The sequence below is a fragment of the Oncorhynchus keta genome, chromosome 18, assembly GCF_023373465.1.
Source record: "Oncorhynchus keta strain PuntledgeMale-10-30-2019 chromosome 18, Oket_V2, whole genome shotgun sequence".
Lineage (NCBI taxonomy): Eukaryota > Metazoa > Chordata > Actinopteri > Salmoniformes > Salmonidae > Oncorhynchus > Oncorhynchus keta.
Genome location: NC_068438.1, coordinates 44,846,434 through 44,918,306, shown reverse-complemented (window position 1 = coordinate 44,918,306; position 71,873 = coordinate 44,846,434). Strand labels below are relative to the sequence as shown.

General features: G+C 45.2%; 2 protein-coding genes, 1 long non-coding RNA gene and 1 pseudogene across 10 annotated transcripts; 2 read left to right on the top strand and 2 right to left on the bottom strand.

The window, feature by feature from the left end:
* Window positions 1–16,454: 16,454 nt before the first annotated feature.
* LOC118374647 (acetyl-coenzyme A transporter 1) lies at window positions 16,455–25,361 on the bottom strand. Of its 6 annotated transcripts, none has more exons than XM_052468509.1 (10): window positions 24,691–24,819; window positions 24,499–24,526; window positions 22,736–23,178; window positions 22,469–22,628; window positions 22,204–22,399; window positions 21,378–21,580; window positions 20,126–20,310; window positions 19,855–19,972; window positions 19,254–19,469; window positions 16,455–19,120 (listed from the first exon to the last, which is right to left on the bottom strand). In XM_052468509.1, exons 3-10 carry the CDS (start codon window positions 23,134–23,136, stop codon window positions 18,953–18,955), a joined length of 1,647 nt encoding a protein of 548 aa, XP_052324469.1. In that variant the 5' UTR covers window positions 23,137–23,178; window positions 24,499–24,526; window positions 24,691–24,819; the 3' UTR covers window positions 16,455–18,952. The 6 variants fall into 6 exon arrangements, with proteins under 6 accessions (XP_052324469.1, XP_052324470.1, XP_052324472.1 ...); XM_052468510.1 differs by having other exon boundaries at window positions 24,706–24,803; XM_052468512.1 differs by lacking the exons at window positions 24,499–24,526; window positions 24,691–24,819 and adding an exon at window positions 25,248–25,361.
* Window positions 25,362–36,372: 11,011 nt separating this feature from the next.
* gmps (guanine monophosphate synthase) lies at window positions 36,373–64,364 on the top strand. Of its 2 annotated transcripts, none has more exons than XR_004823643.2 (16): window positions 36,373–36,767; window positions 38,357–38,532; window positions 39,209–39,323; window positions 39,512–39,609; window positions 45,126–45,229; window positions 46,397–46,590; window positions 46,894–47,059; window positions 47,505–47,656; window positions 47,977–48,150; window positions 49,912–50,017; window positions 51,852–51,967; window positions 52,148–52,273; window positions 60,765–60,880; window positions 60,975–61,105; window positions 61,995–62,231; window positions 62,383–64,364. XR_004823643.2 is itself a non-coding variant. In XM_035761109.2 (16 exons), exons 1-16 carry the CDS (start codon window positions 36,741–36,743, stop codon window positions 62,482–62,484), a joined length of 2,076 nt encoding a protein of 691 aa, XP_035617002.1. In that variant the 5' UTR covers window positions 36,375–36,740; the 3' UTR covers window positions 62,485–64,364. The 2 variants fall into 2 exon arrangements, 1 of the variants encoding a protein (XP_035617002.1); XM_035761109.2 differs by having other exon boundaries at window positions 36,375–36,767; window positions 62,059–62,231.
* Window positions 59,491–60,869, bottom strand: LOC127908833 (uncharacterized). Of its 2 annotated transcripts, none has more exons than XR_008068614.1 (3): window positions 60,738–60,869; window positions 60,451–60,544; window positions 59,491–60,356 (listed from the first exon to the last, which is right to left on the bottom strand). It is a non-coding gene; the product is annotated as an uncharacterized LOC127908833 (long non-coding RNA). The 2 variants fall into 2 exon arrangements; XR_008068613.1 differs by having other exon boundaries at window positions 60,451–60,638; window positions 60,738–60,861.
* A 6,523-nt stretch (window positions 64,365–70,887) lies between the features above and the next one.
* LOC118374646 (vomeronasal type-2 receptor 1-like) overlaps window positions 70,888–71,873 on the top strand; it is a 1,000-nt pseudogene continuing 14 nt past the window's right edge.

Sequence of the window (71,873 nt, the reverse complement as noted above, 5' to 3'; positions counted from 1 at the left end):
ACTTGCAGGTGCCATGGAGGAAGGGTGGGGTAACATCTCACAGCAAGAACTGGCAAATCTGGTGCAGTCCATGAGGAGGAGATGCACTGCTGTACTTAATGCAGCTGGTGGCCACATCAGAATCTGACTGTTACTTTAAATTTTGACCTTTGTTCAGGGACACATTATTCCATTTCTGTTAGTCACATGTCTGTGGAACTTGTTCAGTTTATGCCTCAGTTGTTCAATCTTGTTATGGTCATACAAATATTTACACATGTTAATTAAGTTTGCTGAAAATAAACGAAGTTGACAGTGAGAGGACGTTTCTTTTTTTGCTGAGTTTAGATGGCCCAGTTCTCAAAAATAGACAAATGATGGTAGAGCTGTATTCTCAGGTGGGCGTCACTTAAAACTTGCTACATTCATAAAAATTACTTTCAAGCCCACTTGAATCAACCAATCAGTCAGTCCTTCAGTCAACCAATCAGTCAGTCAGTCAACCAATCAGTCAGTCAATCAACCAATCAGTCAGTCAGTCAACCAATCAGTCAGTCAATCAACCAATCAGTTAGTCAGTCAGTCAGTCAATCAATCAATCACGTCCACTTGAAGATCCTCCTGGTGAGTCTGACCAGTGAGTTGTCCCTGACGGCCCGTGAAGTCCTTTCCCATAGGTTGTCCTCTTTCCACATGCCCCGCCTCTTCCACTCGGCCTTGACCTCTGCCATGAGCAGCAGTTGGTGGAGCCGCAGGTAGAGACGGAACTGGGAGTGGAGTCCAGAGACTGGGACGGTTCGTGCCAGACCCAACCTTTACACCTCCTCATTCAGACACAGACTCCTCATTGACCCCTGGGGGAGAGAGAACCAAGGGAGACTAAAAACACTTACCTGTAGGTTCCATTGTCTACAACATGCAGTTAATTAATACAGTCATAAAGAGTGCTGAGGACATAAGAGAGTCAGTAACTAACTAATGTTACTCACTGACAGTACACGCAGCCCAATTCTGATATTTTTACCACTAATTGGTATTTTGACCAATCACATCAGATGATCAGAATTGGGCTGTAACTGTAACTGACTCTACAGTAACTGACCCTGCTAATAGACACATACAGTAACTGACCCTGCTAACAGACACATACAGGTACTGACCCTGCTAACAGACACATACAGTAACTGACCCTGCTAACAGACACATACAGTAACTGACCCTGCTAACAGACACATACAGTAACTGACCCTGCTAACAGACACATACAGGTACTGACCCTGCTAACAGACACATACAGTAACTGACCCTGCTAACAGACACATACAGTAACTGACCCTGCTAACAGACACAGACAGTAGCTGACCCTGCTAACAGACACAGACAGTAGCTGACCGTACTAACAGACACAGACAGTAACTGACCCTGCTAACAGACAGACAGTAACTGACCCTGCTAACAGCTAGACAGTAACTGACCCTGCTAACAGACACAGACAGTAACTGACCCTGCTAACAGCCAGACAGTAGCTGACCCTGCTAACAGACAGACAGTAACTGACCCTGCTAACAGACTGACAGTAACTGACCCTGCTAACAGACAGACAGTAACTGACCCTGCTAACAGCCAGACAGTAACTGACCCTGCTAACAGACAGACAGTAACTGACCCTGCTAACAGCCAGATAGTAACTGACCCTGCTAACAGACAGACAGTAACTGACCCTGCTAACAGCCAGACAGTAACTGACCCTGCTAACAGACAGACAGTAACTGACCCTGCTAACAGCCAGATAGTAACTGACCCTGCTAACAGACAGACAGTAACTGACCCTGCTAACAGCCAGACGACAGTAACTGACCCTGCTAACAGACAGACAGTAACTGACCCTGCTAACAGACAGACAGTAACTGACCCTGCTAACAGACAGACAGTAACTGACCGTACTAACACAGACAGTAACTGACCCTGCTAACAGACAGACAGTAACTGACCCTGCTAACAGACAGACAGTAACTGACCCTGCTAACAGACAGACAGTAACTGACCCTGCTAACAGACAGACAGTAACTGACCCTGCTAACAGACAGACAGTAACTGACCGTACTAACACAGACAGTAACTGACCCTGCTAACAGACAGACAGTAACTGACCCTGCTAACAGACAGACAGTAACTGACCCTGCTAACAGCCAGACAGTAACTGACCCTGCTAACAGACAGACAGTAACTGACCCTGCTAACAGCCAGATAGTAACTGACCCTGCTAACAGCCAGATAGTAACTGACCCTGCTAACAGACAGACAGTAACTGACCCTGCTAACAGACAGACAGTAACTGACCGTACTAACAGACAGACAGTAACTGACCCTGCTAACAGACAGACAGTAACTGACCCTGCTAACAGACAGACAGTAACTGACCCTGCTAACAGACAGACAGTAACTGACCCTGCTAACAGCCAGATAGTAACTGACCCTGCTAACAGCCAGATAGTAACTGACCCTGCTAACAGACAGACAGTAACTGACCCTGCTAACAGACAGACAGTAACTGACCCTGCTAACAGACAGACAGTAACTGACCCTGCTAACAGACAGACAGTAACTGACCCTGCTAACAGCCAGATAGTAACTGACCCTGCTAACAGACAGATAGTAACTGACCCTGCTAACAGACAGACAGTAACTGACCGTACTAACAGACAGACAGTAACTGACCCTGCTAACAGACAGACAGTAACTGACCCTGCTAACAGCCAGATAGTAACTGACCCTGCTAACAGACAGACAGTAACTGACCCTGCTAACAGACAGACAGTAACTGACCGTACTAACAGACAGACAGTAACTGACCGTACTAACAGACAGACAGTAACTGACCCTGCTAACAGACAGACAGTAACTGACCTTGCTAACAGCCAGATAGTAACTGACCCTGCTAACAGACAGACAGTAACTGACCCTGCTAACAGACAGACAGTAACTGACCCTGCTAACAGACAGTAACTGACCCTGCTAACAGACAGACAGTAACTGACCGTACTAACAGACAGACAGTAACTGACCCTGCTAACAGACAGACAGTAACTGACCCTGCTAACAGACAGACAGTAACTGACCCTGCTAACAGACAGACAGTAACTGACCCTGCTAACAGACAGACAGTAACTGACCCTGCTAACAGACAGACAGTAACTGACCGTACTAACAGACAGACAGTAACTGACCCTGCTAACAGACAGACAGTAACTGACCCTGCTAACAGCCAGACAGTAACTGACCCTGCTAACAGACAGACAGTAACTGACCGTACTAACAGACAGACAGTAACTGACCCTGCTAACAGACAGACAGTAACTGACCCTGCTAACAGCCAGATAGTAACTGACCCTGCTCACAGACAGACAGTAACTGACCCTGCTAACAGACAGACAGTAACTGACCGTACTAACAGACAGACAGTAACTGACCCTGCTAACAGACAGACAGTAACTGACCCTGCTAACAGCCAGATAGTAACTGACCCTGCAACAGACAGACAGTAACTGACCCTGCTAACAGCCAGATAGTAACTGACCCTGCTAACAGACAGACAGTAACTGACCCTGCTAACAGACAGACAGTAACTGACCCTGCTAACAGACAGACAGTAACTGACCGTACTAACAGACAGACAGTAACTGACCCTGCTAACAGACAGACAGTAACTGACCCTGCTAACAGCCAGATAGTAACTGACCCTGCTAACAGACAGACAGTAACTGACCGTACTAACAGACAGACAGTAACTGACCCTGCTAACAGACAGACAGTAACTGACCCTGCTAACAGCCAGATAGTAACTGACCCTGCTCACAGACAGACAGTAACTGACCCTGCTAACAGACAGACAGTAACTGACCGTACTAACAGACAGACAGTAACTGACCCTGCTAACAGACAGACAGTAACTGACCCTGCTAACAGCCAGATAGTAACTGACCCTGCAACAGACAGACAGTAACTGACCCTGCTAACAGACAGACAGTAACTGTCCGTACTAACAGACAGACAGTAACTGACCCTGCTAACAGCCAGACGACAGTAACTGACCGTACTAACAGACAGACAGTAACTGACCCTGCTAACAGACAGACAGTAACTGACCCTGCTAACAGACAGACAGTAACTGTCCGTACTAACAGACAGATAGTAACTGACCCTGCTAACAGCCAGACGACAGTAACTGACCCTGCTAACAGACAGACAGTAACTGACCCTGCTAACAGACAGACAGTAACTGACCGTACTAACAGACAGACAGTAACTGACCCTGCTAACAGACAGACAGTAACTGACCCTGCTAACAGACAGACAGTAACTGTCCGTACTAACAGACAGACAGTAACTGACCGTAATAACAGACAGACAGTAACTGACCCTGCTAACAGCCAGGGGGAAACACACCACCACCACCTGAAGAGAGAAGACCTGCCCAGGTGAGAAACAAATACACTACACCTGACCTCTTGACCCCTGTATAGTGGGCCTGGATCCTTAACTATTGCTGTGGACCATTGCATAAACCTGAAGATGTGGCACAGTCAAGATCCTGACAAACTGAAAGAACAAACAGAAAGACAGACTGTTGAACGATATAGTAGCAGACATGCACTATGCAAAGCTGTACAACGACAGCAGTCTAGATACTGTATTATCTAAAGCACAGACAAGGAAATACATGCAAAAAAAATAAACTGTGGCCAGAGGCCAAGCCTGTGTTGTAAGACAACAGGAGGTCAAAGAGACAACATACACAAAATAGTCCAAATTGGTTAAGTGAAATGAATCAAATAACTTGATTAAAAAATTAAAAATAAATGGAAAAGTGGTGCGTACATATGTATTCACCCCCTTTGCTATGAAGCACCTAAATAAGATCTGGTGCAACCAAATACCTTCAGAAGTCACATAATTAGTTAAATAAAGTTCACCGGTGTGCAATCTAAGTGTCACATGATCTGTCACATGATCTCAGTATACATACACCTGTTCTGAAAGGCCCCAGAGTCTGCAACACTACTAAGCAAGGGGCACCACCAAGCAAGCGGCACTATGAAGACCAAGGAGCTGTCCAAACAGGTCGTGGATAAGTACAGATCAGGTTTGGGTTATAAAAAAATATCTGAAACTTTGACCATCCCACGGAGCACCATTAAATCCATTATAAAATTTTTTAAAGAATATGGCACCACAACAAACCGGGCAAGGAGGGCATTGATCAGAGAGGCAACAAAGAAACCAAAGATAACCCTGAAGGAGCTGCAAAGCTCCACAGCGGAGATTGGAGCATCTGTCCATAGGACCACTTTAAGCCGTACACTCCGCAGAGCTGGGCTTTACAGAAGAGTGGCCAGACAAAAGCCATTGCTGTCACGCCTTGGTCATTGTATTTTGTGTTTTCGTTATATACTTGGTCAGGCCAGGGTGTGACATGGGTTTATGTTATTGTATTTTCGTATTGGGGTTTGTAGTATTTGGGATCGCGGCTGATTAGGGGTGTTGTTAGGCTTGGCTGCCTGAGGCGGTTCTCAATCAGAGTCAGGTGATTCTCGTTGTCTCTGATTGGGAACCGTATTTAGGTAGCCTGGTTTCGCTTTGTATTTCGTGGGTGATTGTTCCTGTCTCTGTGTAGTTTCACCAGATAGGCTGTAATTAGATTTCACGTTCTGTTTGTTGTTTTTGTATTTGTATAGTTATTTCATGTATCGCTTTCTTCATTAAAGACATGAGTAACCACTACGCTGCATTTCGGTCCGACTCTCTTTTGACAAACGAAGAACGCCGTTACAATTGCTTAAAGAAATAAATAAGCAGACACATTTCGTGTTCGCCAAAAGGCACATGGGAGACTCCCCAAACATATGGAAGGAGGTACTCTGGTCAGATAAGACTAAAATTTAGCTTTTTGGCCATCAAGGAAAATGCTGTGTCTAGCGCAAACCCAACACCTCTCATCGCCCCGAGAACAACATCCCCACAGTGAAGCATGGTGGTGGCAGCATCATGCTGTGGGGATGTTTTTCTATCTGCAGGGAAACTGGTCCGAATTGAAGGAATGGTGGGTGGAGCTAAATACAGGGACATTTTTGAGGGAAACCTGTTTCAGTCTTTCAGAGATTTGAGACTGGGACGGATGTTCACCTTCCAGCAGGACAATGACCCTAAGGATACTGCTAAAGCAACACTCGAGTGGTTTAAGGGGAAACATTTTAATGTCTTGGAATGGCCTTGTCAAAGCCCAGATCTCAATCCAATTGAGAAGCTGTGGTATGATTGCTGTACACCATCGGAACCCATCCAACTTGAAGGAGCGGGAGCAGTTTTGCCTTGAAGAATGTGCAAATATCCCAGTGGCTAGATGTGGCACGCTTATAGAGACATACCCCAAGAGACATGCAGCTGTAATTGCTGCAAAAGGTGGCTCTACAAGTATTGACTTTGGGGGTGTTAGTTATGCACGTTCAAGTTTTGTTTTTGTGTCTTGTTTAATAAAAATTTAAAATACATATTGCATCTTCAAAATGCAATAAATCAAATGATACAAAAATCAATTTTAATTCCAGGTTGTCAGGAAACAAAATAGGAAAAATGCCACAGGGGGGTGAATACTTTCGCAAACCACTGTAGCTGAAAGAGCAGTATCTAATACCGTCAGTTTGACTGCAGGGCAGAACCATAACTTAATACTGCAGCTAGCCTCTTCTCTAACAGGGTTACTATGCTCACTCAGTCCGATGAAGGGAGCTAAACTAAATATTGTGGGCAGAAGGCATGAAGCTCACTCACTCTTTAGAAAAATGTTTGTCTTAATTAGATAAAGATGAAAAAGATGGTCGCGCTTTATCAGACAACAAGCCATGATCCAATACCTATCAAATTAAATTAATTGGATTAAAGTAGTGTGTACTTTGGTTTTAGGATATATAAAACCTGTCTCTACAGGAGAGACCAACCATTAGGTTGACTACAATACTTCAGCAAACATCAAAGCCAGATTCCCTTCCACTCAAGCAAACAGCATAGTTAAAGAGAGCAGCAGACGGTCTATGGCTGACAGTCATGATAAAGAGTGCAGCAGATGGTCTATGGCTGACAGTCATGTTAAAGAGAGCAGCAGACGGTCTATGGCTGACACAGTCATGTTAAAGAGAGCAGCAGACGGTCTATGGCTGACACAGTTATGTTAAAGAGAGCAGCAGACGGTCTATGGCTGACACAGTCATGTTAAAGAGAGCAGCAGATGGTCTATGGCTGACAGTCATGCTAGAAAGAGCAGCAGACGGTCTATGGCTGACAGTCATGTTAAAGAGAGCAGCAGATGGTCTATGGCTGACAGTCATGTTAAAGAGAGCAGCAGACGGTCTATGGCTGACAGTCATGTTAAAGAGAGCAGCAGACGGTCTATGGCTGACAGTCATGTTAAAGAGAGCAGCAGACGGTCTATGGCTGACAGTCATGTTAAAGAGAGCAGCAGACGGTCTATGGCTGACAGTCATGTTAAAGAGAGCAGCAGATGGTCTATGGCTGACAGTCATGTTAAAGAGAGCAGCAGACGGTCTATGACTGACAGTTATGTTAAAGAGAGCAGCAGACGGTCTATGGCTGACACAGTTATGTTAAAGAGAGCAGCAGACGGTCTATGGCTGACACAGTCATGTTAAAGAGAGCAGCAGATGGTCTATGGCTGACAGTCATGCTAGAAAGAGCAGCAGACGGTCTATGGCTGACAGTCATGTTAAAGAGAGCAGCAGACGGTCTATGGCTGACAGTCATGTTAAAGAGAGCAGCAGACGGTCTATGGCTGACAGTCATGTTAAAGAGAGCAGCAGACGGTCTATGGCTGACAGTCATGTTAAAGAGAGCAGCAGACGGTCTATGGCTGACAGTCATGTTAAAGAGAGCAGCAGACGGTCTATGGCTGACAGTCATGTTAAAGAGAGCAGCAGACGGTCTATGACTGACAGTTATGTTAAAGAGAGCAGCAGACGGTCTATGGCTGACACAGTTATGTTAAAGAGAGCAGCAGACGGTCTATGGCTGACACAGTCATGTTAAAGAGAGCAGCAGATGGTCTATGGCTGACAGTCAAATCAAATCAAATCAAATCAAATTTATTTATATAGCCCTTCGTACATCAGCTGATATCTCAAAGTGCTGTACAGAAACCCAGCCTAAAACCCCAAACAGCAAACAATGCAGGTGTAAAAGCACAGTGGCTAGGAAAAACTCCCTAGAAAGGCCAAAACCTAGGAAGAAACCTAGAGAGGAACCGGGCTATGTGGGGTGGCCAGTCTTCTGGCTGTAAAGAGATTATAACAGAACATGACCAAGATGTTCAAATGTTCATAAATGACCAGCATGGTCGAATAAAATAAGGCAGAACAGTTGAAACTGAGCAGCAGCACAGTCAGGTGGACTGGGGACAGCAAAGCCTTCATGTCAGGTAGTCCTGGGGCACGGTCCTAGGGCTCAGGTCTGTTGAAACTGGAGCAGGAGCATGGCCAGGTGGACTGGGGACAGCAAGGAGTCCTCATGTCAGGTAGTCCTGGGACATGGTCCTAGGGCTCAGGTCCTCCGAGAGAGAGAAAGAGAGAAGGAGAGAATTGACCACACTTAGATTCACCAGGACACCGAATAGACAGGAGAAGTACTCCAGATATAACAAACTGACCCTAGCCCCCGACACATAAACTACTGCAGCATAAATACTGGAGGCTGAGACAGGAGGGGTCAGGAGACACTGTGGCCCCATCCGAGGACACCCCGGACAGGGCCAAACAGGAAGGATATAACCCACCCACTTTGCCAAGCACATCCCCCACACCACTAGAGGGATATCTTCAACCACCAACTTACCATCCTGAGACAAGGCAGTATAGCCCACAAAGATCTCCGCCACGGTACAACCAAGGGGGGGCAACCCAGACAGGCCACCACAACAGTGAATCAACCCAACAGGTGACGTCTTCCATACCTTTAGGGCCAGAGAGCCCCAGCAAGCCAGTGACTCAGCCCCGTAACAGGGTTAGAGGCAGAGAATCCCAGTGGAAAGAGGGGAACCGGCCAGGCAGAGACAGCAAGGGCGGTTCGTTGCTCCAGAGCCTTTCAGTTCACCTTCCCACTCCTGGGCCAGACTACACTCAATCATATGACCCACTGAAGAGATGAGTCTTCAGTAAAGACTTAAAGGTTGAGACCAGTTTGCGTCTCTGACATGGGTAGGCAGACCGTTCCATAAAAATGGAGCTCTATAGGAGAAAGCCCTGCCTCAGCTGTTTGCTTAGAAATTCTAGGGACAATTAGGAGGCCTCGTCTTGTGACCAGCGTACGTGTAGGTATGTACGGCAGGACCAAATCAGAGAGGTAGGTAGGAGCAAGCCCATTTAGCACAGTCATGCTAAATAGAGCAGCAGACGGTCTATGGCTGACAGTCATGTTAAATAGAGCAGCAGACGGTCTATGGCTGACAGTCATGTTAAAGAGAGCAGCAGATGGTCTATGGCTGACAGTCATGTTAAAGAGAGCAGCAGACGGTCTATGGCTGACACAGTCACTCTATGAAGCTCTAATAGCCACAAACTAATAGATCTGTTTTGATGTGTCCACGGTTTGGGATTAGTAAATACATGAATGTCTAATTGGGGACAGCTGTGTGAATGACCACAAGAGATTTACCAACAGCTGGGAGGTGAATCCTAATCTTCGTTATCACAGCGCAATTTACCGTTAACCTGTGGGCTTTGTGTGTCTGTGTGTGTTGGGAAAGTTGAAGGGGATATGAACCCATCCATTCTTCCATACCTTCAGCAAGCAGGGGATCTTCCATACATTTAGCCAGCAGGGTGTCTTCCATACCGTTAGCCAGTAGGGGGTCTTCCATACCGTTTGCCAACAGGGTGTCTTCCATACCTTTAGCCAGTAGGGGGTCTTCCATACCTTTAGCCAGCAGGGTTTCTTCCATACCGTTTGCCAACAGGAGGTCTTCCATACCGTTAGCCAGTAGGGGGTCTTCCATACCGTTTGCCAACAGGGTGTCTTCCATACCTTTAGCCAGTAGGGGGTCTTCCATACCTTTAGCCAGCAGGGTTTCTTCCATACCGTTTGCCAACAGGATGTCTTCCATACATTTAGCCAGCAGGGTTTCTTCCATACCGTTAGCCAGTAGGGGTTCTTCCATACCGTTAGCCAGTAGGGTTTCTTCCATACCGTTAGCCAACAGGGGATCTTCCATACCGTTTGCCAACAGGGTGTCTTCCATACCGTTAGCCAGTAGGGGGTCTTCCATACCGTTTGCCAACAGGGTGTCTTCCATACCGTTAGCCAGTAGGGCGTCTTCCATACATTTAGCCAGCAGGGTTTCTTCCATACCGTTAGCCAGTAGGGGGTCTTCCATACATTTAGCCAGCAGGGTTTCCTCCATACCGTTAGCCAGTAGGGGTCTTCCATACCGTTTGCCAACAGGGGGTCTTCCATACCGTTAGCCAGTAGGGGGTCTTCCATACCGTTTGCCAACAGGGGGTCTTCCATACATTTAGCCAGCAGGGTTTCCTCCATACCGTTAGCCAGTAGGGCGTCTTCCATACCGTTTGCCAACAGGGGGTCTTCCATACCGTTAGCCAGTAGGGGGTCTTCCATACCGTTTGCCAACAGGGTGTCTTCCATGCCTTTATCCAACAGGGGCGTCTTCCATACCTTTAGCCAACAGGGCGTCTTCCATACCTTTAGCCAACAGGGTGTCTTCCATACCGTTTGCCAACAGGGGTCTTCCATACATTTAGCCAGCAGGGTTTCCTCCATACCGTTAGCCAGTAGGGCGTCTTCCATACCGTTTGCCAACAGGGGGTCTTCCATACCGTTAGCCAGTAGGGGGTCTTCCATACCGTTTGCCAACAGGGTGTCTTCCATACCTTTAGCCAACAGGGTGTCTTCCATACCTTTAGCCAGCAGGGTTTCTTCCATACCGTTAGCCAGTAGGGGGTCTTCCATACATTTAGCCAGCAGGGTTTCTTCCATACCGTTAGCCAGTAGGGGGTCTTCCGTACATTTAGCCAGCAGGGTTTCTTCCATACCGTTAGCCAGTAGGGGGTCTTCCATACCGTTTGCCAACAGGGGGTCTTCCATACCGTTAGCCAGTAGGGGGTCTTCCATACCTTTAGCCAACAGGGTGTCTTCCATACCTTTAGCCAACAGGGGGTCTTCCATACCTTTATCCAACAGGGGGTCTTCCATACCTTTATCCTTCCATACCGTTAGACAACAGGGTGTCTTCCATACCTTTAGCCAGTAGGGGTCTTCCACACCTTTAGCCAGTAGGGGGTCTTCCATACCTTTAGCCAGTCTTCCATACCGTTAGCCAGTAGGGGTCTTCCATACCGTTTGCCAACAGGGGGTCTTCCATACCTTAAGCCAACAGGGTGTCTTCCATAACCTTTAGCTAACAGGGGGTCTTCCATACCTTTAGCCAACAGGGTGTCTTCCATACCTTTAGCCAGTAGGGGGTCTTCCATACCTTTAGCCAACAGGGGTCTTCCATACCTTTAGCCAGTAGGGGTCTTCCATACCTTTAGCCAGTAGGGGGTCTTCCATACCTTTAGCCAGTAGGGGGTCTTCCATACCGTTTGCCAACAGGGGGTCTTCCATTCCTTTAGCCAGTAGGGGGTCTTCCATACCGTTTGCCAACAGGGGTTCTTCCATACCTTTAGCCAGTAGGGGGTCTTCCATACCTTTATCCAACAGGGTGTCTTCCATACCTTTATCCAACAGGGTGTCTTCCATACCTTTAGCCAACAGGGGGTCTTCCATACCTTTAGCCAACAGGGTGTCTTCCATACCTTTATCCAACAGGGCGTCTTCCATACATTTATCCAACAGGGCGTCTTCCATACCTTTATCCAACAGGGGATCTTCCATACCTTTAGCCAACAGGGGGTCTTCCATACCGTTTGCCAACAGGGTGTCTTCCATACCTTTATCCAATAGGGGGTCTTCCATACCGTTTGCCAACAGGGGGTCTTCCATACCTTTAGCCAACAGGGTGTCTTCCATAACCTTTAGCTAACAGGGGGTCTTCCATACCTTTATCCAACAGGGTGTCTTCCATACCTTTATCCAACAGGGGCGTCTTCCATACCTTTAGCCAACAGGGTGTCTTCCATACCTTTATCCAACAGGGTGTCTTCCATACCTTTATCCAACAGGGGCGTCTTCCATACATTTATCCAACAGGGTGTCTTCCATACATTTATCCAACAGGGTGTCTTCCATACCTTTAGCCAACAGGGTGTCTTCCATACCTTTATCCAACAGGGGGTCTTCCATACCTTTATCCAATAGGGGGTCTTCCATACCGTTTGCCAACAGGGGGTCTTCCATACCTTTAGCCAACAGGGTGTCTTCCATACCTTTAGCCAACAGGGGGTCTTCCATACCGTTTGCCAACAGGGGGTCTTCCATACCTTTAGCCAACAGGGTGTCTTCCATAACCTTTAGCTAACAGGGGGTCTTCCATACCTTTATCCAACAGGGTGTCTTCCATACCTTTATCCAACAGGGGTCTTCCATACCGTTAGCCAACAGGGTGTCTTCTGTACCGTTAGCCAACAGGGTGTCTTCCATACCTTTAGCCAGTAGGGGGTCTTCCATACCTTTAGCCAGTAGGGGTCTTCCATACCTTTAGCTAGTAGGGGTCTTCCATACCGTTTGCCAACAGGGGTCTTCCATACCTTTAGCCAGTAGGGGTCTTCCATACCGTTTGCCAACAGGGTTCTTCCATATATTTAGCCAGTAGGGGTCTTCCATACTGTTTGCCAACAGGGGATCTTCCATACCTTTAGCCAACAGGGTGTCTTCCATACCTTTATCCAACAGGGGCGTCTTCCATACCTTTATCCAACAGGGGGTCTTCCATACCTTTATCCAACAGGGTGTCTTCCATACCTTTATCCAACAGGGTGTCTTCCATACCTTTATCCAACAGGGGGTCTTCCATACCTTTATCCAACAGGGTGTCTTCCATACCTTTATCCAACAGGGTGTCTTCCATACCTTTATCCAACAGGGCGTCTTCCATACCTTTATCCAACAGGGTGTCTTCCATACCTTTAGCCAACAGGGTGTCTTCCATACCTTTATCCAACAGGGGGTCTTCCATACCTTTATCCAACAGGGTGTCTTCCATACCTTTAGCCAACAGGGTGTCTTCCATACCTTTATCCAACAGGGTGTCTTCCATACCTTTATCCAACAGGGTGTCTTCCATACCTTTATCCAACAGGGTGTCTTCCATACCGTTTGCCAACAGGGGATCTTCCATACCGTTGGCCAACAGGGTGTCTTCCATACCTTTATCCAACAGGGGGTCTTCCATACCTTTAGCCAACAGGGTGTCTTCCATACCTTTATCCAACAGGGTGTCTTCCATACCTTTAGCCAGTAGGGGGTCTTCCATACCGTTTGCCAACAGGGGATCTTCCATACCGTTAGCCAACAGGGTGTCTTCCATACCTTTATCCAACAGGGTGTCTTCCATACCTTTATCCAACAGGGGTCTTCCATACATTTAGCCAACAGGGGATCTTCCATACCTTTATCCAACAGGGGGTCTTCCATACCGTTAGCCAACAGGGGTCTTCCATACCTTTAGCCAACAGGGGTCTTCCATACCTTTAGCCAACAGGGGGTCTTCCATACCTTTAGCCAACAGGGGTCTTCCATACCTTTAGCCAACAGGGGTCTTCCATACCTTTAGCCAACAGGGGGTCTTCCATACCTTTAGCCAACAGGGGGTCTTCCATACCTTTAGCCAACAGGGGGTCGTACTGCCATATTTTCTAAATGACATTGGAGGCAGCTTATGGTAGAGAAATTAAAATTAAATTCTCTGGCAAAAGCTCTGGTAGACATTCCCGCAGTCAGCATGTGAATTGCACACTTCATCAAAACTTGAGACATCTGTGGTATTGTGTTGTGTGACAAAACTGCATATTTTAGAGTGGCCTTTTGTTGTCCTCAGCACAAGGTGCACCTGTGTAATGATCATGCCGTTTAATCAGCTTCTTGATATGCCACACCTGTCAGGTGGATGGATTATCTTGGCAGAAGTGAAATGTTTGCTAACAGGGATGAAAACAAATTTGTGCACAAAATTAGAGAAATAAGCTTTTTGTGTATATGGAACATTTCTGGGATCTTTTATTTCAGTTCATAAAACATGGGGCCAACACTTTACATGTTGCGTTTATATTTTTGTTCAGTCTATTAGCTAAACAAAAACGACAGATCATTCTATTAGCTAAACAAAAACGACAGATCATTCTATTAGCTAAACAAAAACGACAGATCATTCTATTAGCTAAACAAAACGACAGATCATTCTATTAGCTAAACAAAAACGACAGATCATTCTATTAGCTAAACAAAAACGACAGATCAGGACCTTTCTAAAACCAAGGGATGGAGATTGATAATCTGTTTAAGAAGAAAAGGCTGTTAGGCTGACTAACTAAACAACACATTAGGCAAACAGCTCTTCAACTACCATCCTAAATTGATCCTGACCTTATAACCTACGCAGAGCTGGCATTTCATTGAAGAGGGAAGGACTCATCTCATCTAGTTAAAACACCACAACCTGTCGATGTCGTTATGAGTATTCCCTTGACATCGGCTAGAGACAGAATGCCCGCCTTCCTTCACCCAGGGTTTGCGTGGAACCTGACTCGCTACCGCCTCCTGGTGGAACATGCTTGCCCCACACTTGGCTTTTTATGCATAACCTAAACGATTTACCAATTTAATACTCCTTGATATTACTATTACCCCGGCAATTGCTAGTCCAGTACTGATGTTCTAGAAGAGAAAACAGACATGTTACCCAAAGGTGTCGGAACGTGTTAGCTACACCTTTAGTCAATTTTAATAACAGCTGATCTCCTGTCTCATTTGAACGAACCTTCTACTCCTTCCCCTTCAATGCTTGAATGTGCAGTGTGTATCCCAGACAGTTCTTGACCGGACAATGGTTAGATTATCGTCAGCGACCTGAAAAGCTACATAACTTGTTTTTAGGAGTATGTTCTCCTATCTTGTCTGTCCCAGCCTCACTCCTGGACACCGGCATGTTGTTCAAATGTCTGAAAGACAACAAAAGGCCGTCTGCCCACCAACTCACCAGGTAATGTCTGAAAGACAACAAAAGGCCGTCTGCCCACCAGCTCACCAGGTAATGTCTGAAAGACAACAAAAGGCTGTCTGCCCACCAGCTCACCAGGTAATGTATGGAAGACAACAAAAGGCTGTCTGCCCACCAGCTCACCAGGTAATGTCTGAAAGACAACAAAAGGCTGTCTGCCCACCAGGTAATGTATGGAAGACAACAAAAGGCTGTCTGCCCACCAGCTCACCAGGTAATGTCTGAAAGACAACAAAAGGCTGTCTGCCCACCAGCTCACCAGGTAATGTCTGAAAGACAACAAAAGGCTGTCTGCCCACCAGCTCACCAGGTAATGTATGGAAGACAACAAAAGGCTGTCTGCCCACCAGCTCACCAGGTAATGTCTGAAAGACAACAAAAGGCTGTCTGCCCACCAGCTCACCAGGTAATGTATGGAAGACAACAAAAGGCTGTCTGCCCACCAGCTCACCAGGTAATGTCTGAAAGACAACAAAAGGCTGTCTGCCCACCAGCTCACCAGGTAATGTCTGAAAGACAACAAAAGGCTGTCTGCCCACCAGCTCACCAGGTAATGTCTGAAAGACAACAAAAGGCCGTCTGCCCACCAGGTAATGTCTGAAAGACAACAAAAGGCTGTCTGCCCACCAGCTCACCAGGTAATGTATGAAAGACAACAAAAGGCTGTCTGCCCACTAGCTCACCAGGTAATGTCTGAAAGACAACAAAAGGCTGTCTGCCCACCAGCTCACCAGGTAATGTATGAAAGACAACAAAAGGCCGTCTGCCCACCAGCTCACCAGGTAATGTCTGAAAGACAACAAAAGGCCGTCTGCCCACCAGGTAATGTCTGAAAGACAACAAAAGGCTGTCTGCCCACCAGCTCACCAGGTAATGTATGGAAGACAACAAAAGGCTGTCTGCCCACCAGCTCACCAGGTAATGTATGGAAGACAACAAAAGGCTGTCTGCCAACCAGGTAATGTATGGAAGACAAAGGCCGTCTGCCCACCAGCTCACCAGGTAATGTATGGAAGATCTGGTGTGGCGTTTTCAGAAATGCTTCATTATCTAATCCTACTGCTAAATTTAAAGTTATATCACGTATAGAAAATGTTATACATTGCATAAATTAGGTGTGAGATATGTAGAGAAATATTCTTATGACTTCACACACCCACAAAGGATTAATTAACGTTTTAACAATGTAAAGTACAGTATTTTATGAGTAATCAGATAAAACCATTTGAAACCAGAGTGCATATTCATTGTATTACATAAGATATTTATTACTGTAAATATTTTCAATTTTACATCTTGGGAATGTTGGTACAAAAGTTACTCAGAACATCTTACAGCATAGCGGACAAATCTCACAGGGTACAGCGCAGAGTTCGGGTCAATCACATCGAAATTCTAGTCAATAATTATAGATTTTTTTCTCTAAAATGTTTCTAATTGAAAAGCATTGAATTGGAATTGTAGTGTACTTCCCGAACTGACTGGAAATTAAATGGAATTGATCCCAACCCGGGTAGTCACTCTCGGTAGAGCACGGCACATGCAATACCAGGGTTGTGGGTTCAATTCCCACAGAGTTGTTCCCACTAGGGACAACTCCAATACCAAGCAGGTCTTTAACTTCAGCTTTTAGAAATGTGAGTTGGGAATCAAAGATTGGTTTGCAACAGCCCATCACAAATCATTTGTATTCTATGGGAAATTGAGTAGTTGAACGTTCTTTAAAAACACATTTAGTAAAATAACTAGAGTGGAGTTTTTTTTATTTAAAAGAATGTATAACTGAAAATGAAGACAAAACCAACATGAAAAAAAGTGCTAAAAAAACTAAAACAAATAACATTCATTTAAATATTTGGTAAATCAAAACAAGTCAAACATACAAACATATCCATATGTAAATGAATGGCTGGTAGAGTTTAGGCAATATTTTAAATTGTTAAAAGTACTGACACAGACATAAAAGGCGATGTACATACAGCAGCATCACAAGATGTAAAATAAAGAGAAAGTTAAAAAATTAAATATTTAAGGCTAACAAGCGTCTCAGTTACAGTATGAAGGCTTTGCATTGGTGTGGCAACTCAACGTGCTCTTTGTCCCCCCACACACACAAAAGGAGAACAACCTGATCTAGGATCATCTCATTATACCCCAACCCTGACTTTCACCTTTAGGAGCTGAGCCCCATCTGAATGTGGACAGGTGGTTAGGGGCAGACATTAAAGGAGAAACACAGAATCTGATTTATCAGTGTCCCACACATGAATCAATGCAAATTATTTTGTTCAGCCTGATGTAGAATAGAGCAGAGAGCCCCAAAATAAATAAAAATAACTCTTGAGAATTAACAAACAGAAAAACATGACCATTTTCTATGACATAAACCAAACAGAACCGATACAGGTGATCCCCAGATCCAGACATGACTGTTTACTCCCTTCTCCCTTTCACACAACCTCTGACCTGTCATTGCTGTTATAGAGAAAACACTGTTGTATTCAAAAAGTTAGAGACATACGCTGAGTATACAAAACATTAAGACAGACGGACCGGGTGAAGGCTTTAGATCCCTTATTGATGTCACCTGTTAAATCCTCTTCAATCAGTGTAGATGGAGGCAAGGAGACGGGTTAAAGAAGGATTTAAGCCGGGAGACAATTGAGACATGAATTGTGTTTGTGCCATTCAGAGGGTGAATTGTCAAGAAAAAAAAGATTGAAGTGCCTTTGAACAGGGTATGGTAGTAGGTGTCAGGCACACCAGTTTGTGTAAAGAACTGCAACGCTGCTGAGTTTCACGCTCAACAGTTTCCCATCAAGAATGGTCCAACACCCAAAGGACATCCAGCCAACTGTGGGAAGCATTGGAGTCAACATGGCAAAAGGACTCAACATTAGGGACGTTTAACATAGTAACTCAATAGGAAGGTGTTCCTAACGTTTTGTACACTCAGTGTATATTAAAACAGTAGTTATAATTTAGGCATTTCTTTCAAAGGGACAATAGATTAACATCAAGAATAGAAATGTGATTTCTGACTCCCATGTTCCACACAGAAACGTGATCTATTTATCAACTAGGTCTTGTCTGTACATCTCAAAGTTCATATTTAACCATCCATATATGTGTGGTTTGCTTTTTATGACCGTTCGTTGATGAATGCCTTTTTTAAAATATCTGACCAACTTTAAAATCGGAGTCTTTGAAGAACAGAGCAAGGCACAAATAAACAGTGAGAAAGTGAAATAGTTTAAGTAGCGGACAATGTGGATTGAGAAGGAGCAGCTATGTCTACTGTAAATATTCCTATCAAGAAGAATAGTTCCTTCTTTTGTTTCCAATGGGACATAGTTGAAGCGGCACCCACAGAAGCCATGGTGAGGATGTGACGTTGCAAGGAGAAATATAACTCTTGACTCTCCAAGTGAGTATGTGGTTATTGACCGTTATGGTCCATAGTCTTGTGGTGGCCGGACCACAATTACAGTTAACGCAGAGACAGACTGCTGAAGGATAATATATACACTGAGCAAAGGGAGGGAAAACAGAGGGACACTGAGAAGAGTCATCAGAGAAGGAGAGAAATAAAGAGAGTCGGAGGAAGACAGAAAAACAGAAATGAGAGACAGGAAGCGATGTTCAGGCCAGGGTCAAAGGCTGAGCAGACAGAAGCTTTTATATCAGACTGTAGCTGTCTGGCGATTGGCCTTGCTGGGGTCAGGAGCTGGGTGAACGTTGTCATTGACCAATCCTGCACCTCCACGCTGCAGGGCTCTGGTCCTGTAGCCTTCTCATCCTGTTCCCTAGCCACGCCCACCACATTAGTCCTATCAACGCACACACCACCGACTCCACATAGTAACCATCCAACGACGTCACACACACACCGCCCTCCTTAACACACAGCTGTAGGAGGGGAGAGAGAGAAAAAGACAGAGATACGGTTAAGAGGAGTGTTTCCACAGAATTCACATAATAGCTATTTAATGTACTACGACAGTACAATGGGAATACTGTCAGGTAATTCTCTCCCACTTACCCCAGTCTCCTCTGGGGAGCCACATTTCTGCCCAGCAGCTCCCTGGCACTCCTTTGAGGTGAGTGGGTCGACCATCCACAATGCCAGGGTGGAGGGCCAGTTTCCCCCCAGGTTGGTGACAGTGTTCAGCAGGGTCATGTAAGTCCCACCAATCACTGGGTCACTCACTTTAGCATGGAAAGCCATACAGGCCACATACATGCTGTACAGCGCCACCTGTGGGTAAAGGAGGGGAAAGGCAGGAGTTTGAGAAAGTGTATGTGTATAGTGTCCCAAGCTGGATCAAGTGGATGTATACTGCAGAATGTCACACAGACAGACAAAGAGCTTTGACTACATATAGACTCAGTGAGCATAACCTTGCTATTGAGAAAGGCTTTCTGAAAGCAGAGCTGGCTCTCAAGAGAAGACCGGTTTCATCGCACACTGTCCACAAAATGAGATGGAAACAGTCTAACCTCCTGCCAAACAAATAAATAAAATGATATATATATAAAAATAAAAGATAGAGAAAGAGGAGAGAGAGAGTGTGTGTAGCTGAACAGGACTATAGTGTGGTTGAGAGACAACAGAGATGGAAAGATAGTGTGAACAGTGTTACCTGATGCAGTGCGTAGCTGAACAGGACTATAGTGTAGTAGTAGAGAGGGAATCCCCCTTCCTGCTTTAAACTGGGAGTCCACCACACCAACACAGCATACCCCAGACCTATCAACAACCTACACAGGAAAACACAAATGTACAGGAAGTGTGTGTGTGTGTGTGTGTGTGTGTGTGTGTGTGTGTGTGTGTGTGTGTGTGTGTGTGTGTGTGTGTGTGTGTGTGTGTGTGTGTGTGTGTGTGTGTGTGTGTGTGTGAGAGATTGTGTATACCTGAAGGGAAAGGCCTTGTAGAAAACGTCTAGTGGGCGTGGTCCCGCGGTGTATTTACTGATGATGAGAGGTAGTAGTACCTGCAGTGGAACCATGGGGACTGCCAGTAATGCCAGCTGCTCTTTAGGAACACCTGCCTCAACCAGCTTCAGACCGGTCACTGCATCTGCTGCAGAGAAACCCATCTGGAGACAGACAGAGACAGACTGCTGAGTCCCACAGGTACCTTTACAGTGACTGGGTTAGATACTGCAGGTCAATTAGGCTTGTTGTCCAGGCAGGTTGTTTACACTGTAGGCACCTCAGAAATAAGAGACAGGCTAAACAGGGTGACCACATTCTGGCCTGCTTAACCTGACTTATAGACATGTCAGGTAAGGTGCAGGTGCAGTAAGTTGTACTGGGTGATAAGTATAGATAAGCTGTACTGGGTGATAAGTATAGATAAGTTGTACTGGGTGACATGTCAGGTAAGGTACAGTAAGCTGTACTGGGTGATAAGTATAGATAAGCTGTACTGGGTGATAAGTATAGATAAATTGTACTGGGTGACATGTCAGGTAAGGTACAGTAAGCTGTACTGGGTGATAAGTATAGATAAGCTGTACTGGGTGATAAGTATAGATAAGCTGTACTGGGTGACATGTCAGGTAAGGTGCAGTAAGCTGTACTGGGTGATAAGTATAGATAAGCTGTACTGGGTGACATGTCAGGTAAGGTGCAGTAAGTTGTACTGGGTGATAAGTATAGATAAGCTGTACTGGGTGATAAGTATAGATAAGCTGTACTGGGTGACATGTCAGGTAAGGTGCAGTAAGCTGTACTGGGTGATAAGTATAGATAAGCTGTACTGGGTGACATGTCAGGTAAGGTGCAGTAAGTTGTACTGGGTGATAAGTATAGATAAGCTGTACTGGGTGATAAGTATAGATAAGCTGTACTGGGTGACATGTCAGGTAAGGTGCAGTAAGCTGTACTGGGTGATAAGTATAGATAAGCTGTACTGGGTGATAAGTATAGATAAGCTGTACTGGGTGACATGTCAGGTAAGGTGCAGTAAGTTGTACTGGGTGATAAGTATAGATAAGCTGTACTGGGTGATAAATATAGATAAGCTGTACTGGGTGATAAGTATAGATAAGCTGTACTGGGTGACATGTCAGGTAAGGTGCAGTAAATTGTACTGGGTGATAAGTATAGATAAGCTGTACTGGGTGACATGTCAGGTAAGGTGCAGCTGTATCGTAGATACCTTAGCAGTGAGCAGCAGGCTACAGAAGGTGAACACGGCAGGCATCTTTATGATGGAGAGCAGCAGTTTGTATGTTTCCATGACGCTCTGAGTCTCCTCCCGGACCTTCTTCCTCCCGTGCTGTCCCCTGGCGTTCTCCTTCTTCATAATGGCCACCAGCGTGGTCGACACCAGGAACACCACGCCCCAGAAAAACAGGAAGTCTGCGCCAAGGGAGCCAATCAGAGACAACGACAATGTTACAGAATGGTTACAACAGCAAAGCAATGCAGTGATGGCCAAGATGTATACACCCATCTTCTATAGCATGTTACTGTCTGTTGACTGGCAAAACCATATGGAAAATCATCAGCCAAAAGTTCACTCCAAAACCAGAGTTTATTTTCTCTCACTTCAGCTCAAAAATCACCAATATCTGTGCATTGATCAAATATCCCCAGATAATAAAAAGTTGCTTGGCCTCAAAATTGCCAGTGTATCGATGTTCTAAAATGCATGGAAATGCACATGCCTTGTACACGTTATTCACAACTATGCTTATCAAGAGATTACAAGGAAACAAAAAATGTCCTACAATTCTGATACCATCGTCTTCAGCAACTATTGTTTACTCAGGGCAAGATGATCGAATGCAAAACCTGGCCAACGGACATTCCCTCTTCAGCAAGGAGGGTTCATCAAGCTCTGCATGTCTGTAATTGTATTTAATACCAGTCGACCGTAGCAAGATTAAACTAAATATCTGGATTAACGTTCTTCCTCCTGCTTCACAGATGACATTGATCTCAGCCTTCTCATCTTTGTCTCCCCCTCCCTCATTCTGTACCTGACAGTGTCACGATGCCAGTCTCTTTAGGCTCTGCTCTCAGGTATTTGTTGCAGAAGTCAGCTGACTCCAGAGCCAGGAAGAGCACGTTGCCTAGGAAGTAGCCAGCAGTCTGTCCCACAGAGTTACAGGTGGAGGCGTAGCCCACGTTCTCCCTAGACAGCATGGTCAGAGCCCAGCCATCCACTGCTATGTCCTGGGATCAGGGAGTATAACAGAGTTATGTATCACAATAACTTGGAGTGTGTGAGTGTGTGTGAGTTACCTGGGTGGCTGCCAGAAAGGCCAGCATGAAGAACACCGCCGTCAGGGTTATCACATCAGGACCCTGCCCCTCATCACTTTTCAGCAGCGTATCCACGGTAACCGACAGGTACAGCATGAAGAGACCCAGCAGGTACTGGGTGGGCACCAGCCACGACTTCCTGAGAAGGAGAGATGAGGCTTTGACACATTTGATTGCAGCAGTCAACCCATCAGACACAATATAAAACATTAGTAAACATATCAGTCTTATAAATCAGTGTCTTACCGGCGTCCAAACCAGGTCAGGTAGAGCGCGTCAACCAGCGGGGCCCACAGCAGCTTGAGACTGAAGGGCCAGAAGACAAAGCTGAAGAAGGCCTGGTCCTTGTAGCTGACATTCTTACTCTGCAGGATGAGAGGGATGCTCCCGGCCAGGCCCAGAGGGATACCCTGGAGGACATAAAGGAAGAGTAGCAGAGATACATTCCCCAGCTCCCCTCTGATCCCAGGCTGCACACTGGGTTGTCCGTTGTTCTCCGTGTCGGATCCTCGAAGCAACGCTTCCCCCTCCTCCTCCAGGTCAGGGGTGGTGTTGCGAACCCTATTCCCGTCACTCATGTCCCTCTGGGGGACAGCAGGCTTCCTCTGCCGCCCGTTCTTATGTGTGACTGAGTCAGATAGCTCCATTGTGGAGCCGCGGGCATCAAACCAGCTGTGCCCTCTGGAAACCTGGAGAGGAAGGATGCAGGCAGGGGTTAGTCATTTTCTATTAGGAAAAATATCTGCTTTGTTCTATCCCTCAGTTTGTGTTTTTAGTTGGGTTACGTCTTGGCCAAGGGTACTCAACTCTTACTCTATGAGGTCAGGAACCTGCTGGTTCTGCTCAACCTGATAATGAATTGCTCACATTTGGTGTCCCACGTCTAAATCAGTCCCTGATTAGAGGGGAACCTGGTGTCCCAGGTCTAAATAAGTCCCTGATTAGAGGGAAACCTGGTGTCCCAGGTCTAAATAAGTCCCTGATTAGAGGGAAACCTGGTGTCCCGGGTCTAAATCAGTCCCTGATTAGAGGGAAACCTGGTGTCCCAGGTCTAAATCAGTCCCTGATTAGAGGGGAACAATTCAAATGCAGTGGCACTGGCTTTAAGGTCCAGAGTTGAGTTTGAGGGCTCTAGGTCTCAATATTTATTGCCAACACTTGTCTGAGGTTGGTTTCCTTTGTAAAAGCAATGTACAACTACAAACAAGTGAATTCCTTGTCTGGATGAGACCCTAATTAGCATCTCCAGCTAATACAGCAATGCCCAGCTTCTGCATAAACAAGGTTGCAAGCTAGAAGTCTTAATCCAGACCAATTGGAGAGAGAAGGTGGCTAGCTAGACATCTTAATCCAGACCAATTGGAGAGAGATGGTGGCTAGCTAGACATCTTAATCCAGACCAATTGGAGAGAGATGGTGGCTAGCTAGACATCTTAATCCAGACCAATTGGAGAGAGATGGTGGCTAGCTAGACATCTTAATCCAGACCAATTGGAGAGAGAAGGTTGCTAGCTAGACATCTTAATCCAGACCAATTGGAGAGAGAAGGTTGCTCGTTAGAAGTCTTAATCCAGACCAATTGGAGAGAGAAGGTGGCTAGCTAGAAGTCTTAATCCAGACCAATTGGAGAGCGAGAAGGTTGCTCGTTAGAAGTCTTAATCCAGACCAATTGGAGAGAGAAGGTTGCTAGCTAGAAGTCTTAATCCATGGGAGAGAGAAGGCATACAGGTTGAATAATCATCGTTCTCCCGCTGACGAAGCCCAAGCAGGCTCATGATGTGGGTGGGAACCAAAACAACGTAGCGCTATGACACATTGAAAATATTTCCTGGAGTTTCTATTATAGCTAATACACACAACAAAAAGGCCACGTGAATTCAATAAATATTGGTTAAAATGGTAATTGAAGATCAAACATTAGACAATGAATGAGAGATAACAAGATAGTACAAGATAGTTAGCAAGCTAAGCATGTTATCATGACGTTGTAAAAAAATCTTTGACGTTACCTTGTGTTGTCATGCGACCTTGTGTTGACTGTTGTCATGCGACACCACATGCCAAACCATACAATGAATGATTAATGAATGAATGTGTCGACTATCGTTCAAAACATGGATTGTAGTTGATTCGACTGCGAACGTTGCCTTCAACTATGTATGAATTGCATTTAATACGGTCAAAAACACAGACATAGCTACCTATTTGGCCTTCACCTGGTTACATCGGTAGATCGTTTTTTCAGAGGGTGAGGAAGTGTAGCTACGTGTGTAACGTCGACATGTGTCCGTGTGCTTCAGCTGACGTGTCAAAATGATGTTAATAAAAGTTCCGCTTAGAACTGCGTACACATTCTTATGCCTTTCGTGTGGTTCAGTATTCCCTTTTGTCGCTCAGCTCAATAATGAGCCAAACGCTGTTAGGGGAATAACATATGTGTAAATGTAATAATCTGCTACTGTATATTTTTGTTTTATCTGTGATCGTTTGTATTGTGTAGTCTCTTAATCATTGTACCTAAACTGTATGTGTAAACATGTATACGCAGGGCCCCGCTGTAAAAGAGACATTGGTCCCAGTCTGTTCCTTGTTGAAATAAAGGTAGAATAACGTTTAAAGGCGAATTGACTATGGAAGCCAGAACAGCCAAATACTCCCATCTAAACATTCTCATTTTGTGTTATGGTTCAGGAAACATATATCCCTGTACTTTCATATCACATCAAAATCATTTCACAAATGCAAAATACACACTTACTGTGCACTGTTTTAACCGGTTTTAGTGAAAAGAGTTTGTGGCGTCTGACTTCCGTTTACACACAAGTGTTATGAGACGCGGGTCGTCCCCAAAAATGCTCCCCAAAAATGCTAAACTCCCGTTGTTGTAATGATGACAGGTTAGCATGTCTTGGTGATATGATATTGGTTCATCTGTAACTTTCTCACTCATCATTATTCACAATTAATTCATAATCATGGTAGCTGTGTTTAGAAACATATTATATTCCTCTTTTTTTTAAAAAGTCACTACAAAATTACACAATACATTATTTACCATTAATTTATTTTGGGCACAAAATAATCTAAAACAAAACCCCCCAAAAACACAGAAAATGTGTCCAAAGAATGTGTAGTCACAAGCTTGATGTAGGCTACAAAAAGTGCTGTAATTTCTAAATGGTTCACCCGATGTGGATGAATATACCCTCAAATTAAAGCTGACAGTCTGCACTTTAACCTCATATATTTGGAGATTAGCGCTAAAAGAAGAAAAAATGCTTCACTGTCCCAATAATTAAGGAGGGCACTTGTATATATTGAATCTAATAGCTAATCTCTTTTAACTTTTGTGTTACATATTATATCTAAGAGTTATAGATTATAGTTGTAGATTGTGACTAATAATTATAGGGCCATGTATTTAAGTAAAATAACAGAAAAATTAAACAAATAAAAAAGTGATCACACTCTGGATCCTATGTTTATGCCTATTACTTAATGTAATCCAATCAAATGTTATTTGTCACATGCACCGAATACAACAGGTGTAGTAGACCTAACCATGAAATGATGAATACAACAGGTGTAGTAGACCTAACCATGAAATGATGAATACAACAGGTGTAGTAGACCTAACCATGAAATGATGAATACAACAGGTGTAGTAGACCTAACCATGAAATGATGAATACAACAGGTGTAGTAGACCTAACCATGAAATGATGAATACAACAGGTGTAGTAGACCTAACCATGAAATGATGAATACAACAGGTGTAGTAGACCTAACCATGAAATGATGAATACAACAGGTGTAGTAGACCTAACCATGAAATGATGAATACAACAGGTGTAGTAGACCTAACCATGAAATGATGAATACAACAGGTGTAGTAGACCTAACCATGAAATGATGAATACAACAGGTGTAGTAGACCTAACCATGAAATGATGAATACAACAGGTGTAGTAGACCTAACCATGAAATGATGAATACAACAGGTGTAGTAGACCTAACCATGAAATGATGAATACAACAGGTGTAGTAGACCTAACCATGAAATGATGAATACAACAGGTGTAGTAGACCTAACCATGAAATGATGACAGGAGGGGTCTCCTGACCCCTCCTGTCTCAGCCTCCAGTATTTATGCTGCAGTAGTTTATGTGTCGGGGGGCTAGGGTCAGTTTGTTATATCTGGAGTACTTCTCCTGTCCTATTCGGTGTCCTGTGTGAATCTAAGTGTGCGTTCTCTAATTCTCTCCTTCTCTCTTTCTTTCTCTCTCTCGGAGGACCTGAGCCCTAGGACCATGCCCCAGGACTACCTGACATGATGACTGCTTGCTGTCCCCAGTCCACCTGGCCATGCTGCTGCTCCAGTTTCAACTGGCCTGGGCCCTAGGACCATGTCCCAGGACTACCTGACATGAGGACTCCTTGCTGTCCCCAGTCCACCTGGCCATGCTCCTGCTCCAGTTTCAACTGTTCTGCCTTACTATTATTCAACCATGCTGGTCATTTATGAACATTTGAACATCTTGGCCACGTTCTGTTATAATCTCCACCCGGCACAGCCAGAAGAGGACTGGCCACCCCACATATGCTCTCTCTAATTCTCTCTTTCTTTCTCTCTCTCGGAGGACCTGAGCCCTAGGACCGTGCCCCAGGACTACCTGACATGATGGCTCCTTGCTGTCCCCAGTCCACCTGACTGTGCTGCTGCTCCAGTTTCAACTGTTCTGCCTTATTATTATTCGACCATGCTGGTCATTTATGAACATTTGAACATCTTGGTCATGTTCTGTTATAATCTCTACCCGGCACAGCCAGAAGAGGACTGGCCACCCCACATAGCCCGGTTCCTCTCTAGGTTTCTTCCTAGGTTTTGGCCTTTCTAGGGAGTTTTTCCTAGCCACCGTGCTTTTACACCTGCATTGTTTGCTGTTTGGGGTTTTAGGCTGGGTTTCTGTACAGCACTTTGAGATATCAGCTGATGTACGAAGGGCTATATAAATAAATTTGATTTGATTTGATTTGATTTACAACAGGTGTAGTAGACCTAACCATGAAATGATGAATACAACAGGTGTAGTAGACCTAACCATGAAATGATGAATACAACAGGTGTAGTAGACCTAACCATGAAATGCTTACTTACAAGCCCTTAACCAACAATGCAGTTAAAATAACAATAATGTGGGTACCAGTGCCGAGTCAATGTGCGGAGGTACAGGTTAGGTGAGGTCATTTGTACATGTAGGTAGGGGTAAATTGACTATGCATAGATAATAAACAGGGGGGGGTCAATGCAAATAATCCGGGTGGCCATTTGATTAATTGTTCAGCAGTCTTATGGCTTGGGGGTAGAAGCTGTTAAGGAGCCTTTTGGACCTAGACTTGGTGCTCCGGTACCGGTTGCCGTGCGGTAGCAGAGAGAACAGTCTATGACTTGGGTGACAATGTTTCGGGACTTCCTCTGACACTGCCTATCATATAAGTCCTGGATGGCAGGAAGCTTGGCCCCAGTGACGTACGTACTAGGCCGTTCGCACTACCCTCTGTAGCACCTTACGGTCAGATGCCGGGTAGTTACCATACCAGGCGGTGATGCAACCGGTCAGGATGTTCTCGATGGTGCAGCTGTAGACATTTTTGAGGATCTGGGGACCCATGTCAAATATTTTCAGTCTCTAATAAACCTGCCATTATTTTTTGAGCCCATGTCCTGTGAGACACGTGGTAATATCTCACCAAGGATTTCATCACATCTCCATGTTCCATTGATCTCACATTATGTTACTAGTAGGCACACTGATCATTTGAAAGGATAAAATGATGTACTTCCACACACAATAATGTACAGTAGTAGATTATTATTTAAAAAATACATTGGAAAATGTACTTACTTGTTTACTCAGCTGGTTTGCGGTAATAGTCATTGGCCTACTGCTTGACATTTCCACTAAAATTAATATTGACACTGTGTTCCCCAATTTTCTTATAAATGTTACATTTAAGGTAAGTCTTGTTTTTCTAAGGGGGAACAGCACTTTTCAAAATTGACTGACGTTCATCCTCTAGTGGTCATTTGGTACAAATACAGTTTCAAGAGAAACCTGACCTCCATTGACACTGGGATCATTTAACCCCCAGATAGGTTTTCTCCCTGTCTCTCTCATACGGTGATAATTAACCAAGTAAAATATTATCCACAGCAGTATTTTTGGCCCGTTTACCATTGTACATTTATGCATCACTTTCTCATAGAGAGGGAAGGATTGGGGGACAGGGCAGTGTCGGTAAAGGAATAGAATGAGAGATTGTGTAAGGCTGCTGAAGAGCTTTTCCTTTATCCCGGTGCTGATTTCTCTCACAGTATGGAGCCTATATCCTATGGTACATTAATAGCTGATTCCTCAGAACAAACCTCTGCCCTCCACTGATTGTTTGAAAACAGTTTTATTTCATACAGGCTGCAGTTTAATTAATGCAGGACATTTTCTAAATCTGATATCATTTGTCAGTTCGTGAATGGATCCGTTTCTTGTATTTTCATGCTAAGAGTGAGTGTCAAGGTAAGGTGTTCAGATGGGAGGCACACTATGTTTTCTTAAACAGACCTTTGAGGGGTAACTGTTAATCCTGTGGCCCATATCACTCTGCTCCTACCAACTCACCCAACCTAAAACAAGAGCTATGTTGTGAGGGGCCCCTCTTCATAGTAATATAAGTAAATGGCACGTAAAGCATCCATCGTGTCAACCAGGGTGAGTCTCCATTCGGTGTCGAAGATAATGAAGGACCACACGCTCCTATACGCCACAGCTATGAGAACCATGTGAAACTGCTTAATGTCATGTGACCAGACCAGGCAGACAGGCAAACTAGGATAAAGCATGTGACACTGCGTTAGCTAACCCCATACACAAGAAGTCACTGTTTCAGATAGAAAGGGGGATGAGGGTTTGGGGTGGATTGCTAGGCCTCAAACTTGAATTGACAGTCCACTATATCAAATCAAATCAAAGTTTATTTGTCACATGTGCCGAATACAACAGCCGAATAAGTGAAATGCTTACTTACAGGCCCTAACCAACAGTGCAATCTTTAAGTAAAACATAGGTATTAGGTGAGCAATAGATAAGTAATGAAATAAAACAACAGTAAAAAGACAGTGAATAATAACAGTAGTGAGGCTATATACAGGAGTGAGGCTATATACAGTAGAGAGGCTATATACAGTAGAGAGGCTATATACAGTAGCGAGGCTATATACAGTAGAGAGGCTATATACAGTAGAGAGGCTATATACAGTAGTGAGGCTATATAAAGTAGAGGCTATATAAAGTAGAGGCTATATACAGTAGAGAGGCTATATACAGTAGAGGCTATATACAGTAGAGAGGCTATATACAGTAGAGGTTATATACAGTAGAGAGGCTATATACAGTAGAGGTTATATACAGTAGAGAGGCTATATACAGTAGAGGCTATATACAGTAGAGGCTATATACAGTAGAGGTTATATACAGTAGAGAGGCTATATACAGTAGAGGCTATATACAGTAGAGGCTATTTGATCTATTTGATATAAGCATTTGATTCGATTTGGCACGAAGGGCTATTCTACAAAATTCTCCAAAGTGGGCTTGGTGGTAAGGTGGTGTTTATTAATGTAGGTGGTCTTGGTGGTAAGGTATATGACTTAATAAAATGTATGTACACAGAAAACAAGTGTGCAATAAAAATCAAAAACCAAAGAACAGAATTTTTTCCACAATGTTGAGGTGTGAGAAAAGGCTGCAATTTGAGTCCAAATCTTTTCAACATTTATATCAATGAATTAGCAGACATGTTGGACCAATCTCCAGCCCCAGGACTCACACTATTTGACACAGATGTGAAATACCTGCTATATGCTGATGACATGGTACTTCTATCACCAACCAAAGAAGGTCTTCAACAAAACATTAATATTCTGGAGCAATATTGCCATAATTGGGCCCTGGCAGTAAATTTCCAAAAAACTAAAATCATTATTTTCCAAAAAAAAACGAGATGTCAGAAACACAAATGTAAATTCACCCTGAACAACACCTTAATTGAACACACAAAAAATGACACCTACCTTGGTCTGACCATATCTGCATCGGGAAACTTTAATATGGCAGTGAATGCACTCAAAGAAAAAGCCCGCAGAGCAATGTATGCAATAAAAATGAAATTATTCAAAATCAACATCCCAATTAAAAAATTTGGACTAAAATATTTGACAGTGTTATTCTACCAATAGCACTTTATGGAAGTGAGGTTTGGGGGCCACTCAATAAACTGGATTTTAAAATGTGGGACAAACATCCAATTGAAGCCCTACATGCAGAATTCTGTCGGAAAATCCTACAAGTCCAGAGAAATACATTTACATTTACATTTAAGTCATTTAGCAGACGCTCTTATCCAGAGCGACTTAAAAATACACCAACTAATGCATGTAGGGCAGAATTGGGCCGTTTTCCAGTAATAATGAAGATACAGAAAAGATCATAAAAATTTTGGCTACATCTATATTCAAGTCCAAATTCGAGTCTGCAATTTAAAGCACTTCAAGCCCAAGAGCTGAGCCCAGAAACAAGCCCTCTCAGTCAGCTGGTGTTGGACCTCACCAACCAAGCTGACACCAGCACTGCTTCAAAAGAAAGAATTCCAATAAGCAAAATCATGAACCAATCAAAGGAATCATATTTACAATACTGGAAAAACGAAACAAAATCCCAAAGCCGACTAAATTGCTATCTGACCCTAAACAGAGAATATGAATTGGCTGATTATCTCTACTCTGTCAGAGATACGAAGCAGAGACAGATCCTTACTAAGTACAGGCTGAGTGACCACCGATTGGCAATAGAAACCGGCAGACATAAAAAGACATGGCTACCCAAAGAGGAGCGTGTATGTGGTCACTGCATGACAGGGGAGGTAGAGACAGAGATGCACTTTCTCCTTTACTGTGATAAATATTCCTCACAAAGAGATTCATTATTCACAGAAATGACTTCATATATATTCCACATTTTTACAAATTGAACCCAGAGGAAAAACTAAGAATACTCATGGGCGAAGGAGCAATGGCTCCTCTTGCAGCCAAATATATATTTTCCTGCCATAGCCTGAGGGACACTGAATAATAACATCTGCATAGTAAACAGTAAGGTACTTATTATTACTATTATTGTTATGACTATAATTATTAATGTTTATCATTCCAAATATGGGTGGTAATGGTAGTGATAACAGTTTAGTGATGGTAGTAGTAGTCGTAGTAATGATGATTGTAGTTGTAGTACTGATATAAAGAAGAAGATGACAGTTATTTAGTAATAAGTTAGTTATAGTTTCATTTTCCATAATTTGATTTTATATTTATTACATTTCTACTATTGACTGTTACCATTTTATTGTTATTATTTTTGTATTTCATTTTGTATTACTATTTACTACCATTTTATATTATTATTTGCTATCATTTATAATTTTGTTACAATGTATATTGTATACATTGTTGCTTTGGCAATATCGACACAATGTTTTTCATGCCAATAAAGCAGCTTGAATTTGAATATATACAGTAGAGAGGCTATATACAGTAGAGGATATATACAGTAGAGAGGCTATATACAGTCGAGGCTATATACAGTAGAGGCTATATACAGTAGTGAGGCTATATACAGTAGAGGCTATATACTGTAGAGACTATATACAGTAGAGGCTATATACAGTAGAGAGGCTATATACAGTAGAGAGGCAATATACAGTAGAGGCTATATACAGTAGAGAGGCTATATACAGTAGAGGCTATATACAGTAGAGAGGCTATATACAGTAGAGGCTATATACAGTAGTGAGGCTATATACAGTAGAGGCTATATACAGTAGAGAGGCTATATACAGTAGAGGCTATATACAGTAGTGAGGCTATATACAGTAGTGGGGCTATATACAGTAGAGAGGCTATATACAGTAGTGAGGCTTTATACAGTAGTGAGGCTTTATACAGTAGAGGCTATATACAGTAGTGAGGCTATATACAGTAGAGAGACTATATACAGTAGTGGGGCTATATACAGTAGAGAGGCTATATACAGTAGTGGGGCTATATACAGTAGAGAGGCTATATACAGTAGTGAGGCTTTATACAGTAGTGAGGCTATATACAGTAGTGAGGCTATATACAGTAGAGAGTCTATATACAGTAGTGAGGCTATATAAAGTAGTGAGGTTATATACAGTAGAGAGGCTATATACAGTAGAGAGTCTATATACAGTAGTGAGGCTATATAAAGTAGTGGGGCTTTATACAGTAGTGAGGCTTTATACAGTAGAGAGGCTATATACAGTAGAGAGGCTATATACAGTAGTGAGGCTTTATACAGTAGTGAGGCTATATACAGTAGAGATGCTATATACAGTAGAGATGCTATATACAGTAGAGAGGCTATATACAGTAGTGAGGCTTTATACAGTAGTGAGGCTATATACAGTAGAGATGCTATATACAGTAGAGAGGCTATATACAGTAGTGAGGCTATATACAGTAGTGAGGCTATATACAGTAGAGCGGCTATATACAGTAGAGAGTCTATATACAGTAGTGAGGCTATATACAGTAGTGAGGCTATATACAGTAGAGAGGCTATATACAGTAGAGAGGTTGTATACAGTAGAGAGGCTTTATACAGTAGAGAGGTTGTATACAGTAGAGGGGCTATATACAGTAGTGAGGTTATATACAGTAGAGAGGTTATATACAGTAGAGAGTCTATATACAGTAGTGAGGCTATATACAGTAGAGAGGTTATATACAGTAGTGAGGTTATATACAGTAGAGAGGCTATATACAGTAGAGAGGCTATATACAGTAGTGAGGCTATATACAGTAGAGCGGCTATATACAGTAGTGAGGCTATATACAGTAGTGAGGCTACATACAGTAGTGAGGCTATATACAGTAGTGAGGCTACATACAGTAGTGAGGCTATATACAGTAGAGATACTATATACAGTAGTGAGGCTCTATATAGTAGAGATACTATATACAGTAGTGAGGCTATATACAGTAGTGAGGTTATATACAGTAGAGAGGTTATATACAGTAGTGAGGCTCTATACAGTAGAGAGGTTATATAAAGTAGTGAGGCTATATACAGTAGTGAGGTTATATACAGTAGAGAGGTTATATACAGTAGTGAGGCTACATACAGTAGAGAGGTTATATACAGTAGTGAGGCTATATACAGTAGAGAGGCTATATACAGTAGAGAGGTTATATACAGTAGTGAGGCTATATATGGGTATTATTTGACATTACATTATTACTACATAATAATAACCATTTTATTTATCTTATAATTTCCCCCGTCTTGGCCTGATGTAGTGGTACTCATTTCTACAGTATTTTTCTGACAATTTGCCATTTAGAAGGGATCATTTCTCCCCTCATTTCACTCTCTCAGCATTTGATACATGGGAGAGATGCTGTTAGAGAAACCTCCATGATAACTGCAACCATCCAACCACGAGTCAAATGATATATCCAGCGGCTTTCTTTATTATTTTACAAATTTGATTCATCATTAAAATAATGATAATAATCCCACATGAACAAACCAGCATGTTCCGTACGAAACTGAAAGGGTGAAACAGGACCCTGCAGCACAACAGTTGAATCTTTTTGTTCCAGTAGTGGCACTCTGTCTCGTTGCTGTGAGATTCCTCTCCTCTGCCCTCCTCAGGTGTAACTTAACTTTTGTTCCAGTAGTGGCACTCTGTCTCGTTGCTGTGAGATTCCTCTCCTCTGCCCTCCTCAGGTGTAACTTAACTTTTGTTCCAGTAGTGGCACTCTCTCTCGTTGCTGTGAGATTCCTCTCCTCTGCCCTCCTCAGGTGTAACTTAACTTTTGTTCCAGTAGTGGCACTCTGTCTCGTTGCTGTGAGATTCCTCTCCTCTGCCCTCCTCAGGTGTAACTTAACTTTTGTTCCAGTAGTGGCACTCTGTCTCGTTGCTGTGAGATTCCTCTCCTCTGCCCTCCTCAGGTGTAACTCAACTTTTGTTCCAGTAGTGGCACTCTGTCTCGTTGCTGTGAGATTCCTCTCCTCTGCCCTCCTCAGGTGTAACTTAACTTTTGTTCCAGTAGTGGCACTCTGTCTCGTTGCTGTGAGATTCCTCTCCTCTGCCCTCCTCAGGTGTAACTTAACTTTTGTTCCAGTAGTGGCACTCTGTCTCGTTGCTGTGAGATTCCTCTCCTCTGCCCTCCTCAGGTGTAACTCAACTTTTGTTCCAGTAGTGGCACTCTGTCTCGTTGCTGTGAGATTCCTCTCCTCTGCCCTCCTCAGGTGTAACTTAACTTTTGTTCCAGTAGTGGCACTCTGTCTCGTTGCTGTGAGATTCCTCTCCTCTGCCCTCCTCAGGTGTAACTTAACTTTTGTTCCAGTAGTGGCACTCTGTCTCGTTGCTGTGAGATTCCTCTCTTCTGCCCTCCTCGGGTGTAACTTAACTGAGCGTACACAACACAGAGCTTGAACAAAGGTTCAGGGTTTTGTCAATGTCAGGGTTTTGTTTGTTGACGTTTTCTTCTCCTTCAACACACTCCAGCCTTACATTCTGGCACAGAGACTCATTCGGGACTTCTTAGATGGAGGGCTGGTTTTGTGACTGTTGGACTTCCTGAGCCAGCGGTCACAGCTCTCCTCTGGGATGTGTTTTAGTCCCCACTCCTGCACACTAATAGTTGTACTAGTTCCCATCCTGACAAACACCTTAACTTTGCAGAAGACACTGCCCTCATCAGGCTGTTGCATGATGATGAGGAACATCATGGCCCGGTCCTAGATGACTCTGTAGAGTGGTGTGATGAATCACACTCGGTCCTCAATACCAACAAGACCAAAGAGATGTGCATTGACTTCAGGAAGTGTACAACACCTACCTCTGCAACATCTATCAGAGGTCAGAATAAAGAGACTGTAGAGGAATACAAATACCTGGGTGTCCTCTTGGACAATAAGCTTCAGTAGAGTAAATGTACAGACCTGATCTACTAAAAGAGTCAACAGAGACTGTACTTTCTCAACAAGCTGGGATCTTTTAATGTAGACTGTACTATACTGACTCTGTTTTACAAATCTCCATTAAGAGTATTTAAACTTGTTGTATTGTTTGTTGGTTTGGCAATGTGCTGAGAGGGATTATCACCACAGCAAACAAGCTACTTGTAGTCAAACAGACAGGCCTGGATGAGATCTTTAAGGTCACAAGGCTCACAAAGTAATTTTAGACCAAGCCCCCCAGAAAAACACAACTAGACAAACACTTGTGCCAGGTGTGATATCCCTCCTAAATAGCTCTGGCTGATGTTCCTATCGACCCAGTAAGGCCAGCAGGCTAGTCTCTTTTTATTGGTATGTAACCATTATGAAAGTTGTATTGTCAGGTTTGTTTTGTATTTAAACACCACTTTGAACGTATACACGACACTGCAACAAAATGTCCCCGTGGGGACAATAAAGTCAGTAAAGTTCACACGTCCATTTTCCATCTACCCCAACAGCAGAGAACTTAACAGTCCCTTTCAGAACGTCAGAAGACTCCTCTTCATATGTGTCTATTACATGCAGTGTACCATGTTACCACACAGTGAATGTACAAACACTCAGTTCCTCTAGTCGAAGCTGAACCCATGATCCAGACATACCGTTGTCTGGATTTCCCCTCATAGCTCCTGTTACACTTCACCCACAGATGGATCCAAAATGATCCCCAGATACGTCTTTCCCCATGGAACGGTGTCCGCTAGCAATGACATACTATTTACATTATTCACGTGATATAGATAATTAGACATAGGGCGAATTATTCCCCTTGTAAACTGCAGCAGCTTTTCCATAATACAACTTTTCCAGTGAATTATCCAGGAGTAACTCCTCCCTAGAAGCCCTTATTCCCACGCAGACAGTCACTAGTACTCCCTACTCTTCAAGAGGGGAGGGGACAGTCTTTGAGCGAAGTGGTCGGACAGCGCACGGTCATAGAAAGCCATCCAGCCAGTGACTATTGTAGCTACGGAAGCGCTAGTTAGCACACATTTTCGTCAGCGGTCGGCGCAACAACTCAGCGAGCAACCACTAGTCTCTCTCTCTCTCTGTTGCGTGCTATCTGGAAGACCGAGGAGGACAGTTCATTCTGCTACACTCATCCATGGCTCTGTGCAACGGAGATACCAAGGTCAGTCCAACAACGGCCTATGTGCCGCGAAGGAAGCAACATATCCCGTTTCTCGTTCAATGTGTATCGGCTGTCTGTCGGTGGTTGTCGGCTGCGGGACATGGGCGCTGGGAGTCCCCGGTTAGCTACGGCCTATGTCGTGTTTTCAGCAAACTTGCGGCGTGCGCGCACCCCCGTCGGAGATGCATGTCTTCATGCCTGTTGCCTCGTCTTTTAAATGTATGTTTTTGAGGGTTTTTATAAAGCTCCGGCAGATAGTGAATTTAACTTTTATGCCACTATTGCATCTTTCATGGTGTAGACATTGCTAGCAGAAGCCGCGTGTAAATGTAGCTTAGCTAGCTGCAGCCGCACAGCTGGATATCGACTACTGTAGTTAGCCAACTAACGTTAGCAATAGCACGATATTGTTAGCTCACTAGCATAATAGCTCGCAGTGTAGTTACAGATGATCGTGGACTTGATATATTTCAACTTCGTAGCAACAGTGCGAGATTGTGTTACGAGCATGCATATTGTTTTTTGGTTATTTAACAGAAACAATCGGGTTGGTGGCTAGCCTAACTATGACTAGCCAGCTAGCGCCCGGTCTCCAGTCTGTCCATCCACCACACAGTTGTGCCAGCTGCAGCATAGGCCAACCATCGTATTGGGTTTTTTGATGTCCATAAGTACTCCATTTTACTTTTCTCCAGGAAAGCAGGCCCAGTATAACAACTCCACATCCAATATCGACGCGGTTTTATATGCAATGTGTGGTTCGCAGTTTTAGGGCTTTAATGGTGTCACTTGCAGTACTTGGTACACGAGCGAATGCCTGTTGTTTTTCATTGACGGAAGTGCGGAGTGTCAGAAACCACGTGGGGACACGCTACTCAACTTAACAATTTACTACTAGAGCAGTGCATTTGATTCCCCCCATATCTAATGCCCCAATGTATTGAATGAGAAATTTAGTTTTGATAGGAATATTAAGCTTGTAACCATAGTGACGGTCTTAAAATCACTATCTCTTGATAACACTTGACTGCCATATCAATTAATCAATGGCTGTCTCCATAAGTCATGCATAAGGGGCTGGCGTATAGATTAAACTGCAAAACAACTTATGATATCTATCCTAGAGTAACGTCCACTGGCCTGTGAATCATGGCTTGAAGCATCTATCTGGTCACTAGAAATCTCAAAAGGCAGGTTAAAGCCCCTACTTGACTGAACAGTTTACTAAAGCTGGTCCCAACTGGACCATGCTCAGGCCCCTAGCTTCTGTGTGACTCGTGATTCTGCGTGTCCTCTTCTCAGTACTCAAATTGTGTTCTGGCCTTAATGAATCCCGTTCCTCACAGTGAGGTTAGCGAAGTGGGGCCATTCACCATCGCAAATGGGTTTTGTCTGTCTCTGAATTAATTTAATGTTTTGTAATGCTTTTTGAACACCCGTTGGTTCAACCATTGTGTTTGGAATATAGACTTTTGTATCTTCATTAAAAACAACATGGTTGAAGGCTATTCCACACGTAGGCCTATGTGGTTATCCTGATTGAGTGTTTGTACGTGGTCAGGACAGTATGTGTGTTCTTTCTCCCCCAGCTGGACATCAGCAGCATTGAGCCTCAGAATGGTTCATGTGAGGGGGCAGTGGTCATCCTGGACGCTGGGGCTCAGTACGGAAAGGTGATTGACAGGCGGGTCAGAGAGCTGTTTGTCCGCTCAGAGATCCTCCCACTAGAGACGCCAGCCTTCGCCATCAGAGAACAAGGCTTCAGGTGAGACTGACTGACATCACACTTGCACCTGGGTGGCATTTACAAGTCATGAACCTGGATCAAACATTTTGAAATAAACAAGAACGTGCATATCTACAGTAGGTATGAGACAGAGAACCTGTCAGAACAATGACACTGATAATTCCCAAGATCTCCTCTCTATCTGTCCATCGTCTGTGGAGGAACACATTTGTCAGGACAGCCTGTGAGCGAGCCTGGAGCCCTATACAAAAGGAACACAAACCAGTGTCTAGACTAAGCAGGTCTTTGTAAATATATGAAATGTTACTGACCTTGGAGAGAGTGTGTATGTTTAAACTGCATTCTACTGCTTAGGAGAGGTCCCCATCTCTGCAGGGAGGGCTTTTTTAGGGGACACTATTTTTCCATTACAGTTTGCGAAATTGTCTCTCCACCCCTACAGAATAGATGCACACACACACCTTTTTGGAATGCTTCAGTATGAACAGACAATAGAACATGTCTAAACTATGGGCACACTAGAGAGCGGTGGGGTTTTCAAACAGCTGTATACTCTGTCCATGTCTATGCTATTAGTATGAAATGACTACTCTGTTGTTGTGTATGATGACATTGATTGTTTTGTCTTTTGCCTTTGAATATATATCTTCCTTCCACCTTTTTTAATTTTCCTCCCCCTTTTCTCTGTCTCCAGGGCGATCATCATTTCTGGTGGGCCTAATTCTGTGTATGCTGAGGATGCCCCCTGGTTTGACCCTGCCATATTCACCATTGGAAAGCCTGTCCTGGGTATCTGCTATGGAATGCAGGTAGGAGGGCCCTGAGAAATACACACGCAAGAAACCTCCCCCAGAAAACCTTCGCATAAGACAGATCAATTGGATAAAACCCACTAAGAATCACGTTCTTATGTACACATCACATACAAATGAAAGGAGGTCTTTCAATCAGTACAAAATGCAGATATGAGGCTAATGATCAATTGTCCTCTCCACAGATGATGAATAAGGTTTTTGGAGGAACTGTACACAGGAAGAGTGTGAGAGAGGATGGGGTGTTCAACATCGGACTGGACAACACCTGTTCTCTCTTCAGGTGGGTTGGAAGAACTAAAGATTCTTCAGTGTAGGCAGATGGAAAGAGTGGTTTCACCGTAACCACTCTGAGTAAATAGGTTAATGGTTAGAGGAGCAAAAGCAGGTGTTTTTGATTGGTTTGTTCCAGAGCCATGTGTTTGATGTGAACTGGATCAAAATTCCAACCGTCACATACTTCAGTTCTCTTTCAAGTATTCGTTTCGGTATTTCACTTACGAGATACGCCCACAGTGTATTAGTCAAAAACCTTTATTACACTACGCCAGCCGTGATAGGCTGGATGTCGAGACTTGTGCCTCGGGGAGGGGCATCCCTCCTACCCTATAGAAAGGTCTGACGCAGCGTCTCCGAGTCATTCAAAAAATAAGCAACGCCTCTTCGTTGCTCGTGCAAAGGTTGGTGGTCTGGTGAAATACCTCACTCATACTATCAGAGAACCGGGGTTACGGTCGTAACCTAAAGTTCTCTTTCGAGTATCAGTTTCGGTATTTCCCTTATGGGATAATCTGACTCCCGTATTGCCAGACAAGCTTATCCTGACGACCGACTGCCCTGTGCAATACACCACACAATGAGCTCTGCCCCTGCAGAAGATCCTACACGTTAAACCGTATGCGCCAGGGTCGGTGCAGTGACATCAAGCCTATAAAACTTTGCAAATGTACGCGGCAAAGCCCAACTCGCTGATAAAAAAAATATCTTGGATAGATATGCCCTTCAATAGAGCCCGGGATGTAGCCATTTCTCTAGTGAAATGAGCCATAGGCCAGCAGGAGACCCTTACTTGTGTAGGTCAAAGCAATGCCCCCCACTATCCTGTGCTGTTTTGTGAGCGCTTCACCGTTGTAAGGTTTCATCCAGGAAATGAATATCTAATGACATTTTCTAAACCCCTTAGTCCTGTCCATGTATATATGTAGAGTGCTGGGCACAACATATGCACCCGGAGAGGAAAATGGTCAAGGGTAAGACGCATCAAAGTTGGGTTAATAATCTTAGGGATAAAGGCAAGGGGTTAGGCCACAATGATACTATCGTTACTAGGTGCCAGCTGCACATGACGAATGCACTGAGAGTGCGTGAATGTCACTTACACGCTTAGCAGAGGGACAGTGCTAGTAATAGAGCTGTCTTTAATTAAAAGCATCTTCAGATCCACATGATCCAGCGGCTCAAAATGCTGTTGTCATAGAGCATCCAAAACAACTGTCCCACGAAGAGGCAAGCTGTTTGGACACTGGACACAAACGACATGCACCCTTCGTAAAAGTGTCGTGCTCCCAAAACCCACATGACAAGCCAAAATATCTGCCTGATACTTTAATAGTAGAAAAAGCCTTTTTGTCTAATAATAATTCCTGTAGAAATGACATGATTATAGAGACAAAGCACTGGAATGACACTGTCTGTGACTTGTTGCACCGTTCCTCAAACACGTGCCGTTTACAATCATAAAGGGAGCTGGTGGATAAGGCTCCAGCACTCTGAATAGTCTAAATGACATTTTGGGGGAAGCCTGGCGGTGTTGAAGTTGAGCTGTTCACGGGCCCAGAGGGCGAACCGTTCTGGGTGAGGATGGAACATCTCCCCTCGTGCCTGGCACAGTAGGTCCCGACACAGAGGGAGGGGTAGCGGTTGACCGCATAGTAGTTGACTGATCTCTGCTAGCCAGTGTTTCTCTGGCCAATGCAGCGCTATTAGTATGAGAGACCTACCCTGGCTAGGGTGAGTGAAATCGGGTCCAGTTGGGGAATTCATACAGGAGGATGTGTGGCCACTCGTGCGCTAATGCGTCCAATCCTATCGGTGCGTCTCGATCCCTCAGGAACAGTGTTTATTCTCCATCGATGCATAAAGCTCCACTGCTGGGGTGCCATAGTGCATCCAAACCTGATTGGCTACCTCTGGGTGGAGCTTCCACTCCTCATATGGAGAGTAAATCTGCCCCCAGATTCACTACTCCCGGTACATGAGTAGGTCTCAGATTCACTACTCCCGGTACATGAGTAGGTCTCAGATTCACTACTCCCGGTACATGAGTAGGTCTCAGATTCACTACTCCCGGTACATGAGTAGGTCTCAGATTCACTACTCCCGGTACATGAGTAGGTCTCAGATTCACTACTCCCGGTACATGAGTAGGTCTCAGATTCACTACTCCCGGTACATGAGTAGGTCTCAGATTCACTACTCCCGGTACATGAGTAGGTCTCAGATTCACTACTCCCGGTACATGAGTAGGTCTCAGATTCACTACTCCCGGTACATGAGTAGGTCTCAGATTCACTACTCCCGGTACATGAGTAGGTCTCAGATTCACTACTCCCGGTACATGAGTAGGTCTCAGTGACTGGAGATGCAAACTGCTCCACATATTCAGTCAGTGTATCAGTGTGTGTAAGTGAAGTGATCGCAGTCCCCCTTGTCTGTCTATGTAAGCCACAACGGTGGTATTGTCTGTTATGACTAGGAACATGACGACCCTCTAGAAATGGGAGAGAAGACTTTAATGCCAGGGACACCCCAAGGAGTTCCAGGCTGTTTATGTGTATAAGATGGAGATTTAAAAAAAAAAAAAAAAAAAAAATATTTCACCTTTATTTAACCAGGTAGGCAAGTTGAGAACAAGTTCTCATTTACAATTGCGACCTGGCCAAGATAAAGCAAAGCAGTTCGACAGATACAACGACACAGAGTTACACATGGAGTAAAACAAACATACAGTCAATAATACAGTATACACAAGTCTATATACAGGCAAAAAAGGCCATGGTGGCAAAGTAAATACAATATAGCAAGTAAAACACTGGAATGGTAGTTTTGCAATGGAAGAATGTGCAAAGTAGAAATAAAAATAATGGGGTGCAAAGGAGCAAAATAAATAAATAAATTAAATACAGTTGGGAAAGAGGTAGTTGTTTGGGCTAAATTATAGGTGGGCTATGTACAGGTGCAGTAATCTGTAAGATGCTCTGACAGTTGGTGCTTAAAGCTAGTGAGGGAGATAAGTGTTTCCAGTTTCAGAGATTTTTGTAGTTCGTTCCAGTCTTTGGCAGCAGAGAACTGGAAGGAGAGGCGACCAAAGAAAGAATTGGTTTTGGGGGTGACGAGAGATATACCTGCTGGAGCGTGTGCTACAGGTGGGAGATGCTATGGTGACCAGCGAGCTGAGATAAGGGGGGACTTTACCTAGCAGGGTCTTGTAGATGACATGAAGCCAGTGGGTTTGGCGACGAGTATGAAGCGAGGGCCAGCCAACGAGAGCGTACAGGTCGCAATGGTGGGTAGTATATGGGGCTTTGGTGACAAAACGGATTGCACTGTGATAGACTGCATCCAATTTGTTGAGTAGGGTATTGGAGGCTATTTTGTAAATGACATTGTCAAAGTCGAGGATTGGTAGGATGGTCAGTTTTACAAGGGTATGTTTGGCAGCATGAGTGAAGGATGCTTTGTTGCGAAATAGGAAGCCAATTCTAGATTTAACTTTGGATTGGAGATGTTTGATATGGGTCTGGAAGGAGAGTTTACTCATCACTCATCACTAAGCTAAGGACACTGGGACTAAACACCTCCCTCTGCAACTGGATCCTGGACTTCCTGATGGGACGCCCCCAGGTGGTGAGGGTAGGCAACAACACATCTGCCATGTTGATCATCAACACTGGGGCCCCTCAGGTGTGAATGCTTAGTCCCCTCCTGCACTCCCTGTTCACCCACGACTGTGTGGCCAAGCACAAATCCAACACCATCATTACGTTTGCTGACGACACAACAGTGGTAGGTCTAAGGAGCTGATCGTGGCCTATAGGAAAAGACGGGCCGACCAGGCCCCCATTAACATCGGCGAGGCTGTAGTCGAGCGGGTTCCGACACTCCAAGTTTAGGTCCAAGGGTTTCTGTATCATCTCGACGGCCTTTAGGGTCTACTGGAGCATCCAGGATCTTCAGCATTTAGCTGTCAGACACTGTGGATAGATTGAGCCATCGCACCCTCTCCTGGGATGTCATGAGCCCCATCACTCTTCCTGACACCTGGATGGCGGCTTTAAGCAAACCCAGGTTGAGGTCTGTGGCAATGCAGATCTCGTCCCACAGACCCGGCACTTTCTAATCCTGTAGCTCAGCTTGGTATGCCGCGAGCATGGAGGCGGTGCTGAGAGCCTTCACTGCTGTGGCGACCGACCTGTAGACCTTCTCTGTTACGGAGGACGTACATGGTAAGGTGGGGCCAGTCGAAGTCATGGAGGACTTCTGGTTGGGGTGTAGATGGGAAGCATGTGGGCAAGCCCAATCCCTTGCATGTCAGCACAGTCCAACACCGAACCCACATTGGACAGGGTTCTTGGAGAAGAAAGGTGTACTGTAGGTACGGGTAACCTCCAGGCATTCTGGGAAGACTGGTAGTAATTGCCTTGCTGCCCGTTTGGCTTTAGGTAGTCTCTTACGGTGGTCTCTGCTACTGCATTGGGAATCACCAGTTTGTCTACAGCGCGCTTGCACACATCATGCAGGTCCACACCGGGAGCTGGTAGGGATCCCCCCGTCCTGCGTCTCCAGTTTCGGATTCCCTGGCAGGAGGCTTGGTGGCCTGGCCGGATGGGATGAAGGAGTCTTCGTCTCCATCCAACGATTTCAAAGGAGAACCTCATGGAGTAGTTTTCACCTCCAATCAGGAAGCCTGGCAAGGAAGCCGTGAGGGCGTTGCTGGAGTCCTCCAACAGCGGGGCAATGGCGTGGAGCTGGTCGCCCCAGCTTGCGCTAGCCGCCGCTCCAGGATTCCCAGTGGGGATATCCATCGCCCTGATGAGCCATTGTGGACACAAGCACCCATGTTAGGGTCCTGTTGGAGGACCCAGCTTGCAATGGAGACTTTTCACAGTGAAGTGGACAAAAGCTGGGGGAGGCTAACGCTTCCCTGGCATGTTGCAACCCAAGGCAAGTGGAGCAGAACAAGTGGTTGTCCTTGGCCGATATCGTGTTTCCACAGGAGCAGATTTGTGTCGGCATCTTCCCCTCATTTGGAGTGGGAGATGGTTTTGTCGCCATGGCTGGAATGCTATGTTTTTAGCAGTCAGAAAAAACTAGCGTAGTAGGCTAGTCAGATAGCTCGTGATTAGTGGGTTATCTCGACGGTGGCACTCGGTGTGATGGCCGGTTACCATTTCCGAAAAAACATTAAGAAAAGAGAGCTAGCATGGTGGCTAGCTTGCTAACGATTAGTCGCTGTTTGGATATAGCTGAACGGGTACAGCCGTGTCACAGCTGTACCCGTTCCTCCCTCAAAGAATTTCCCTCTTACTATGGTGAAGAAAAAGGACAGTCCAGAGAATAGCGGCCGGCGAGCGAGTCGTTATTCAGACACACACAGTTAGACACGAGCACAATGTGGCTGCTGCTTTGTTCCCTCTGGTTCCAGATATGGGTGGAGTTATTTTAGGTTTCATTATGCCTGTGTGTGTGAATGTACTTCCTGTCTGACCTTTGACCCTGTGTGTGACTTGATGTTGTCAGGGGCCTTAAGAAGGAGGAGCTGGTGCTGTTGACTCATGGGGACAGTGTGGACAAGGTGGCCGACGACTTCAAGGTGGTGGCCCAGTCAGGGAGCATCATTGCGGGTAAGCATTCTGGGAAAGGGTCCTGGGCCTGGAAGAAATTATATTTTAGACTAATTTAGTCTACTGCCATACTTCCCTACGTTCAGTCAATTGCACAATATGATCATGAAGATCGTTGGCATTCCATCCTCTTCTTCCCTCCCCATCCTCTTCTTCCCTCCCCATCCTCTTCTTCCCTCCCCATCCTCTTCTTCCCTCCCCATCCTCTTCTTCCCTCCCCATCCTCTTCTTCCCTCCCCATCCCTTCTTCCCTCCCCATCCTCTTCTTCCCTCCCCATCCTCTTCTTCCCTCCCCATCCTCTTCTTCCCTCCCCATCCTCTTCTTCCCTCCCCATCCTCTTCTTCCCTCCACATCCCCTTCTTCCCTCCACATCCCCTTCTTCCCTCCCCATCCTCTTCTTCCCTCCCCATCCTCTTCTTCCCTCCCCATCCTCTTCTTCCCTCCCCATCCTCTTCTTCCCTCCCCATCCCCTTCTTCCCTCCCCATCCCCTTCTTCCCTCCCCATCCTCTTCTTCCCTCCCCATCCCCTTCTTCCCTCCCCATCCCCTTCTTCCCTCCCCATCCTCTTCTTCCCTCCCCATCCCCTTCTTCCCTCCCCATCCCCTTCTTCCCTCCCCATCCTCTTCTTCCCTCCCCATCCTCTTCTTCCCTCCCCATCCTCTTCTTCCCTCCCCATCCTCTTCTTCCCTCCACATCCCCTTCTTCCCTCCCCATCCCCTTCTTCCCTCCCCATCCTCTTCTTCCCTCCCCATCCTCTTCTTCCCTCCCCATCCTCTTCTTCCCTCCCCATCCTCTTCTTCCCTCCCCATCCCCTTCTTCCCTCCCCATCCCCTTCTTCCCTCCCCATCCTCTTCTTCCCTCCCCATCCCCTTCTTCCCTCCCCATCCCCTTCTTCCCTCCCCATCCCCTTCTTCCCTCCCCATCCCTTCTTCCCATCCCCTTCTTCCCTCCCCATCCTCTTCTTCCCTCCCCATCCCTTCTTCCCTCCCCATCCTCTTCTTCCCTCCACATCCCCTTCTTCCCTCCCCATCCCCTTCTTCCCTCCCCATCCCCTTCTTCCCTCCCCATCCCCTTCCTCCCTTCCCATCCTCTTCTTCCATCCCTTCATTCGCCTCGTCTTTGATCACCCACATCTCACCACTGCCTCCCCTGTTGTTCTCTGACAGGTATTGCCAACGAGCAGAAGAAGCTGTATGGGACCCAGTTTCACCCGGAAGTGGACCTGACGGAGCGGGGAACAGAGATATTACGTAACTTCCTGTTTGAGATCGCCGGCTGCACATCCAACTTCACTGTCCAGAACCGCCAGCAGTCCTGCATCACAGAGATTCAGGAGAAAGTTGGAAAGTCCAAAGTACTGGTGAGGAATCTATAGTATGGTCAGATGCAGTATGTGGGTGTACAACATGGGCCCCATAGTATAGAACATAGAGACATTGGGAGGGCATAGTAAGTTAATCTGAGCTATTAAACACTCAATTAGACAGTGAAATTACACTGTTTTCTCTGCTGAAACAATGTGATCGACTTCCTCTGCTCCCAGAAAGTAGGTTGTCCCTCTAGAGAGAGAGAAAAAAAGGGAGGGGGGTGGAGATGAAAGAATGTTTTTTTTCTAGTCCTGGCATTGTGTTGATTGGCATGTCTGGTCCAATGTTGTTCCCAGGTTCTGCTGAGTGGTGGGGTGGACTCCACGGTGTGTACGGCACTGCTCAACAAAGCTCTGAACCAGGAGCAGGTCATCGCGGTGCACATCGACAATGGCTTTATGAGGAAGAGGGAGAGCCAGAGCGTTGAGGAGGCCCTCACCAAACTGGGCATCAACCTCAAAGGTGAGAGGTCAAGCCAAACTGGGCATCATCCTCAAAAGGTGAGAGGTCAAGCCAAGCTGGGGGGGTCATCCTCAAAAGGTGAGAGGCCAAGCTGGGGGGGGTCATCCTCAAAAGGTGAGAGGCCAAGCTGGGGGGTCATCCTCAAAAGGTGAGGCCAAGCTGGGGGGTCATCCTCAAAAGGTGAGGCCAAGCTGGGGGGTCATCCTCAAAAGGTGAGAGGTCAGGCCAAGCTGGGGGTCATCCTCAAAAGGTGAGAGGTCAGGCCAAGCTGGGGGTCATCCTCAAAAGGTGAGAGGCCAAGCTGGGGGGGTCAACCTTAAAAGTGATAGGTAAAGCTATGCTGGTGTGCTACACCTGTCCAGAATGGACTCAAATGTAGCATACATGTGCCCGGCTGTGTATATAAATATATCACTAACTAAACTATAATTCTCTCTCTTTCCAGTGGTGAACGCAGCACACACCTTCTATAATGGCACAACGACCCTGCCCATATCCGACGAGGACCGGACGCCACGGAAACGCATCAGCAAGACCCTCAACATGACGACCAACCCTGAGGAGAAGAGGAAGATCATCGGAGACACCTTCGTCAAGGTACTGTCTATGAGTGTGTCATGCCTGTTTGTCATCTAGGTTAAAGATGACAAGGGTTAAGACGAGAGAATTCTAATATCCTATAACTCTTTTGAACAATGGACCAGCTATGCTAGTTAGCAACGGAGCTGGTCCCATCAATCTGTTTATTTTCTAAAAGTTTCCACATGGAATCATAACCTGTCCTGAACTTTATCTCAGTCCTCGTCTGTTGGTCTGTTGTCTTTCTGAGAGTCTGTCTGCGAGTCTTTTTCTGTCTGTCCGTCTAAAAAAAAAAGAGTATTGAATTGACTTCCTGTGTGTGTGATTGGTGTCTGTAGGTGGCCAATGAGGTGATAGGGGAGATGAACCTGAAGCCGGAGGAGGTGTTCCTAGCCCAGGGCACCCTGAGGCCAGACCTCATAGAGAGTGCTTCTCACCTCGCCAGCGGCAAGGCAGAGGTCATCAAAACACACCACAACGACACAGAACTCATCCGCAAGCTCAGAGACGAGGTACACGCACACTGAAACAAACTTCAAACACAACCTTGAAAGCATGTATCAGAGCTGTCTGAGCCAGAGGTGGTACCAAATCACTATTATTCCAAGTCTTAAGACGAGTCCCAAGTTGAACAGGTCAAGTCATGTAAAACAAATCTATACAGGGAAGGACTTGTTCAACGAAAAAAATCTACTTATTTATTGAGGTTAACAGACAGGCCTTTTTCATTGTTTTGTCTACAACACATTTTGATCATGTAATAATTCATGAATGACAATATAGACGGGTGGGTGTTTCACCAGGAACTAATGGACTACATGTGGGGTGTGTGGGGACTGCATTGAGTGTGACACCAGATGTATCATGTATTAAATGCAGAGGGTCTAGTAAACATTGGACATCGACAGTAACGTTGTCAGATTCCCTTATTCACCCACACGTTACAGACAACAAATTCCAAATGCAAGCATCATAAGCCAATTTCAAGCAATTTTGACATAGAAAAATACCAGTAGACCTATGCTAGTAATTGTTGCTTGATACCCCATTGCTGGTGAACTTGCAAAGTAAACGGTTCATATTCTTATCACCAAACAATATTTACGTCAATCCTCTCTCTCTCTCTGCAATGTAACGTTTGCACTGCACCTGATCCGATAACAAATCAGCCATCTGTTCTGAAGATAAGTGGTTTTGACCCACGACCCACAAAAAGGAGTGGTTCAAAGCTTGTGACCCCCCCCACACACAGAGTGGTGATGCATTTTCAAAACCGCAAGATACAGAAATAGTGTGTTTTCCACCTGCAGTTTGAGCTGAAAGGAATTTGTTAGCAGTCAATTTCAAATATCATAATTGATTCACTTAAAAAAATATCTATATATTATTATTTTTTACATCTTCATAAGAAATAAAGGTGGTGCAACGTCACAGCTCTCTTCAGACAGTACCACCACTGAGGTATAGAAATTATGACCCATGCAAACTAGGCCCATCTTGAAATAGGAAAATGACAATCACCAGCTAGCCTATTGTTGTGGAAAAGATGTGTTCGTAGCAGATTGCTGAATTGTACTGTAATGAAACAGGCAGGGAGCAGGTCTCGAACCCTCGACCTTCTAGCCTGAAGTCCAGCGCGCTATCGACTGTGCCGCAAAAGCATGCTCGGGCGGCAGAGTCGATATCCGCGCTTATAAACCCAGGGTCTTTACAGTACTTTATGGGGAATATTAGCATAGGTAGGCTACTCTTTGCGCACCAATGCTAATGACTGGTAAACAGTCAAGATGCACTACTTTTTGGTTCTGAAGCAAAAATTGGATCATTTTGAAACAAGAATTTGGTGTAATGCCGTAGGCCTGTGTTAGTGACCAGATCGAATATGCCAAGGTATAAATGCAAATGTAGCCTATTAAAATACAATTCCCCCAAAAACTCACTATGCTAACTCCCCCGACCTGTGTTGATTGACAGTTTGCTGGTCCAATCAGAGGGAAGAGTGCGTTTCATTAGGCAATCTTTTTTGTTTATTTTTTAAGTCCGATACAGTCTCTGGCTGCGTGGAGAGTTATTCACTTTGATTCTGCCACAAATTGAATGACAAAACATTACAAATATTGGCCAGATAATTTCAAGTCATCAGTCTCAAGTCCGAGTCAATTCTGAAGTTATTTTATTTTCTGTCAAATCATGAAATTTGTGACTTGGGTCAAAGTAATGCGACTTGAGTCCACCACTGTGGTCTGAGCTGGCTCCTCTCTCACTCCCTCCAGGGAAAAGTCATTGAGCCGCTGAAGGACTTCCATAAGGATGAGGTTCGGGCACTGGGCAGAGAACTGGGACTGCCAGAGGACATCGTCTGTCGACACCCTTTCCCTGGTCAGTACCCCACCGTACACACAGGACAGAACATTATATATATGGTCATGGAACATTTAGAACCAACACACAATAGAATGTTCTATATATAGTCATGGAACATTTAGAACCAACACACAATAGAATGTTCTATATGTAGTCATGGAACATTTAGAACCAACACACAATAGAATGTTACATACAGTTGAAGTCAAGTTTACATACAATTAGGTTGGAGTCATTAAAGTTTTTTTCAACCACTCCACAATGTTCTGGTCAACAAACTATAGTTTTGGCAAGTCTGTTAGGACATCTACTTTACATGTCATTTTTCCAACAATTGTTTACAGACAGATTATTTCACTTATAATTCACTGCATCACAATTCCAGTTGGTCAGAAGTTTACATACACTTAGTTGACTGTGCCTTTAAACAGCTTGGAAAATTCCAGAAAATTATGTTATAGCTTTAGGAGCTTCTGATAGGCTAATGACATAATGTGAGTCAATTGGAGGTGTACCTGTGGATGTATTTCAAGGCCTACCTTCAAACTCAGTGCCTCTTTGCTTGACATCATGGAAAAATCAGAAGAAATCGGCCCCCCAAAAATTGTAGACCTCCACAAGTCTGGTTCATCCTTGGGAGCAATTTACAAAAGCCTGAAGGCACCACGTTCATCTGTACAAACAATAGTATGCAAGTATAAACACCATGGGACCACGCAGCCGTCATACCGCTCAGGAAGGAGACACATTCTGTCTCCTAGAGATGAACGCAAATCAATCCCAGAACAGCAGCGAAGGACCTTGTGAAGATGTTGGAGGAAACGGGTACAAAGGTATCTATATCCACAGTAAAATAAGTCCTTATATCATCATAACCTGAAAGGCCACTCAGCAAGGCAGAAGCCGCTGCTCCAGAACCGCCATAAAAAAGCCAGACTACGGTTTGCAACTGCACATGGAGACCAAGACTTTTTGGACAAATGTCCTCTGCTCTGATGAAACAAAAATAGAAATGTTTGGCAATAATGACCATTGTTATGTTTGGAGGAAAAGGGCTTGCAAGCCGAGGAACACCATCCCAACCGTGAAGCACGGGGGTGGCAGCGTCATGTTGTGTGGGTGCTTTGCTGCAGGAGGGACTGGTGCACTTCAAGATAGATAGCATCATGAGGTAGGAAAATTATGGATATATTGAAGCAACATCTCAAGACATCAGTCAGGAAGTTAAAGCTTGGTCGCAAATGGGTCTTCCAAATGGACAATGACCCCAAGCATACTTGCAAAATGGCTTAAGGACAACAAAGTCAAGGTATTGGAGTGGCCATTACAAAGCCCTGACCTCAATCCTATAGAAAATGTGTGGGTAGAACTGAACAAGCGTGTGCGCGCAAAGAGGCCTACAAACCTGACTCCGTTACTCTGTCAGGAGGAATGGGCCAAAATTCCCCCAACTTATTGTGGGAAGCTTGTGGAAGGCTACCCAAAACCTTTGACCCAAGTTAAACAATTAAAGGGCAATGCTACCAAATACTAATTGAGTGTACGTAAAGTTCTGACCAACTGGGAATGTGATGAAAGAAATAAAAGCTGAAATAAATCATTCTCTACTATTCTTCTGACATTTTGCATTCTTAAAATAAAGTGGCAACCCTAGCTGACCTAAGACAGGGAATTTTTACTCTGATTAAATGTCAGGAATTGTGAAAAACTGAGTTTAAATGTATTTGGCTAAGGTGTATGTAAACTTCCCACTTCAACTGTATATAGTCATGGAACATTTAGAACGAACATGGCAGAATGTTTTGCAGAATGTCTATGGCTTAAATGTTAACCCCATCTTATCCTGTAGGTCCTGGACTGGCCATCAGAGTGATCTGTGCAGACGAGCCCTACATCTGTAAGGACTTTGCTGAGACCAACAACATCCTCAAGATCATCACAGACTTCTCTGCCATGGTCAAAAAGGTCAGAGCAGAGCGCCACTAGTCTATGACAGGAACACGGTGCTAATATAAGAGTTTTGGACATGGAGCTCTGTAATGGATCCCAACTGTCCTCCTTTATGCACCAACATGCTGATAACTTACTCTAGTATGTCAGACTAGCTAATAATAATAATAATAATAACTTACTCTGCCCCTCCAGCCCCACACGTTGCTGCAGAGAGTGAAGTCGTGTATATCAGACGAGGAGGAGGAGAAACTCCTGCAGATCACCAGTCTACATTCACTCAATGCCTTCCTGCTGCCAATCAAGACTGTGGGAGTCCAGGTAACGCTTCTTACAGTATATTCACTCTAGGCACTGCTTGACATGAGGTGTCTGTCATCCATACATATAGTAACAGTCAGTTTTGGACACACCTGCTCATTCAAGGGTTTTTCTTTATTTGTACTATTTTCTACATTGTAGAATAATAGTGAAGACATCAAAACTATGAAATAACACAGATGGAATCATGTAGTAACCAAGAAAGTGTTGAACAAATCAAAATATATTTTATATTCATCAAAGTAGCCACCGTTTCCCTTGATGACAGCTTTGCACACTCTGGCATTCTCTCAACCAGCTTCATGAGGTTGTCACCTGGAATGCTTTTCAATTAACAGGTGTGCCTTGCTAAAAGTTAAGTTGTGGAATTTCCTTCCTTAATGCGTTTTAGCCAATCAGTTGTGTTGTGACAAGGTAGGGGTGATATACAGAAGGTAGCCCTATTTGGTAAAACACCAAGTCCATATTATGACAAGAACAGCTCAAATAAGCAAAGAGAAACGACAGTCCATCATTACTTTAAGACATGAACGTCAGTCAATGCAGAAAATTTCAAGAACTTTGAAAGTTTCTTCAAGGGCCGTCACAAAAACCATCAAGCGCTATGATGAAACTGGCTCTCATGAGGACCAACACTGGAAAGGAAGACCCAGAGTTACCTCTGCGGCAGAGGAGAAGTTCATTAATTCCACACACCCAACTAGAGAACATTACCAACCCCTACGCTTTGTATGTTCCTCTGGCTGCCCCACCACCACAGAAAGCACTGAGCTTGGCTGAAACACCTGTTTTATATGCAAGCTTTAATAACTCTATGATTATTATTTTATTTCATTTTGCTAAACAGGTGGGACTCTGAATGACGGGTCGCCACTGCATATAGCTCGTTAGTCGTTAGCTCGTGGGGTGCACCGATTGGTATCACCTCGTTAGTCAGTATGTGTTACACCTTTGCTGGCTTGTCCATCTCGTTAGTGGGAAGGTGTTTCACCAGTCCTGGCCCAGGTGATATTTTAATTGTGGCTGGCCCAGTGCTGCAGTTGTCTTGATAGATGTGGAGGGTCAACACCTTTTGTTGTTGCTCCTTATTTGATTTCTAAACAAACAATCTTCCCTGTTTTTGTTTTTGCTCAACCTTTTGGTTTGCTTCCTGTCTTTAAGTTTGGTGTGGGTTTTTCTTGTGTTTACTTCTTCTTGGGTAAATTTAGTGTGTCTTGTGGTGGGTGTCTTTTAGGTCTCAGTTGTTGTGGCTATGCAACTTTCAGTGGATGCCAACCATGAGTGTCTTTCAGAACCCATCCTAAAACTCCACCTGTTTAGATGTGGTTGTTGTTAGTGTTTAGATGTGGTTAGTGTTTAGATGTGGTTGTTGTTAGTGTTTAGATGTGGTTGTTGTTAGTGTTTAGATGTGGTGGTGGTGGTTGTTGTTAGTGTTTAGATGTGGTGGTGGTGGTTGTTGTTAGTGTTTAGATGTGGTGGTGGTGGTTGTTGTCAGTGTTTAGATGTGGTGGTTGTTGTCAGTGTTTAGATGTGGTGGTTGTTGTCAGTGTTTAGATGTGGTGGTTGTTGTCAGTGTTTAGATGTGGTGGTTGTTGTCAGTGTTTAGATGTGGTGGTTGTTGTCAGTGTTTAGATGTGGTGGTTGTTGTCAGTGTTTAGATGTGGTGGTTGTTGTCAGTGTTTAGATGTGGTGGTTGTTGTCAGTGTTTAGATGTGGTGGTTGTTGTCAGTGTTTTAGATGTGGTGGTTGTTGTCAGTGTTTTAGATGTGGTGGTTGTTGTCAGTGTTTTAGATGTGGTGGTTGTTGTCAGTGTTTTAGATGTGGTGGTTGTTGTCAGTGTTTTAGATGTGGTGGTTGTTGTCAGTGTTTTAGATGTGGTGGTTGTTGTCAGTGTTTTAGATGTGGTGGTTGTTGTCAGTGTTTTAGATGTGGTGGTTGTTGTCAGTGTTTTAGATGTGGTGGTTGTGGTTGTTGTCAGTGTTTTAGATGTGGTGGTTGTTGTCAGTGTTTTAGATGTGGTGGTTGTTGTCAGTGTTTTAGATGTGGTGGTTGTTGTCAGTGTTTTAGATGTGGTGGTTGTTGTCAGTGTTTTAGATGTGGTGGTTGTTGTCAGTGTTTTAGATGTGGTGGTTGTTGTCAGTGTTTAGATGTGGTGGTGGTGGTTGTCAGTGTTTAGATGTGGTGGCTGTCAGTTTGTTTCCCCTTCTGTTTGAGCGACCATTATTTGGTTCTCTTGCTGGGGAACGTAACAGGTCACCTGACTGAGGCCTCTTGTCATGTCTGGCTGCTCCTCTATAGTCGAGCATGGATAGATGGGTTTATCTGATTCTTGGTGCTGAGCGACATGTCTGTTCTGTTTAAAAAATAAAATAAGATGGTTTTTATTTTTTTCAAAAGGCTAAATGCATTGTGGGTGGAATGCTGGAAAAAACACCTAAAACAATCGATGGTAGTTACTGCCCATTACAACCAGTTATGAGACAAACCATTTATTTACTTTAATAAAATATTTTGGTTCTGTATATTACGTATTTGTTTTTATGTTATTTAAAAACAAAAACATTTTACAATGATGGTGGACTAGTGACTGCCCAATGACGGTGGACTAGTGACTGCCCAATGACGGTGGACTAGTGACTGCCCAATGACGGTGGACTGGTGACTGCCCAATGACGGTGGACTGGTGACTGCCCAATGACGGTGGACTGGTGACTGCCCAATGATGGTGGACTGGTGACTGCCCAATGATGGTGGACTGGTGACTGCCCAATGATGGTGGACTGGTGACTGCCCAATGATGGTGGACTGGCGACTGCCCAATGATGGTGGACTGGCGACTGCCCAATGATGGTGGACTGGCGACTGCCCAATGATGGTGGACTGGCGACTGCCCACTGATGGTGGACTGGCGACTGCCCACTGATGGTGGACTGGCGACTGCCCACTGATGGTGGACTGGCGACTGCCCAATGATGGTGGACTGGCGACTGCCCAATGATGGTGGACTGGCGACTGCCCAATGATGGTGGACTGGCGACTGCCCAATGATGGTGGACTGGCGACTGCCCAATGACGGTGGACTGGCGACTGCCCAATGACGGTGGACTGGCGACTGCCCAATGACGGTGGACTGGCGACTGCCCATGACGGTGGACTGGCGACTGCCCAATGACGGTGGACTGGCGACTGCCCAATGACGGTGGACTGGCGACTGCCCATGACGGTGGACTGGCGACTGCCCAATGACGGTGGACTGGCGACTGCCCAATGACGGTGGACTGGCGACTGCCCACTGACGGTGGACTGGCGACTGCCCACTGACGGTGGACTGGCGACTGCCCACTGACGGTGGACTGGCGACTGCCCACTGACGGTGGACTGGCGACTGCCCACTGACGGTGGACTGGTGACTGCCCACTGACGGTGGACTGGCGACTGCCCACTGACGGTGGACTGGCGACTGCCCACTGACGGTGGACTGGCGACTGCCCACTGACGGTGGACTGGCGACTGCCCACTGACGGTGGACTGGCGACTGCCCACTGACGGTGGACTGGCGACTGCCCACTGACGGTGGACTGGCGACTGCCCACTGACGGTGGACTGGCGACTGCCCACTGACGGTGGACTGGCGACTGCCCACTGACGGTGGACTGGCGACTGCCCACTGACGGTGGACTGGCGACTGCCCACTGACGGTGGACTGGCGACTGCCCACTGACGGTGGACTGGCGACTGCCCAGTGACGGTGGACTGGTGACTGCCCAGTGACGGTGGACTGGTGACTGCCCAGTGACGGTGGACTGGTGACTGCCCAGTGACGGTGGACTGGTGACTGCCCAGTGACGGTGGACTGGTGACTGCCCAGTGACGGTGGACTGGTGACTGCCCAGTGACGGTGGACTGGTGACTGCCCAGTGACGGTGGACTGGTGACTGCCCAGTGACGGTGGACTGGTGACTGCCCAGTGACGGTGGACTGGTGACTGCCCACTACGGCTTCTCCCAATAAACCATCCTTTATTTACATTGATTTAATTTTGTGTGTGTGTGTGTGTGTGTGTACTGTAAGTGTTGCTTCTGACCCTCTTCCCCAACCTGGGCTCTAACCAGGGACCCGCTGAACACAACGGTCTCCCATGAAACGCCGTTACCTGTCGCTCCCACAGAGCAAGGGAACCAACTACTTCAAGGTCTCTGAGCGGGTGACGTCACCGATTTGAAATGCTACTAGTGTGCCCCGCTAACTAGCTAGCCATTTCATACCAGTTACGTGTAGACTTATTTTTTTATTTTTATATTTAAAAACCTAAACTAATCTGAAATTTCAGCTCATCGCTCAGCACCTCTGATGCTGGAGTCTGTTTAGTCATATCTCCCCTTTTCTGAGAGCATCTCCCTGACCATCCCTCTGTTTCTCTCAGAGTATGAGTCAGGGCACTAGCTGACCAAAATGCTCCCTCTGGTACTGCTGAAGTAGGCCTCTTCTCACACACACACACACCTCGCTCCCCCAATAAACTGGGCTCTGCGGTCAACATGTCTGGCTACCCAAACTCCTTGCTCTGTCCAAATGCTATGCCACGCCCACAGACGCTAGGTCCAGACGCATTGCTGAGAAGAAACTGAGTACCTCCCTGATGATTTCTAGAACAGAAACACATTCTGATCGTACTGATTGGTCCCAGACACAGAGGGATTGGAACACACATGTGTAAAGCAGCATTTAAAAAATAGTTTTTGTCTTGGATACTCTGATTTGGTTAGAGATTATCCAATCACTGATGACTTTGTTTGGTACAACACCGCTCATTTTGTATAGTATTTAGCAAACAGAGCAGCGGAAGAATTCTACTACATTACCCAATGGACAATATGTATGTCTGCCCCACTACATTACCCAATGGGCAATATGTATGTCTGCCCCACTACATTACCCAATGGGCAATATGTATGTCTGCCCCGCTACATTACCCAATGGGCAATATGTATGTCTGCCCCACTACATTACCCAATGGGCAATATGTATGTCTGCCCCACTACATTACCCAATGGGCAATATGTATGTCTGCCCCACTACATTACCCAATGGGCACTATGTATGTCTGCCCCACTACATTACCCAATGGGCACTATGTATGTCTGCCCCGCTACATTACCCAATGGGCACTATGTATGTCTGCCCCACTACATTACCCAATGGGCACTATGTATGTCTGCCCCGCTACATTACCCAATGGGCACTATGTATGTCTGCCCCACTACATTACCCAATGGGCACTATGTATGTCTGCCCCACTACATTACCCAATGGGCACTATGTATGTCTGCCCCACTACATTACCCAATGGGCACTATGTATGTCTGCCCCACTACATTACCCAATGGGCACTATGTATGTCTGCCCCACTACATTACCCAATGGGCACTATGTATGTCTGCCCCACTACATTACCCAATGGGCACTATGTATGTCTGCCCCACTACATTACCCAATGGGCACTATGTATGTCTGCCCCGCTACATTACCCAATGGGCACTATGTATGTCTGCCCGCTACATTACCCAATGGGCACTATGTATGTCTGCCCCGCTACATTACCCAATGGGCACTATGTATGTCTGCCCCGCTACATTACCCAATGGGCACTATGTATGTCTGCCCCGCTACATTACCCATTGGGCAATATGTACCCATTACCCACTGGGCAATATGTATGTCTGCCCCACTACATTACCCAATGGGCACTATGTATGTCTGCCCCACTACATTACCCAATGGGCACTATGTATGTCTGCCCCACTACATTACCCAATGGGCACTATGTATGTCTGCCCCACTACATTACCCATTGGGCAATATGTATGTCTGCCCCACTACATTACCCACTGGGCAATATGTATGTGTACCTCACTACATTACCCAATGGGCACTATGTATGTCTGCCCCACTACATTACCCACTGGGCACTATGTATGTCTGCCCCACTACATTACCCACTGGACAATATGTATGTCTGCCCCTACATTACCCACTGGGCAATATGTCTCTCTTCACCATTACCCAATGGGCACTATGTATGTCTGCCCCACTACATTACCCACTGGGCAATATGTATGTGTACCTCACTACATTACCCAATGGGCACTATGTATGTCTGCCCACAACATTTACCCAATGGGCACTATGTATGTCTGCCCCACAACATTTACCCAATGGGCACTATGTATGTCTGCCCCACTACATTACCCACTGGGCAATATGTCTCTTGTCTGCCCCACTACATTACCTAGGCTATATGGCTGTCTGCCCCACTACATTACCTAGGCTATATGGCTGTCTGCCCCACTACATTACCAAGGCTATATGTCTCTGTCTGCCCCACTACATTACCTAGGCTATATGGGCCGGTCTGCCCCACTACATTACCGGGGCTATATGGGCCTGTCTGCCCCACTACATTACCTAGGCTATATGGCTCGGTCTGCCCCACTACATTACCTAGGCTATATGGCTCGGTCTGCCCCACTACATTACCTAGGCTATATGGCTCGGTCTGCCCCACTACATTACCTAGGCTATATGGCTCGGTCTGCCCCACTACATTACCTAGGCTATATGGCTCGGTCTGCCCCACTACATTACCTAGGCTATATGGCTCGGTCTGCCCCACTACATTACCTAGGCTATATTGCTCGGTCTGCCCCACTACATTACCTAGGCTATATGGCTCGGTCTGCCCCACTACATTACCTAGGCTATATGGGCCTGTCTGCCCCACTACATTACCTAGGCTATATGGGCCTGTCTGCCCCACTACATTACCTAGGCTATATGGGCCTGTCTGCCCCACTACATTACCTAGGCTATATGGGCCTGTCTGCCCCACTACATTACCTAGGCTATATGGTCAACAGCCTTTATGACCCAGTGGTCTACATGTCTCGGTCTGTTTTTCCATTGGTTTATTTCTCAAATTCATACAAGCTTTGTTTGCATGAAGAGATCCGTAGTGTCTACACACTGTAGAACAGATAACACAGTACAGTCTTTATTTCCTTTTCTGTCCCTATCTCTTCTGACAGTGTGTGGTGGAGCTCGGCCTAATGTTAGCCTGTGGTTTGGTCTCTGACGTCAGGACTAGACGCTCCCTGTTATTCCTTCACTCAGCAGCCACGTCAGAACTAGTTAGACGCTCCCTGTTATTCCTTCACTCAGCAGCCATCTCCCTCTCTCACTATAACAGGATGGCACTGCTACTGCCAGGGCTGAGTTGGTAGACCTCTTCCCATAATCGCTGATACCGGGTCAGATATATTTGTTTATCCAGCTAAAGGTTAGTTTTGGGGAGGGGGTAATCTGATCCTAGATCTATGGTTCATGGGCAATGTCTGTCAACGGGTATTTTGGAGATTTTACTGCTCTGTCTGTTAATGTCCTTCAGGCTGTGGTTCAACAATGTCTGTCTGTTGACAAGTGCATGGTAATGGAATGATGACACAGCTGGCTCCGCCCATTCAGTGGTGGATGTCTCCTCCACCCTTCCTGCTGAAAGCCACTGAGGGATATATTTATCCCAGAAACAGTGAATGTGTGTTGGATAAGGGAGGCAGGAGAGACGGAGCGCTATTTTTACCTCAGAAAGTGTGACTGTGTTTTGGTAAGTGGACCAGGAGAGAGACAGGAGTGTATTAACAGAGAGGGGCTTATTGTTCTCTGTGGAGTTTGTCTGGGAGCAGAGGGAGAAGAGAAAGGCCTCAAATAACCCCAGAGTCTCATAGTGAAGTCTAAATGTGAAGGATGGACCCGATAGATCACTTTTGATTAACTAATCATCACAATACTGAAGTGTTGGTCAAGTGAACCTCTACAGCTTATATAAGTGATCATAGCGTAAGCTTTAGCGTGTGTTCTCTCTGTCTGTCTGTGTGTGTGTAGGGTGACTGTCGGTCCTATAGCTATGTGTGTGTGGGGTCACCAGTAAAGAGGCTCCTAACCTGCTCTCTCTCTCTGTGTGTGTGTGTTGGGTGACTGTCAGTCCTATAGGTATGTGTGTGGGGTCACCAGTAAAGAGGCTGCTAACCTGTTCTCTCTCTCTCTCTCTCTGTGTGTGTGTGTAGGGTGACTGTCGGTCCTATAGCTATGTGTGTGGGGTCACCAGTAAAGAGGCTCCTAACCTGCTCTCTCTCTCTCTCTCTGTGTGTGTGTGTGTAGGGAGACTGTCGGTCCTATAGCTATGTGTGTGGGGTCACCAGTAAAGAGGCTGCTAACCTGTTCTCTCTCTGTCTCTCTGTGTGTGTGTGTGTAGGGAGACTGTCGGTCCTATAGCTATGTGTGTGGGGTCACCAGTAAAGAGGCTGCTAACCTGTTCTCTCTCTCTCTCTCTCTCTCCTCTGTGTGTGTGTAGGGAGACTGTCGGTCCTATAGGTATGTGTGTGGGGTCACCAGTAAAGAGGCTGCTAACCTGTTCTCTCTCTGTGTGTGTGTGTAGGGAGACTGTCGGTCCTATAGCTATGTGTGTGGGGTCACCAGTAAAGAGGCTCCACACTGGGAATCCCTCATGTTCCTGGCCAGACTCATCCCTCGCATGTGTCACGCCATCAACAGGTAACACACACAGTACACAGTGGAAGAAGTAGAACCAGTTACTGCTAGCAGGACGCCACATGGACTGTCTCTCCTCTCCTCTGCCTCCCTCCAGAGTGGTGTATGTATTTGGGTCCCACGTGAAGGAGCCCCCTACAGACGTCACCCCCACCTTCCTGACCACGGGCGTTCTCAGCACACTCAGACAGGCGGACTTTGTGGCCCACTCCATCCTCAGAGAGTCTGGTAAGTGGTTTCCTGCTTCAGGAGGGGAGCTGAAGGGCTGGATAGAAATTATTATAGGATTCAGTGTAGAGCAGGGGACCGAGTATAGAAATACAATGTGTAGAACTCTAGGGATGTGCACCGGTTATTCCAATATTTAAACAGACGTTAGTATTGAAATACTTGTGTCAGTATTCATTTTGGCGAGAGAGAAATTTATAGGCCTTTAACACTGAAAATGCTTTTTCGGAATTAAATTAAAACATCAATGTGTCTTTGTTACATACAAGGACACTAAAATTATTAACGTATTGGAAACGACACACTTTTTTCCAAGGTTGTTTTTATGATGTGCGCCCCATGAAGACGCGTAACTTGAGAAGCCGAGAGGCTCAATGTGGAGTGAGTTCAGTAATGCAATGCAAGGTGAAATAAAATGACTGATTTAAAAGTTATCGAAATGAGGAGGAGGCTACAACGAGCTACCGACAGGTTGTATGCGGCGCGTGTGGAAAAATACGATTTGATTTGATAGGCTGCTGTTTTATGGGGTTGGGAAGAAAACACCGCGGGCAGCCTTAATTAGCCTAGCTAGCTATTATATGGGATAATAAATAACATTGTGGCTGCTACATGTTAGCTAGCGTTGCGTTGGCGTCTCGGTCTCCCTCTGTCTGGTCGCTCCCAACACACACACCAGGCTGTCTACAGATGCAGCAACAGAGCGTTGGCCTTCCTCCCTCGCGCAACATTACTCGGGTTAAAACCTTAAGTTTAAACAAAAACATGTTTCAGATGTCCGATGCATCATGATGCTATTTGAATAGTGAAATAAGAACCAACTTCCCTTTATGAGGTGCTCGTTGCTAATCCTATCTGGTTTGGTGATTCTGAACCTTCTTTCTCCCAGGTTACTCTGGGAAGATCAGTCAGATGCTGGTCATCCTGACCCCTCTGTACCCTCTTTCTCCCAGGTTACTCTGGGAAGATCAGTCAGATGCCGGTCATCCTGACCCCTCTGCACTTTGACCGTGATTCCTCACAGAGGCAGCCGTCCTGCCGACGCTCTGTGGTCGTAAGAACGTTCATCACCAGTGACTTCATGACCGGGATACCTGCCACGCCCGGAAACCACATCCCCGAGGAGGTATTACGAGTCACCACGAGATGGGGATCAGACATTACTCTCAGTATAAACCACAGTCTCTAGCTCTAACCCTTCTTTCTCTCTCTCTCTCTCTCCTTTTTTCTCTTTCTCTCTCTCTCTTTTTCTTTCTCTCTCTCTCTCGCCTCCCCAGGTGGTGCTGAAGATGGTAAATGAGATCAAGAAGATCCCTGGCATCTCCCGCGTGATGTTTGACCTGACCTCCAAACCTCCTGGCACCACAGAGTGGGAGTAGAGCTCATGGAGAGAGAAGAGAGGAGATGTGAGCTCCTCTCTTCCTCTTCTCCTCTTTTCTTTCCCTCTCCTAACACCTATCCCCCCCATCTCACCTCTCCTTTCAGATCACCCCCCCTCTCTAGAACATTCCCATGGAAAGCAGGCAGTACTGTGACCAGCACACACCTGAAGCCGCTACTCTGCCCCCCGCTCAGTTTTTGGGAGGTGTGTTTGTATTATTGTTATTATAGATATGATGACTATTCATTCTTATTTTTGGATCAGTTTCTTCATGCGTGACAATGCATTATGTTTTTCCTTCTTTGGCATAAGTGCTGCTTCCTGTTTTTGGAAACAGCCAGTTGAGATTCAAAGGTTAAGAGAGTGAGAGTTCAGGAAGTGGATTGTGTAAACAGCGTGCCTCAGATTGCAGCGTGAGACCAACGACAGAAGAAAGAGAGGAAACAGCATACTTGTATGACACAGGTTGAAGGAAGAGCAGCAACTTGCCCGTGGCTTAAAGTCTTCCATCGCATTTTGGCTTTTTATGTTCCACTTCCGATGAGTCTTTTTGTCCCAAGATGATTTTTACTCAACCATTTCCGTTCCAACTGTATACTGTGCAAAGAGACACAGTGGCTGCCTGTCTCAAAGTCATTTAGCAGAGAAACTGTGACCAATATCACTTTTTTTTTTAAACTTTTTTTTAAAACTTTTTTTTTTTGTTGCCAAATGTAGATTAAGCTGTGGTGAAATTAGATTTGGGTTTTTGTTGACGGTCCACTTAAATGAAAAAATGTGATGTTAAACTACCAACAGCGGCCAAAGGAAAACTATTAGTTAATTTTCAGAGATTGGTAACTGTTTGGGAAGCCCCCAAATTGACGGGGTGTCCTTTTCTGTGCCTGTTTTTTTTTTTTTTTTCTCTTCCCCTTTGTTTGACACGCCCCCTGCCTGGTGAGAACTGTTACTTCATGCTGCAATATATGCTATTTAAGAGAAACAAGATGACAAAAGGACTGAGAGTTAATTAAAATGTTACTATAGTCAAAACAACAATTGTTGTGAACACCTTTGTCGTTATCGTGATCATGCTGGCACGTGGCACCTCCTACAGTTGTGTAGGAGCAACTTTTGCACATAAAGCCTTGGTGCTTTCCTAACGCGTTTGGGAAGTTCTAGTACTTACAGCTGATGGATTTTAAAACCCAATCACGAAAGCATCCCCCCCCCTTTTTTTTTTATAGGGTCAAATTGAAAACTGGCAGTGGCCATCGTGACTAGAGGACTCCTGAGTAGGCATTGCCAGTAATCTGGCTCTCAGTTCAGTTTTCAACACTGATGTTTTCAACTCTGATTTACTGAGTCCTCAGTTAGACCAGGACTAACTGTTTTACTGGACCTGAAGCATGTCTTTTTAATAAGGACCCCTGTCTGCCCCATGTCCAGCCTGTAGGTCATGTTTTACTGTGCGATAATACTGATTTACATGCCTCTGTGTTTGACTTTGTACCCCTCACCTTCAATATTATTTTGTTATGACAGCTGAATACCCAATGCAAAATGAATCTGTTCCTTAACGGTCTTAATTGCAACTTGTCGTTAGCGTCTCTCCCTTTGTGTTGCCTTTAATTGTGTATTTTATGATGCATATGTCTACTTGGAAAACAAAAATCGCTTAATTAATGGATGTTTAATTTTTGTAGTTGGATTTTACTGCAATATTGAAATAAGATTAATTTATGCAATTCTGTGTTTGATATTCTTTTTTTGTTTGTTTAGTTTAAAACAGCTCGTTCTTCCTTGGTAACATTCCTCAAACCAAGTCCCTGCATGCAGTTTCAACTATGAAATGTGTATAATGGAAAACCAAGCTTTAGTAAAGAAGTCTCAGTTGAATCTTCTCACACTCTTTACCAACTAATCAAAATGTCTAGATTTACTCTATATTGACCAAAAGTATGTGGACATCTGTTCGTTGAACATCTCATTCCAAAATCATGGGCATTAATATGGAGATGCCCCACCGCCCCCTTGCTTCTATAACAGCCTCCACTCTTCTCGGAAGGCTTTCCACTAGATGTTGGGACATTGCTGTGGGGACTTGCGCCCATTCAGCCACAAGAGCATTAGTGAGGTCAGGCACTGATGTTGGGCGATTAGATCTGGCTCACAGTCGGCGTTCTAATTCATCCCAAAGGTGTTCGATGGGGGTTGAGGTCAGGGCTCTGCAGGCCAGTCAAGTTCTTTGCCGCCGATCTCAACAAACCATTTCTGTATGACCGTCGCTTTGTGCACGGGGGCATTTTCATACTGAAAGAGGAAAGGGCCTTCCCCAACCTGTTGCCACAAAGTTAGAAGCACAGAATCGTCTAGAACGTAATTGTAGGCTGTAGCGTTAAGATTTCCCTTCACTGGAACTAAAGGGCATAGCCTGAACTATGAAAAACATTATTCTTCCTTCACCAAACGTTACAGTTGGCAACATTGCATTCAGGTAGGTAGCATTCTTCTGGCATCTGCCAAACCCAGATCCGTCCGTCAGACTGCCAGATGGTGAAATGCGATTCATCGCTCCAGATAATGTGTTTCCACTGCTCCAGAGTCCAATGGCTGCGAGCTTTACAGGACTCCAGCTGACTCTTGGTATTGCGCATTGTGTTCTTGTGTGTGGCTGCTCGGGCATAGAAACCCATTTCATGGAGCTCCCTACGAATAGTTATTGTGCTGACGTTGCTTCCAGAGGCAGTTTGGAAATCGGTAGTGGGTGTTGCAACCGAGGTCAGACACCACTCTGTGGTCCCGTTCTGTGAGCTTGTGTGGCCTACCACTTTACAGCTGAGCCATTGTTACTCCTAGAGGTTTCCACATCACAATAACAGCACTTAAGAGTTGACCGGGGCAGCTCTTGCAGGGCAAGAATTTGAGGAACTGACTCGTTGGAAAGGTGGCTTCATATGACATGACTACGTTGGGTCACTGAGCTCATCCTCAGGACATTCTACTACAAATATTTTGCTATGGAGATTGCATGGCTGTGTGCTCGATTTTATACACCTGTCAGTAATGGGTGTTGCTGAAATAGCCGAATCCACTAATTTGGAGTGTCCACATACTTTTGTACAGTGCCTTTGGAAAGTATTCAGATCCCTTGAATTTTTCCTCGTTTTGTTATGTTAGTCTTATTCTAAAATTGATTTAAATAAATAAAAATTGTCAGCAGTCTACACACAATATCCCATAATGACAAAGTGAAAACAATTTTTTATTTATTTTTTAAATGTGTACAAATTTATTACAGCTAAACTGATACCTTATTTACATAGGTATTCAGATCCTTTGAGATGAGATTCGAAATTGAGCTCCGGTCCATTCTGTTTCCATTGATCATCCTTGAGATGTTTCTACAATTTGATTTGGAGTCCACCTGTGGTAAATTCAATTGATTTGGAAAGGCACACACCAGTCTATAATGTCCCACAGTTGACAGTGCATATCAGAGTAAAAACCAAGCCTTGGTGTTGAAGGAACAGTCCGTAGAGCTCTGAGACAGGATTGTGTCATTGTACAGATCTGGGGAAGGTTACCAAAACATTTCTGCAGCATTGAAGGTCCCCAAGAACACACTGGCCTCCATTCTTAAATGGAAGAAGTTTGTAACCACCAAGACTCTTCCTAGAGCTGGCCGGATGGCCAAACTGAGCAACCGGGGTAGAAGTGCCTTTGTCAGGGAGGTGACCAAGAACCCAATCGTCACTCTGACAGAGCTGTAGAGTTCCTCTGTGGAGATGGGAGAACTTTCCAGAAGGACAACCATCTTTGCAGCACTCCACCAATCAGGCCTTTATGCTAGAGTGGCGAGACAGAAGCCACTCCTCTGTAAAATGCTCATGACTGCCCGCTTTGAGTTTGACAAAAGGCATCTAAAGGACTCTCAGACTGTGAGAAACAAGATTATCTGGTCTGATGAAATCAAGATTGAACTCTTTGGCCTGAAAGAGAAGCGTCAAGTCTGGAGGGAACCTGGCACCATCCATACGGTGAAGCATGGTGGTGGCACCATCCCTACGGTGAAGCATGGTGGTGGCAACATCATGCTGTGGGGATGTTTTACAGGGACTGGGAGACGAGTCAGGATTGAGGGAAAGATACAGAAAGTACAGAGAGATCCTTGATGAAAACCTGCTCCAGACCGCTCAGGACCTCAGACTGGGTGTGGCCCAGCCAGATCCCGGACTTGAACCCGATTTGAACATCCTCAGGAGAGAACTGAAAATAGCTGTGCAGCAACGCTCCCCATCCAACCTGACAGACCTTGAGAGGATCTGCAGAGAAGAATGGGAGGAACTTTCCAAATACAGGTGTGCCAAGCTTGTAGCATCATAACCAAGATGACTCCAGGCTATAATTGCTGCCAAAGTTGCTTCAACAAAGTACTGAGTAAATGGTCTGAATACTTATGTAAATGTGTTATTATTTTATATATTCTTTTCAAATAAAACGGTGAAAGATTACATTCAACAACACATTTTGTTTTAGCATGAAAGCAGAGAAAAACCTTTGTCCAGTGAAGTCCACAAAGCATATTGCATGTACAGTAACAGACAGTTACGTGACCTACAGCGTGGTCTATACATGTACAGTAACAGACAGTTACATGACCTACAGCGTGGTCTATACATGTACAGTAACAGACAGTTACATGACCTACAGCGTGGTCTATACATGTACAGTAACAGACAGTTACATGACCTACAGCGTGGTCAAGGAAGTTCATGTTTCTGACATTTTCAGACCACTGAACTACTATTGATGTAGAACCACAGAGTTACCACAAGTCGAAAGGAAACAGGAGCTGCTTCCACTATTTCAGCACCATTTCAACATCAAATAACCTCTGATTAGTCTCATACAGTGACGAAAGATACCAAAGGAAAAAAAATGTAGTCCAATCAACGTTAGCTAAGTGTGTGTGTGCGTGTGCGTGTGCAAGTAGAAAAACATGTTGAATCTACTTGTAGAGAAACAACTCCTCTCTTTCATATTGATGAAATAGTCTCTCACTCTGTCATACAGTACAGGCTTTATATTTTGTTGTCCCAGGCTACTTGGCTAAAATGATTACTCGCTAGTCTAACTTCCATTCATGGGCAACGTTAGCTAGTTAACATTAGCCTTCTACATCTAGCGACCGTACATATTGAACTTCCATCCTCTCAGGCCGGGGACACAACAAGGTATGAATGAATTAATGATTGGATCGAAATCACCGTTGTAATCATTGGCCAGTATGGAGAATTTAAGTAAAACCAATTCTAACTCCAAATCCCTACCTACACCCATGGCTAATTTAGGAAAGGGACAGTTTTGGCTATCTAGCTACCAGAGGACAACAACACAACGAGATGCAACAAATATTTTTTTTCTGTCAATGACGTAGGCACTCATTGGATAAGAGTGACGGCAAAATCCAAACGGATTTCCCTTGATATGTTTTGTTGTTGGAATGAGGTCATGAGAGTTCAATTTCCATGGACTCTTCAGTCTACATCCGTAGAGTCTACTCGCCAGCTGGACTTACAGAGAGGCCTAACTAACACACCATGCAGCTCTCTAGGACCCAGGTTGGAGACTATTGGTTATGACGATACATTTTCAGAACAAAAAATATGCCCTGCTTATATAAGCCTATATCATGAAATATGTATTGTAATGGTGTACGTTTCATTACAAGAAATTATACATTTGAGTTAAATTACTGCCAGGAGTCAACACGTGAAGCCACCTGTTTGTGGAAACCGAGCATCGCCAGTGATCCTATCCCATGGGCGTCTGCACTGCGGGGGTTCAGGTGTTTCTCTCCTCTCCCGGATGATGAAAGACAAGTGTCGACAAGCTCAGACTCACAACAGCGAAAGACCCAGAGGATGCTTCGGAATAAACAATTACAGTATCCGATGTTGATTATTGAGCATTAAGGACAATGTCCCATGAGCGCTCATCCGCGTCGCCACATGCTATTGCCAATTAAATCGTAGCCTTGAGGCGCTTTGTGCTATGTCATTAACATGAATACACACCGACATTCACATGCCAGGGAATTTATTGCTTTTGACTAATTTACTACATGTCTTTAATTTGCCAGTTCATTGCGCGTTGCACTTCACACAACGTTATTTACTATTCTACTGTCATTGTCTCCTTAATTTAAAACTATACTTTTGATTACAAGCCCTAAAATTCTAAACCCTATAGGCTATTTTAAAGTAATGCAATGCGCACAAAATATATCAAAACACTACGGTGCATATAGCCTGTACTCTGCTCAATTCTTAATTTTGTTTTAATTTGTATAATAAAAATAATAACTATGTCCATTTATTTAATTTATCATAGTCAATCATTTCCATAATCTATAAACCTTTACGGTCCTGTTTATCTCACGTCTCTGTGAGGAGGCTGTTTTGTGCGACATGGCTCATTTGATCCCCTGAGATTTGACAACGGTACCTGTTGTGGATGCTGTTCCTTCAGAGTCTATCACTGTGAACACTTTATACCACACATTCACATCATGGTGTTACTGGATTCAATTAAAAAAAAACGGTTACTGTGTAGATGATGTGCTTTTCTCCACCTTTACGCGTCCATCTCGGTGAGTCCAACTGTAAACGGAAGGCCAAGTATGACCTGAGCGGGTACAAGAACGTGGAGAAGAAAACTGTTGTTGTGGGAGGGATGTTTCCCGTTCACCACCGCATCGCCTCAGCCGACACCAACACCTCCCCGGTGCCGGTATTCCTGGGATGCGAGGGGTGAGTAAATTGAATGTCATGGGATGCAATTATTACTCTGGAGTTTAAGGCAGTGAAACTAGAGAAATGGAGAGAATGAAGTTGTCAATGTGGGATTTCTTTAATTTTATTATAATAAATGAGCCCTATTGTGTTTCCAAAATTATTTTAATACAATTTAGAAACCGAACATTATAGAATTGCTTCTCTACTGAGTCTCCTCCTTCTGTCAAGGTCCTGCTCCCTCATCCAATCCGTGACTCAACAATCACCCATCCCTTCAGCCCCTTGGGCCTGTCCTCTTATATTAGCCAATAAACTAAGCGATGATGATGATTTAGGCTCGTCTATCTGAGAAGGTACATATTGATCTTTGTCGCCCTCAAGTGGCAGTTTAATGCAATGTTCTGCATTGCAGGTACTACTCGAGATTACTTTAAAAGTAATGTCAGGATTTTACTACTACTATTACTATTTACCAACATCATCATCATCTGTAGCTCAGTTGGTAGAGCATGGCGCTTGTAACGCCAGGGTAGTGGGTTCGATCCCCGGGACCACCCATACGTAGAATGTATGCACACATGAATGTAAGTCGCTTTGGATAAAAGCGTCTGCTAAATGGCATATATTATTATTATATTTATCACTTCTCATCCAGGTTTAACTTCGACGTTCCGCCAGACTCTGACGATGCTCTTCGCCATTGATGAGATCAACAAGCAGACAGACCTTCTTCCTGATACAGACCTGGGCTATGTCATCTATGACTCCTGCGTCACCATCTCCAAGGCTGTGGAGGGCACCCTCACCTACCTGACAGGGCAGGACAAGGCCGTGCCCAACTAACGCTGTGGCCGCTCTGGTGGGGGTTGGGGGGGTTAGACCTGTCCAGCCTCCGCATATGGGGACTCTACTATTTCCACCAGGTATCTCTGTCCATCTACATATCCTCATTAATACATGTACTATCGTCTTCACTACAGCTCCTATATCTACCTACCTAGGTGCAGTGTGGCCTAATCTAGTGGGCTTTTTCCTCTCTCCTCTTCTCTGCTCTCTCCTCCCCCTGTCCTCTTCTGCTATCTCTCCTCCCCCTCTCCTCTTCTCTCTCTCTTCTCTCTCTTCTGTCCTCTCTCCTCTCTCTCCTCCCCCTCTTCTGTCCTCTCTCCTCTCTCTCCTCCCCCTCTCCTCTGCTCTCTTCTCTGCTCTCTCCTTCCCCTCTCCTCTGCTCTCTTCTGCTCTCTCTCCTCTCTCTCCTCTTCTGCTCTCTCTCCTCTCTCTCCTCTTCTGCTATCTCTCCTCCCCCTCTCCTCTTCTCTCCTCTCTCTCTTCTCTCTCTTCTGCTCTCTCTCCTCTTCTGCTCTCTCTCCTCTCTCTCCTCTTCTGCTATCTCTCCTCCCCCTCTCCTCTTCTCTCCTCTCTCTCTTCTCTCTCTTCTGTCCTCTCTCTCCTCTCTCTCTCCTCCCCCTCTCCTCTTCTCTCCTCTGCTCTCTTCTCTGCTCTGCTCTCTCCTCCCCCTCTCCTCTGCTCTCTTCCCCCTCTCTTCTGTCTCTCTCTCTCCTCTCTCTCTCTCTCCCCTCCCTCTCTCTCCTCTGCTCTCCCTCTCCTCTGCTCTCTTCCCCCTCTCCTCTGCTCTCTTCCCCCTCTCCTCTGCTCTCTTCCCCCTCTCCTTTGCTCTCTTCCCTCTGTCCTTGTCTCTAGGTGAGTTCCTCGTTGTCCTGCTCTGTGTTGGAAAGTAAGTTTCAGTTCCCCACCCTTTGATACCAATTCCTAACGCCGTCTACCAGTCAATGACCTACCTGATGCTGCACTTCAGCTGGACCTGGGTGGGAACCACCGCCGCGGATGATGACTATGGGAAGTATGGTATCAAGGCCTTCAAGGAACAGGTGGTGGAGGCTGAGGTCTGCATCTCCTTCTCTGAGACCCTGCCCAAGGTGACCGGTTTCCATTACAACACGCCTCTCAATGTCTCTGTCTCTCCACAGTATGTCTCTCTCTTTCTGTCTCTCCACAGTATGTCTCTCTCTTTCTGTCTCTCTCTTTCTGTCTCTCTTTCTGTCTTTCTCTGTCTGCTTCTCTTCTCTCTCTCTCTTTTCCTCTATTTCTCTCCATCAGTTTGCTTGTACCATAAACAGGTTAATAAAGTGTTGGAACCTCCTGTGCAGGTGAGCTCTCCAGAGGACATCCAGTGTACTGTGGAGTCATTGTGATGTTCTCCTCTGAAGTGGACCTGCGCCCTGTGATCCAGGAGCTGGTCCAACACAATGTCACCAACCGCACCTGGATCGCCAGCGAGGCATGGGTCACCTCCGCACTCAACCAGCTTGGGGTGAGGGGTCAACTAGGGGTTAGGGTTCAACCTGGGGTCACAGGTACCATAGAATTAGTCAGCAGAATGACCGTTTTATATTCAAAGCAGTGTTCCCTGATTTGTTGGGTGTTGTTAGTGTGATGATGTGGGGTTTTCTGTGTCCAGGTGAGTTCAGTGCTGGGTGGTACTCTGGGATTCGGCCTCCAGCGTCACCTGCTAAACACAACCCCTATGATGATACGCTCACTGAGGAATTCTGGGAAATGGCCTTCAACTGCACACTGGACTATGGCCAGG

Coding starts and splice junctions, on each gene's coding strand:
- LOC118374647 (XM_052468512.1), bottom strand. CDS start 23,136: ATGGAGCTATCTGACTCAGTCACACATAAGAACGGGCGGCAGAGGAAG. Junction 20,311..21,377: donor GCCTGCTGCTCACTGCTAAG/GTATCTACGATA, acceptor GTCTGTCTCCAG/ATGGGTTTCTCTGCAGCAGA. Junction 19,121..19,253: donor GCTCCCCAGAGGAGACTGGG/GTAAGTGGGAGA, acceptor CCCCTCCTACAG/CTGTGTGTTAAGGAGGGCGG.
- gmps (XM_035761109.2), top strand. CDS start 36,741: ATGGCTCTGTGCAACGGAGATACCAAG. Junction 38,533..39,208: donor ATCAGAGAACAAGGCTTCAG/GTGAGACTGACT, acceptor CTCTGTCTCCAG/GGCGATCATCATTTCTGGTG. Junction 39,324..39,511: donor GTATCTGCTATGGAATGCAG/GTAGGAGGGCCC, acceptor TCCTCTCCACAG/ATGATGAATAAGGTTTTTGG.